Genomic DNA, 65,418 nt, shown 5'->3' on the forward strand with positions numbered 1-65,418 from the left:
ACTTCTCTGCCCATTTATAATTATAGTAGAACACCATCACCAATTCACAATTGTAGATTACTCTCACCATTCAAAATAGAGACACTTCTCTGCTCATTCAAAATTACCAGTGGAACACCATCACCAATTCAACATAAATTTATTTCTATAATAATTCTCATTTGTGGAAAACTAATTGAAACCAAAGTACAGACACTTCTCTGTCCATTCTTAATTACAGTAGAACACCATCAACCAATTCAACATAAATTCATTTCTATAATAATTCACGATTGTGGAATACTAATTGAAACCAAAGTAGAGCCATTTCTCTACCTATTCATAATTATAGTGGAACACCATCACCAATTCAACATAAATTCATTTCTATAATAATTCAAAATTGTGGAAAACTAATAGAAACCAAAATTGAGGCACTTCTCTGTCCATTCATAATTATTGTGGAACACCATCACCAAATCAACATAAATTCATTTCTATAATAAGTCACGATTGTGGAATACTAATTGAAACCAAAATAGAGCCACTTCTCTGCCTATTCATAATTATAGTGGGACACCATCACCAATTCAACACAAATTCATTTCCATAATAATTCAAAATTGTGAAATACTAATAGAGACCAAAGTACAGACATTTCTCTGCCCATTCATAATTATAAAGGAACACCATCACCAATTCAACATAAATTCATTTCCATAATAATTCTCATTTGTGGAAAACTAATAGAAACCAAAGTACAGACACTTCTCTGCTCATTCATAATTACAGTAGAACACCATCACTAATTCAACATAAATTCATTTTACTGATAATTCGACATTGTGGAATACTATAACAAGTCAAACACAGAGACACGTTTTGAGGATTCATAACTATCAATGGAACAGAGACACTTCTCTGCCCATTCATAATTATAGTGGAACATTAACACCAATTCAACATGAATTCATTTCTATAATAATTCAAAATTGTGGAAAACTAATAGAAACCAAAATAGAGGCACTTCTCTGCCTATTCATAATTATAGTAGAACACCATCACCAATTCAACATAATCTCATTTCTATAATAATTCACAATTGTGGAAAAATAATAGAAACCAAAGTAGAGACACTTCTCTGTCCATTCATAATTATTGTGGAACACCATCACCAATTCAACACAAATTCATTTCCATAATAATTCAAAATTGTGAAATACTAATAGAGACCAAAGTACAGACATTTCTCTGCCCATTCATAATTATAAAGGAACACCATCACCAATTCAACATAAATTCATTTCTATAATAATTCTCATTTGTGGAATACTAATTGAAACCAAAGTACAGACACTTCTCTGTCCATTCTTAATTATAGTAGAACACCATCACCAATTCAACATAAATTCATTTTACTGATAATTCGACATTGTGGAATACTATAACAAGTCAAACACAGAGACACGTTTTGAGGATTCATAACTACCAATGGAACAGAGACAATTCTCTGCCCATTCATAATTATAGTGGAACATTACCACCAATTCAACATGAATTCATTTCTATAATAATTCACAATTGTGGAATACTAATTGAAACCAAAGTAGAGCCACTTCTCTACCTATTCATAACTATAGTGGAACACCATCACTAATTCAACATAAATTCATTTCTATAATAATTCACGATTGTGGAATACTAATTGAAACCAAAGTAGAGCCACTTCTCTACCTATTCATAATTATAGTAAAACACCATCACCAATTCAACATCAATTCATTTCTCTGATAATTCGACATTGTGGAATACTATAAAACGTCCAACACGGAGACACGTTTTGTGAATTCATAACTATCAATGGAACACCATCGCCAATTCAACATAATCTCATTTCTATAATAATTCACAATTGTGGAATACTAATATAAACCAAACTACAGACACTTCTCTGACTATTTATAATTATAGTGGAACACCATCACCAATTCAACATAATCTCATTTCTATAATAATTCACAATTGTGGAATACTAATAGAAACCATAGTACAGACACTTCTCTGTCTATTCATACTTATAGTAGAACACCATCAACCAATTCAAGACGTTTCATAACTGAGAATCCGTGATACACCGTCACAAATGCAAAATAAATTTATTTCCACAATTGTAGATTACTCTCACCATTCAAAATAAAGACACTAATCTGCTCATTCAAAATTACCAGTGGAACACCATCACCAATTCAACATAAATTCACTTCTATAATAATTCACAATTGTGGTATACTAATAGTACAGAATAGAGACACTTCTCTGCCCTATCACATTTATAATGAAACACCTTCACCAATTCAATATAAATCTGCTCGTGTAGTAATTAATAATACCATCAGCAGTCCAATACAAAGACATATTTCGTATGAAAGCCAATGATGGTAATATAGCATGGTTACTCTATATTGCTACATTTGCAACATTCTATCAAAACAAACATATGTAAATTAATATAGTCATGTGACTTTTTTTCTCCTCAAATAGTATTTAAATAATGTTGTTTGTTTTGTGTTTTCGAACTTGTAAATTTTCTTACTCATGCAAGGGTATGGTATATCTACTTTTCCATTCTCTATCGTCATCGCGTTCGCTGGATCATGTAACCATGGTAATGGAATGGTGGAAAAGATGACGTATGGGAATGGAACGCTATTTGAAAAGCAAAAATAAAGACTCGTTGCTCTCTTGGTCTCAACCATATTTTGGCGGACAGTTGTGTTCAATGGTCTGGTATGACGTCATATTATGGCTTTGAACAATTTGCATATCTATGGGTTAGTTACATAATGTGGTATTTAAAAACACACTACCGTAAAAAATGTGGCAAGTGAAAAATTAAAGGCAGGTGACTTGTTTACGTTACAAAAAATATGTCTTCATATTCCTAAGGTGGTCATTATCACAGTAATGTCATAATATTGATCAACTTATTGGATTGGCATTTCGTGGATTTTACTGTTGGTAAAAACTTCTTTTTTCGTTCTTTTTGGCATATTTGCGTGTCCTTAACATGGCCCAACAATTGTTTTGGATATAGTTGTTCACATGTGCATACATAGCATCCTTGGTTGTCACATATCAGTTTATTCGTGTGCCTGTCATGCGAGTTTTAGTGTCACGTGGTAGATTTGGTCGTGTACGTTATCAACTCCACCATCTTGATATCTTACTTCGAACGTAGTCGTGTGATAAAACCAACATTTTACAGACTTTTATGTAACCTCCTATCACATCATTGGTCCGTCGTGCGTGTGCACCGAGACCAAGTGCGAACGAGGCTACAAACTGCTGGCGTAAACGGACAGAATATCACGTACATCAGAAACCCGCATATGTATTGTAGTTGTTTTCTGCACACCTTCAGACTGACCTGGCATTACGTATGTCCTTTTACGGTAGTGGATTTGCATATTAAATGAGATAAAAAAACATCGCATTCGAGTGCAACTATAATCGGTGTATTGGTTTTGATTACACTCATTAAAAATTGGCAGGCGGGGTCTTATTTGCAATTTTTTTCGTCAGAATGGGAGTCATATAATGGAAATTATATAATGAAGTCGATTTTTAAAATACAAAGTTCCATGTCAACGAGTATTAATAATGGCAGTTACTGCAATTCTTTGCCATGGACACGGGTCAACGTAACGAGTGTTGGCACTCTGCCAAAAATAATGATGGCTGTATGAATGAGTAATAATATCTTTGTCATGCCCAATGGGACACTGTACTTTTTTATTTCTTTCACTAAAGTCGCAGGTTATTCACACGTAACCTGAGCAGGTAACGCCCACTAGCCCCTAACAAATACGTTTCGTCGCGTTAGCCAACTACTTTGAAGTAAAACAAAATATAGAATATTTGTTAAATATAAACAGACTTCAATTATGAGTTTTCAAAAGAGGATCTCACAACCTCGTACATGTCACGTAGTTATGAAACTGTTCTTAAACAAACACCGGACATTGCTGCCTGTATTCCATTTGGAGTCGCTGCAATTTTCCAAATTTCAGAGTGTTATTGTGGTTGTAATGTTCACCAAAATCGCATCGACACCGCTCAATACGCCCGTAAAGCGGCCCATGGCAACCGCCATTACAGAGATGTGCGACGACGGCACAGGTCACTCACCCCTCTATTAGGTAGCCATTTTGTTTACCTTAGAATGTAAAGGTAAATTACCTGTGCAGTACATAGTACAAACGATAACAAAATATGAAGATAACGCATGGCAATCATTCCATGTTATATTATCACTATGAACACTTATGTGAATCACGATAACACTCTTGTAAATACTCAAATCCATTGTGTTGGTTCTAAAACTAAAAAATGCGAATAGTTCCAAGAAGTCAATTTCCAAACATTATGTAATATTGATTGCATTTATGCTTGTATATATTGCATTTGTTACACTACTCTTTCTTTACTACTATGTTTTCAGTAATGCATAAACGCAATACACTACTCTACATGAATTAACAGACAAGCATGACACACAACCAATTGATGAGAGGTAGTTCTATAACAAACACCCAGATGTGGAGTAGTTAATATAACAAACAACCAGTTGAGGGGTAGTTAATATAACGTACAACCAGATATGGAGTAGTTAATATAACAAACAACCAGTTGAGGAGTAGTTAAAATAACTTACAACCAGATATGGAGTAGTTAATGTAACTTACAACCAGTTGATGAGGGGTGGTTAATGTAACTTACAACCAGTTGATGAGGGGTGGTTAATGTAACTTACAACCAGTTGATGAGGGGTGGTTAATATAACTTACAACCAGATGTGGAGTAGTTAAAATAACTTACAACCAGATGTGGAGTAGTTAATATAACTTACAAGCAGTTGAGGAGTAGTTAATATAACTTACAAGCAGTTGAGTGGTAGTTAATATAACTTACAACCAGTTAAGGGGTAGTTAATGTAACTTACAACCAGTTGAGGAGTAGTTAATATAACTTACAACCAGTTGAGGGGTAGTTAGTATAACTTACAACCAGTTGAGGGGTAGTTAATATAACAAACAACCAGTTGAGGAGTAGATAATATAACTTACAACCAGTTGAGGTGTAGTTAATATAACATATAACCAGTTGAGGAGTAGTTAATATAACTTACAACCAGTTGATGAGTAGTTAATATAATTTACAACCGGTTGAGGGGTAGTTAATATAACGTACAACCAGTTGAGGGATAGATAATATAACTTACAACCAGTTGAGGTGTAGTTAATATAACTTATAACCAGTTGAGGAGTAGTTAATATAACTTACAACCAGTTGAGGGGTAGTTAATATAACTTACAACCATTTGAGGGATAGATAATATAACTTACAACCAGTTGAGGAGTAGTTAATAAACTTACAACCAGTTGAGGGGTAGTTAATATAACTTATAACCAGTTGAGGAGTAGTTAATATAACTTACAACCAGTTGAGGTGTAGTTAATATAATTTACAACCAGTTGAGGAGTAGTTAAAATAACTTACAACCAGATGTGGAGTAGTTAATATAACTTACAACCAATTGAGGGGTAGTTAATATAACAAACAACCAGTTGAGGAGTAGTTAAAATAACTTACAACCAGATGTGGAGTAGTTAATATAACTTACAACCAGATGTGGAGTAGTTAATATAACTTACAACCAGTTGAGAGGTAGTTAATATAACTTACAACCAGTTGAGGAGTAGTTAATATAACTTACAACCAATTGAGGGGTAGTTAATATAACAAACAACCAGTTGAGGAGTAGTTAAAATAACTTACAACCAGATGTGGAGTAGTTATTATAACTTACAACCAGATGTGGAGTAATTAATATAACTTACAACCAGTTGAGGAGTAGATAATATAACTTACAACCAGTTGAGGAGTAGTTAATATAACTTACAACCAGTTGAGAGGTGGTTAATATAACTTACAACCAGTTGAGGAGTAGTTAATATAACGTACAGCCAGTTGAGGTGTAGTTAATATAACTTACAACCAGTTGAGGAATAGATAATGTAACTTACAACCAGTTGATGAGGGGTGGTTAATATAACGTACAACCAGTTGAGGAGTAGATAATATAACTTACAACCAGTTGATGAGTAGTTATTATAACTTAAAACCAGTTCAGGTGTAGTTAATAAACTTACAACCAGTTGAGGGGTAGTTAATATAACTTATAACCAGTTGAGGAGTAGTTAATATAACTTACAACCAGTTGAGGTGTAGTTAATATAATTTACAACCAGTTGAGGAGTAGTTAAAATAACTTACAACCAGATGTGGAGTAGTTAATATAACTTACAACCAATTGAGGGGTAGTTAATATAACAAACAACCAGTTGAGGAGTAGTTAAAATAACTTACAACCAGATGTGGAGTAGTTAATATAACTTACAACCAGATGTGGAGTAGTTAATATAACTTACAACCAGTTGAGAGGTAGTTAATATAACTTACAACCAGTTGAGGAGTAGTTAATATAACTTACAACCAATTGAGGGGTAGTTAATATAACAAACAACCAGTTGAGGAGTAGTTAAAATAACTTACAACCAGATGTGGAGTAGTTATTATAACTTACAACCAGATGTGGAGTAGTTAATATAACTTACAACCAGTTGAGAGGTGGTTAATATAACTTACAACCAGTTGAGGAGTAGTTAATATAACGTACAGCCAGTTGAGGTGTAGTTAATATAACTTACAACCAGTTGAGGAATAGATAATGTAACTTACAACCAGTTGATGAGGGGTGGTTAATATAACGTACAACCAGTTGATGAGTAGTTATTATAACTTAAAACCAGTTCAGGTGTAGTTAATATAACTTACAACCAGTTGAGGGGTAGTTAATATAACGTACAACCAGTTGAGGGATAGATAATATAACTTACAACCAGTTGAGGAGTAGTTAATATAACTTACAACTAGTTGAGGATTAGATAATATAACTTACAACCAGTTGAGGGATAGTTAATATAACTTACAAGCAGTTGAGGAGTAGTTAATATAACTTACAACCGATTCAGGTGTAGTTAATGTAACTTACAACCAGTTGAGGGGTAGTTAATATAACGTACAACCAGTTGAGGTGTAGTTAATATAACGTACAACCAGTTGAGGGATAGTAAATATAACTTACAACCAGTTGAGGAGTAGTTAATATAACGTACAGCCAGTTGAGGTGTAGTTAATATAACTTACAACCAGTTGAGGAATAGATAATGTAACTTACAACCAGTTGATGAGGGGTGGTTAATATAACGTACAACCAGTTGAGGAGTAGATAATATAACTTACAACCAGTTGATGAGTAGTTATTATAACTTAAAACCAGTTCAGGTGTAGTTAATATAACTTACAACCAGTTGAGGGGTAGTTAATATAACGTACAACCAGTTGAGGGATAGATAATATAACTTACAACCAGTTGAGGAGTAGTTAATATAACTTACAACTAGTTGAGGATTAGATAATATAACTTACAACCAGTTGAGGGATAGTTAATATAACTTACAAGCAGTTGAGGAGTAGTTAATATAACTTACAACCGATTCAGGTGTAGTTAATGTAACTTACAACCAGCTGAGGGGTAGTTAATATAACGTACAACCAGTTGAGGTGTAGTTAATATAACGTACAACCAGTTGAGGGATAGTAAATATAACTTACAACCAGTTGATGAGTAGTTATTATAACTTAAAACCAGTTCAGGTGTAGTTAATATAACTTACAACCAGTTGAGGGGTAGTTAATATAACGTACAACCAGTTGAGGGATAGATAATATAACTTACAACCAGTTGAGGAGTAGTTAATATAACTTACAACTAGTTGAGGATTAGATAATATAACTTACAACCAGTTGAGGGATAGTTAATATAACTTACAAGCAGTTGAGGAGTAGTTAATATAACTTACAACCGATTCAGGTGTAGTTAATGTAACTTACAACCAGTTGAGGGGTAGTTAATATAACGTACAACCAGTTGAGGAGTAGTTAATATAACTTACAACTAGTTGAGGATTAGATAATATAACTTACAACCAGTTGAGGGGTAGTTAATATAACTTAGAACCAGTTGAGGATTAGATAATATAACTTACAACCAGTTGAGGGATAGTTAATATAACTTACAACCAGTTGAGGAGTAGATAATATAACTTACAACCAGTTGAGGGATAATTAATATAACGTACAACCAGTTGAGGAGTAGATAATATAACTTACAACCGGTTGAGGGGTAGCTAATATAACTTACAACCGGTTGAGGAGTAGTTAATATAACTTACAACCAGTTGAGGAGTAGTCAATATAACGTACAACCAGTTGAGGTGTAGTTAATATAACGTACAACCAGTTGAGGTGTAGTTAATATAACTTACAACCAGTTGAGGGGTAGTTAATATAACTTACAACCAGTTGAGGGGTAGTTAATATAACTTACAACCAGTTGAGGGGTAGTTAATATAACTTACAACCAGTTGAGGGGGAGTTAATATAACTTAGAACCAGTTGAGGATTAGATAATATAACTTACAACCAGTTGAGGGATAGTTAATATAACTTACAACCAGTTGAGGAGTAGATAATATAACTTACAACCAGTTGAGGGATAGTTAATATAACGTACAACCAGTTGAGGAGTAGATAATATAACTTACAACCAGTTGAGGGATAGTTAATATAACGTACAACCAGTTGAGGAGTAGATAATATAACTTACAACCAGTTGAGGAGTAGATAATATAACTTACAACCAGTTGAGGTGTAGTTAATATAACTTATAACCAGTTGAGGAGTAGTTAATATAACTTACAACCAGTTGATGAGTAGTTAATATAATTTACAACCAGTTGAGGAGTAGTTAATATAATTTACAACCAGTTCAGGTGTAGTTAATATAACTTACAACCAATTGAGGGGTAGTTAATATAACAAACAACCAGTTGAGGAGTAGTTAAAATAACTTACAACCAGATGTGGAGTAGTTAATATAACTTACAACCAGATGTGGAGTAGTTAATATAACTTACAACCAGTTGACAGGTAGTTAATATAACTTACAACCAGTTGAGGAGTAGTTAATATAACTTACAACCAATTGAGGGGTAGTTAATATAACAAACAACCAGTTGAGGAGTAGTTAAAATAACTTACAAGCAGATGTGGAGTAGTTATTATAACTTACAACCAGATGTGGAGTAGTTAATATAACTTACAACCAGTTGAGAGGTAGTTAATATAACTTACAACCAGTTGAGGAGTAGTTAATATAACGTACAGCCAGTTGAGGTGTAGTTAATATAACTTACAACCAGTTGAGGAATAGATAATGTAACTTACAACCAGTTGAGGTGTAGTTAATATAACTTATAACCAGTTGAGGAGTAGTTAATATAACTTACAACCAGTTGATGAGTAGTTAATATAATTTACAACCAGTTGAGGAGTAGTTAATATAATTTACAACCAGTTCAGGTGTAGTTAATATAACTTACAACCAATTGAGGCGTAGTTAATATAACAAACAACCAGTTGAGGAGTAGTTAAAATAACTTACAACCAGATGTGGAGTAGTTAATATAACTTACAACCAGATGTGGAGTAGTTAATATAACTTACAACCAGTTGAGAGGTAGTTAATATAACTTACAACCAGTTGAGGAGTAGTTAATATAACTTACAACCAATTGAGGGGTAGTTAATATAACAAACAACCAGTTGAGGAGTAGTTAAAATAACTTACAAGCAGATGTGGAGTAGTTATTATAACTTACAACCAGATGTGGAGTAGTTAATATAACTTACAACCAGTTAAGAGGTAGTTAATATAACTTACAACCAGTTGAGGAGTAGTTAATATAACGTACAGCCAGTTGAGGTGTAGTTAATATAACTTACAACCAGTTGAGGAATAGATAATGTAACTTACAACCAGTTGATGAGGGGTGGTTAATATAACGTACAACCAGTTGAGGAGTAGATAATATAACTTACAACCAGTTGATGAGTAGTTATTATAACTTAAAACCAGTTCAGGTGTAGTTAATATAACTTACAACCAGTTGAGGGGTAGTTAATATAACGTACAACCAGTTGAGGGATAGTTAATATAACTTACAACCAGTTGAGGAGTAGTTAATATAACTTACAACTAGTTGAGGATTAGATAATATAACTTACAACCAGTTGAGGGATAGTTAATATAACTTACAAGCAGTTGAGGAGTAGTTAATATAACTTACAACCGATTCAGGTGTAGTTAATGTAACTTACAACCAGTTGAGGGGTAGTTAATATAACGTACAACCAGTTGAGGTGTAGTTAATATAACGTACAACCAGTTGAGGGATAGTAAATATAACTTACAACCAGTTGAGGGGTAGTTAATATAACTTAGAACCAGTTGAGGATTAGATAATATAACTTACAACCAGTTGAGGGATAGTTAATATGACTTACAACCAGTTGAGGAGTAGATAATATAACTTACAACCAGTTGAGGGATAGTTAATATAACGTACAACCAGTTGAGGAGTAGATAATATAACTTACAACCGGTTGAGGGGTAGCTAATATAACTTACAACCGGTTGAGGAGTAGTTAATATAACGTACAACCAGTTGAGGAGTAGATAATATAACTTACAACCAGTTGAGGAGTAGATAATATAACTTACAACCAGTTGAGGTGTAGTTAATATAACTTACAACCAGTTGAGGGGTAGTTAATATAACTTACAACCAGTTGAGGGGAGTTAATATAACTTAGAACCAGTTGAGGATTAGATAATGTAACTTACAACCAGTTGAGGGGTAGTTAATGTGACTTACAACCAGTTGAGGTGTAGTTAATATAACTTACAACCAATTGAGGGGTAGATAATATAACTTACAACCAGTTGAGGTGTAGTTAATATAACTTACAACCAGTTGAGGGGTAGTTAATATAACTTACAACCAGTTGAGGGGAGTTAATATAACTTAGAACCAGTTGAGGATTAGATAATGTAACTTACAACCAGTTGAGGGGTAGTTAATGTGACTTACAACCAGTTGAGGTGTAGTTAATATAACTTACAACCAGTTGAGGGATAGTAAATATAACTTACACCCAGTTGAGGTGTAGTTAATTAACTAACAACCAGTTGAGGGGTAGTTAATATAACTTATAGCCAGTTGAGGAGTAGTTAATATAACTTATAACCAGTTGAGGAGTAGTTAATATAACTTACAACCAGTTGAGGGGTAGTTAATATAACTTACAAGCAGTTGAGTGGTAGTTAATATAACTTACAACCAGTTGATTAGGGGTGGTTAATGTAACTTACAACCAGTTGATGAGGGGTGGTTAATATAACTTACAACCAGTTGAGGAGTAGTTATTATAACTTACAACCAGTTGAGGTGTAGTTAATATAACTTACAACCAATTGAGGGGTAGTTAATATAACAAACAACCAGTTGAGGAGTAGTTAAAATAACTTACAAGCAGATGTGGAGTAGTTATTATAACTTACAACCAGATGTGGAGTAGTTAATATAACTTACAACCAGTTGAGAGGTAGTTAATATAACTTACAACCAGTTGAGGAGTAGTTAATATAACGTACAGCCAGTTGAGGTGTAGTTAATATAACTTACAACCAGTTGAGGAATAGATAATGTAACTTACAACCAGTTGATGAGGGGTGGTTAATATAACGTACAACCAGTTGAGGAGTAGATAATATAACTTACAACCAGTTGAGGAGTAGATAATATAACTTACAACCAGTTGAGGTGTAGTTAATATAACTTATAACCAGTTGAGGAGTAGTTAATATAACTTACAACCAGTTGATGAGTAGTTAATATAATTTACAACCAGTTGAGGAGTAGTTAATATAATTTACAACCAGTTCAGGTGTAGTTAATATAACTTACAACCAATTGAGGCGTAGTTAATATAACAAACAACCAGTTGAGGAGTAGTTAAAATAACTTACAACCAGATGTGGAGTAGTTAATATAACTTACAACCAGATGTGGAGTAGTTAATATAACTTACAACCAGTTGAGAGGTAGTTAATATAACTTACAACCAGTTGAGGAGTAGTTAATATAACTTACAACCAATTGAGGGGTAGTTAATATAACAAACAACCAGTTGAGGAGTAGTTAAAATAACTTACAAGCAGATGTGGAGTAGTTATTATAACTTACAACCAGATGTGGAGTAGTTAATATAACTTAAAACCAGTTAAGAGGTAGTTAATATAACTTACAACCAGTTGAGGAGTAGTTAATATAACGTACAGCCAGTTGAGGTGTAGTTAATATAACTTACAACCAGTTGAGGAATAGATAATGTAACTTACAACCAGTTGATGAGGGGTGGTTAATATAACGTACAACCAGTTGAGGAGTAGATAATATAACTTACAACCAGTTGATGAGTAGTTATTATAACTTAAAACCAGTTCAGGTGTAGTTAATATAACTTACAACCAGTTGAGGGGTAGTTAATATAACGTACAACCAGTTGAGGGATAGTTAATATAACTTACAACCAGTTGAGGAGTAGTTAATATAACTTACAACTAGTTGAGGATTAGATAATATAACTTACAACCAGTTGAGGGATAGTTAATATAACTTACAAGCAGTTGAGGAGTAGTTAATATAACTTACAACCGATTCAGGTGTAGTTAATGTAACTTACAACCAGTTGAGGGGTAGTTAATATAACGTACAACCAGTTGAGGTGTAGTTAATATAACGTACAACCAGTTGAGGGATAGTAAATATAACTTACAACCAGTTGAGGGGTAGTTAATATAACTTAGAACCAGTTGAGGATTAGATAATATAACTTACAACCAGTTGAGGGATAGTTAATATGACTTACAACCAGTTGAGGAGTAGATAATATAACTTACAACCAGTTGAGGGATAGTTAATATAACGTACAACCAGTTGAGGAGTAGATAATATAACTTACAACCGGTTGAGGGGTAGCTAATATAACTTACAACCGGTTGAGGAGTAGTTAATATAACGTACAACCAGTTGAGGAGTAGATAATATAACTTACAACCAGTTGAGGAGTAGATAATATAACTTACAACCAGTTGAGGTGTAGTTAATATAACTTACAACCAGTTGAGGGGTAGTTAATATAACTTACAACCAGTTGAGGGGAGTTAATATAACTTAGAACCAGTTGAGGATTAGATAATGTAACTTACAACCAGTTGAGGGATAGTTAATATAACTTACAACCAGTTGAGGAGTAGATAATATAACTTACAACCAGTTGAGGGATAGTTAATATAACGTACAACCAGTTGAGGAGTAGATAATATAACTTACAACCAGTTGAGGTGTAGTTAATATAACTTACAACCAGTTGATGAGTAGTTAATATAATTTACAACCGGTTGAGGGGTAGCTAATATAACTTACAACCGGTTGAGGAGTAGTTAATATAACTTACAACCAGTTGAGGAGTAGTCAATATAACGTACAACCAGTTGAGGTGTAGTTAATATAACGTACAACCAGTTGAGGTGCAGTTAATATAACTTACAACCAGTTGAGGGGTAGTTAATATAACTTACAACCAGTTGAGGGGTAGTTAATATAACTTACAACCAGTTGAGGGGGAGTTAAAATAACTTACAACCAATTGAGGAGTAGTTAATATAACTTACAACCAGTTGAGGAGTAGTCAATATAACGTACAACCAGTTGAGGTGTAGTTAATATAACGTACAACCAGTTGAGGTGTAGTTAATAAACTTACAACCAGTTGAGGGGTAGTTAATATAACTTACAAACAGTTGAGGGGTAGTTAATATAACTTACAACCAGTTGGGGGGTAGTTAATATAACTTACAACCAGTTGAGGGGGAGTTAAAATAACTTACAACCAATTCAGGAGTAGTTAATATAACTTACAACCACTTGAGGAGAGTTAAAATAACTTACAACCAATTGAGGAGTAGTTAATATAACTTCCAACCAGTTGAGGGGTAGTTAAAATAACTTACAACCAGTTGATTAGGGGTGGTTAATGTAACTTACAACCAGTTGATAAGGGGTGGTTAATATAACTTACAACCAGTTGAGGAGTAGTTATTATAACTTACAACCAGTTGAGGTGTTGTTAATATAACTTACAACCAGTTGAGGAGTAGTTAATATAACTTACAACCAGTTGAGGAGTAGTTAATATAACTTACAAGCAGTTGAGTGGTAGTTAATATAACTTACAACCAGATAAGGGGTAGTTAATATAACTCACAACCAGTTGAGGAGTAGTTAATATAACTTACAACCAGTTGAGGGGTAGTTAATGTGACTTACAACCAGTTGAGGTGTAGTTAATATAACTTACAACCAGTTGAGGGATAGTAAATATAACTTACACCCAGTTGAGGTGTAGTTAATTAACTAACAACCAGTTGAGGGGTAGTTAATATAACTTATAGCCAGTTGAGGAGTAGTTAATATAACTTATAACCAGTTGAGGAGTAGTTAATATAACTTACAACCAGTTGAGGGGTAGTTAATATAACTTACAAGCAGTTGAGTGGTAGTTAATATAACTTACAACCAGTTGATTAGGGGTGGTTAATGTAACTTACAACCAGTTGATGAGGGGTGGTTAATATAACTTACAACCAGTTGAGGAGTAGTTATTATAACTTACAACCAGTTGAGGTGTAGTTAATATAACTTACAACCAGTTGAGGGGTAGTTAATATAACTTACAACCAGTTGAGGAGTAGTTAATATAACTTACAAGCAGTTGAGTGGTAGTTAATATAACTTACAACCAGTTAAGGGGTAGTTAATATAACTCACAACCAGTTGAGGAGTAGTCAATATAACTTACAACCAGTTGAGGGGTAGTTAATATTACAAACAACCAGTTGAGGGGTAGTTAATATAACTTACAACCAGTTGAGGGGTAGTTAATATAACTTACAACCGGTTGAGGTGTAGTTAATATAACTTACAACCAGTTGAAGGGTAGTTAATATAACGTACAACCAGTTGAGGAGTAGTTAATATAACTTACAACCAGTTGAGGAGTAGTTAATATAACTTACAACCAGTTGAGAAGTAGATAATATAACTTACAACCAGTTGAGGAGTAGTTAATATAACTTACAACCAGTTGAGAAGTAGTTAATATAACTTACAATCAGTTGAGGAGTAGTTAATATAACTTACAACCAGTTGAGGGGTAGTTAATATAACTTACAACCAGTTGAGGAGTAGTTAATATAACTTACAACCAGTTGAGGTGTAGTCAATATAACGTACAACCAGTTGAGGTGTAGTTAATATAACTTACAACCAGTTGAGGTGTAGTTAATATAACTTACAACCAGTTGAGGGGTAGTTAATATAACTTATAGCCAGTTGAGGAGTAGTTAATATAACTTACAACCAGTTGAGGGGTAGTTAATATAACTTACAACCAATTGAGGGGTAGTTAATATAACTTACAACCAGTTGAGGGGTAGTTAATGTAACTTACAACCAGTTGAGGTGTAGTTAATATTACTTACAACCAGTTGAGGGGTAGTTAATATAACTTACAACCAATTGAGGGGTAGTTAATATAACTTACAACCAGTTGAGGGGTAGTTAATATAACTTACAACCAGTTGAGGGGTAGTTAATATAACTTACAACCAATTGAGGGGTAGTTAATATAACTTACAACCAGTTGAGGGGTAGTTATTATAACTTACAACCAGTTGAGGGGTAGTTAATATTACTTACAACCATTTGAGGAGTAGTTAATATAAATTACAACCATATTGCCAGAAACTGTCCACCTAAGCAGTGAAATATGACTCGCCGTTCAAATAGACATGCAAACAGCGTTTTGATTAATCGCAATTCATATGTGTTATTTCAATTGAATCATGCCTTTTATTCTTTTTGAAATACCACGAAAATTCCTACACGACTCTCTTTAGCTTTCGCGCTCAAATGTCTACGTCTGGTTAGGTCAACAGAAGTCGAATGAGTATGCAGGTCACGTGATTTTAATATACACCAGTTAAACTCGTGCTAAATATAGACTCTGTAGTTACTTTGTTGTTATACTATGCCTCGTTTGTAAGCCGAGATGAATGGGTCATTGACCTATTTTGTTTTCTATTTTACCGCAAAATTATTATTCCCCATATTTGTAAACGTTTTCTGGCAATTGCAAATGTCTGCCATATTAGGCTCCAAATATGCGGAAATGCATATTGTTTACATTTTCTATTCAAATCTCTAACTTTTATAATCAAGAATTGAATATGTATTGGATTGTATATTGTAAATCAGATATATGGAAATCATCGAATGTTTTCATCTTTAGTTTGTCACTTTTTTTTGTGGGTATACTCGTTGAAAACGTACCCACTCAAGGCGGCATTTATATATATATATATATAATATAATATATATATATATGTAGTATTGGAAAGTCACGTCACTAACATATTCTGCAAAAGGTCAGAAGAGCGGAAACGATGTGTCGATTCAGAACCGAAAGTAGACAACATACCATCGGAATAGTTTTAGGTAAACTGTCCTTGATCGCGTTGATAAAATAAATAAGTACACTGAACCCTTGCGTTACGTCAGTATGTTCTCATGAATATTCATAAGTTAGTTTGATCCGGGAAAAACAAATAGGTAAACAGAACCTCGAATAATGGCAAACAAACGTGTCGATAAAGGCTATTACATTAAAAGACTGTTGTATTTTGTTTAGACTCAATCGAAATTCTTGGTATTCACTATATCGCTAAAATGCGCGAAAAATGTACACTATTAAAGAAACCATTAGAATCTCTAGCGAGAGATTGCAGAAAAACTATTCAAAATGTGTCTTTAGTTTTGTGTTATTTTTTTAAAATGAATTCTCTGTAATTCATGTGTATGTGATATTTTTTCGCGCACGAAAATAGGCGTGCAGAATATTTTCTGTTATTAATTCCTGTAGGATATTTTCCATGTTTTTACTTCTTGTGCATTTTTTTTCAATTCTGTTTCCGTTTCGTCTGCACGCTTCGTCTATATTCGATCTGTGCATGCGCAGATCCATGGGAGTTAATGTGTTTGGCGTGTCTATCAGTGTAAACCAAATCTCAAAAACTTTTAAGCGGATTTCGATCGAAATTAACACTTAGATATCATGCAGACATGATTACTTTTTGGAGTTAAGTATGTGCATATTAAGTGGCTAATTTGTATATTAGTTTAGGCCTGTGTAAGCATAATCTAGATTTGATCAAACTTGTACCTTAAGATAATGCGCATACATGATTAGTTTTGGGCCATGTATATGCATATTAAGAAGCTAATTTGCATATAATTATGTAATTTCAGTACCTGCAAGCAAAATCTCCTAACCTCTAATGCCGTTGCTCCTTCTCTTTTCATTTCCTAGATATCTTTTATAAAACAACAATGAGTGCCCATACATGTACTCACAAATAGTTCTTATCTGGGTCACATGGGTCGTTGTCACTTTGCATAAACGTCGGGATGAAAGTGCTAATTTCTTGTAGTTTGTGAAAATGTGTAGCGATATTTGCTTGTCCGGAAATAAAAATTTCGATTCACATCAAGTGATGTCAATTAGTTACCACAGCTTGAAATTATTATTTCCTTTTTTAATAGTTTCGAACGTTTTTACTCAGAACGTGGTTCATGTGTTTCGTTTTATTCATTCGTTTCACATTGCGTGAACTTACTTACCGATACGATTATTTGACACAGTGTCGAAGCGCGCGCGAGGGTCGTTGGGATCGTAACAAATACTAATTTCATTATGCGGTGTACATTGTTTAACCACAGCGAGACTTGTGGTCATACGATATATTGTTCATATAGACAGCAGTAGCGGCGGCACAGGGGGCAGAGGGGTGGTGTTGGGTGGTGTCGCCTCCAAAATCAAGCTGAAACCCTTTGTGTTAGCAAAATTTGTAGCGTTTCAGAGGGGCTGAATGTTTCTATTCCCCTCACTATCAACTACAACCCATGTTTCGGATATAACTTCGAACAACTTAAAGAACAGTGACAAGTGATGTATTATTCAAATTTCGCGGGAAAGTATTTCTTTAAAGAAACACAACAGCAACATTGAAAGACTTTTTTTACCCCATTTATCAGCTTGAGTGCAACTTTGGTAGGGAGGGTAATGGTGGAACATCCTCCAAATTACGTCACAGAATGTCCGCTATTAGTGCATCATTTACATACTTTAATGACGTCATGACGCACTTTTTAAAACTATAAACATCGACTTAGATGTCGCCACTTGTTTGAATTCGTTGACTTTGTTCGCAATTCGGAAATCTGGTTGTCCTCTGAACGTTTCTCAGCAAATATCACACACACGGTCTGACGCTTCATCCTCGTATACAGCAAGCACCCGTCCATCCATCCACATTTTAAGCGCGGTGGTCGTCGCGCAGCGCGTGTTCGAATTTCATGTAAATAAACAATGTATTTTACACGCGTTGTATACGTCGCTATGAGTCCCATATCGAACAGAACGCGGTGCGACGACTGCCACCCTTTAACTGAATAGTTGTTATATGATTCACATGCATTTAAATGTGAAATTATTCAGAACGAATAATGTTCAAATCGGAAAAGCATCGACTTTGAAAACTTTTATTTTAATTCTTTCTAAATCAAATAAACGTAACGTTATATTGGGATCAATGTAAGTGTCGAAAATGGGATACACTGTTAGATGACATCCATATTCGTTACATAATACTATAACACAGACACAGCAGACCAAACGGGTAATTTTCAGTATTCTCTTTCGTTCATAGGTCTTTCGCGAATTCTAAAGCAGGCAAGCCATCAAGGAGTTGATAACCGGTAACTAATCTCCTGAATTATCGCGGATTATTGGGATAATTAGTCGGTATTTAAAAAGACTGCTACAACCATGGACTCCGCGTGATATCCTGTCAACACCGATCAATCTCCGGCTAATCCGCCATCTTTGATACGGTATCCTCGTTCGCAGGTATGTATTCTGAAAGCTTTTAGTGTGGTGATCTGAAACAAAAGCGAAAAAGCATGTCATCAATAACTTACGTTACAAATGATCATAAATCATTGAATTGACACGAATCCATCAAAATGGCGACAGCTAGTATCTAAGGTTACTCAACCGTGCAGCTTAGACCGAGCTTCTTTAAAAAGACGATGATTCGTTGTTCTCTGCAGACGCGAGCTTGTTAAAAAAATATAATGGCAAATGAGTTTTTAATTTTCGAGAAGGTTGCTCTGTGCATGCGAAGTCATCTGTCATTTTGAGGTTTTCAGATGTCTAACTCTCTGGCGACTATCGTCTGCGTCGCTGATCGACCAATGAAATCAACGCATAGCGTTGTCTGCCATTTTGCTTCAGTCTATTGTGTCCATGAACTGTATAACCATCGCTGTCACAATATCAAACTAAGAATATACAAAGAAACAATAGCATTTACCATTTTTTCTGTCGTATTTTTAAAACTTTTGTTCGCGCCAATTGCTTTGCCTAATAGATGGGAGGAAAATTACATGCGACGAAATTGGCGACACTTCTCTTCGTGTTCCTTTGCACTCAGGCACTGACTACCGAAGCTAGTTAAAACTTTGTTTGTGGAAATGATTAAACCAGTCTCTTGTAAGCAAAAAACACACCTCGTCTCCCAAAGAAGAAGGTATATGTAATATTGATGAATGGGTGTTGTTTTGTCTGAGTCACATATTACATTTTAATACACTTTATCAAATATTTAACTTTTTAATAATACGTGAGAAGATTACTTGCCCGGGATTGGTGCACTAACACCTCGGGTAGAAAGGAATGTTGTAACTTTGAGTTTTCAGTGACAAAGAGGCTTCAAAAACAACCAGTAATCATTGAGTTTGGGTCGAATTGTCCATTAGTAATGGTTCTTTCACTTAAACCAGGGATAACATCTGATACAGTCGCCCTCATCGATAGTTACCTCTTTGTATTACAAATTCACAAAATAGTCCCGTTTATAGCACTTTCCTACAGACGATTAAGACAAAAACTTAAAATTTAATCGGATTTAGTCTGTTGACTCAAAAGTTAGGGTTCATTTCCAGTCCAGTCAAGTTAAATTACCAGTCAGAACGATCTTCTGTGACAAACCGTCTATTTCATACGTACAATATGCAAGATGTTTTATGTAAATGTTATGCATATACTTGTTTTCACGTCAAAATATTGGTGCAAGATTTTGCCTGTTTTTATGTATATAACTCAGTCTAATTATTCCATTAACACATATTTAAGGGTTTGCTCTGTGATGGCGCTCAAAAGATCGAAAGATTGCATTCCTACATTATCAGAAGAAAACACCAGAATTGTTCAACACGAGGTCGTCTAACTCCAATATATTTATATACAATTGCAATATATATATATATATATATTGCAATTGTATATATATTAAAAAGTGTCTATTGTGCCGCGAACAATAGAAACACGGTTATTTCTAAAACAAATGTAAACACCACTTTTCCGGTTAGCAATAATTTATTTCATTCAAAAGCAGAAAAAAAGACATTTTTCAAAAGCGATGATCGCTAAGCACTCGATTCAATCTAATACAAAATTAACAAATAAAATACAACATATCAAGTCGAACGAAATCCGCTAACGTTCAATAAATTTTAAAAAATGCTTTCCGTGTAAATATAAAAATAAGGTTAAAGTAGTAGTCGGGTCACCTACAGTGTATAAGTTTGCATTTTTAATATAATTAATTCCACGTTGAAAATATGTCCATGCAAGTGTAGCCGGTCAATTGAAAATCTAAATTGTGAACAAATTAAATGCGACCCCGTGACGCCCAGTTTGACAGGATAATTATGTACAATATTCTCTGATAATTAGCCAATCCATTGTTCAATTTGCAAATACTTGTTTGCTTATTATGATTCATAATAATGAAATATTCTATATTATTGCTGAATACCCATGTCGTATTATTGAATAGCTATCTGAATACAGAAATAAATCGCTCTGTATTTAGAAAAAATGACTGAATACCAAATGTTTTCCTCTTTTGTAATGTTTATCTCTAATAGATGTGTATATTTGCGTAGGAGAACAAACCATAAAAGAATTACACTGGGAAAGAGATGATCGTTTCGTGGGCTATTGCGTTCGCTGCCAAACGAAGCGAGCAGTGGCTACATTACTCTGACAGAAACCCCTATAGAATTATTCAATATGTTTATATAATCAACAGTTCGTCGTTAACTTTGCGATTGTTTCACACTACTCGAGCGTAGGCAGTTCCAGGGTTCTAAGTCTAGTTGATGTTAAGCATCAACAAACGGTATATCCTTACTGTGAATGAGTGAGCCACATAGTCAATGGCTCCACCCTTACCATGAGTGAGTGTACCACAGACTCAATGGGTCTACCCTTACCATGAGTGAGTATGCCACAGAATCAATGGGTCTACCCCCTAACGTGAGTGAGTGCACCACAGAATCAGTGGGTCTAGCCCTACCATGAGTGAGTGTACCACAGACTCAATGGCTCCACCCGTACCATGAGTGAGTGTACCACATACTCAATGGCTCCACCCTTAGCATTAGTGAGTATGCCACAGACTCAATGGGTCTACCCCTGACGTGAGTGAGTGTACCACAGACTCAATGGCTCCACCCTTACCATGAGTGAGTATGCCACAGACTTAATGGGTCTACCCTTACCATGAGTGAGTATACCACAAACTCAATAGGTCTACCCACTAACGTTAGTTAGTGTACCACAGACTCAATGGCTCCACCCTTAGCAAAAGTGAGTATGCCAAAGACTCAATGGGTCTACCCCCTAACGTGAGTGAGTGTACCACAGACTCAATAGCCCCACCCTTAGCATGAGTGAGTATGCCACAGACTCAATAGGTCTACCCCCTAACGTGAGTTAGTGTACCACAGACTCAATGGCTCCACCCTTAGCATGAGTGAGTATGCCAAAGACTCAATGGGTCTACCCCCTAACGTGAGTGAGTGTACCACAGACTCAATGGCCTCACCCTTAGCATTAGTGAGGATGCCACAGACTCAATGGCTCCACTCCTAACGTGAGTGAGTGTACCAGACTCAATGGCTCCACCCTTAGCATGAGTGAGTATGCCACAGACTCGATAGGTCTACCCCCTAACGTGAGTTAGTGTACCACAGACTCAATGGCTCCACCCTTAGCATGAGTGAGTATGGCACAGACTCAATGGTTCCACCCCTATCATGGATGAGTATGCCACAGACTCAATGGGTCTACCCCTAACGTGAGTGAGTGTACCACATACTCAATGGCTCCACCCTTACCATGAGTGAGTGTACCACAGACCCAATGGGTCTACCCCCTAACGTGAGTGAGTGTACCACAGACTCAGTGGCTCCACCCCTATCATGGATGAGTATGCCACAGACTCAATGGCTCCACCCTTAGCATGAGTGAGTATGCCACAGACTCAATGGGTCTACCCCCTAACGTGAGTGAGTGTACCACATACTCAATGGCTCCACCCTTAGCATTAGTGAGTGTACCACAGACTCAATAGGTCTACCCACTAACGTGAGTGAGTGTACCACAGACTCAATGGGTCTACCCCTATTGTGAGTGAGTGTACCACATACTCAATGGCTCCACCATTAGCATGAGTGAGTATGCCACAGACTCAATGGGTCTACCCCCTAACGTGAGTGAGTGTACCACAGACTCAATAGGTCTACCCCTAACGTGAGTGAGTGTACCACATACTCAATGGCTCCACCCTTAGCATGAGTGAGTATGCCACAGACTCAATGGGTCTACCCCGAACGTGAGTGAGTGTACCACAGACTCAATAGGTCTACCCCCTAACGAGTGTGAGTGTACCACAGACTCAATGGTTCCACCTTTAGCATGAGTGAGTATGCCACAGACTCAATAGGTCTACCCCCTAACGTGAGTGAGTGTACCACATACCCAATGACTCCACCCTTAGCATTAGTGAGTATGCCACAGACTCAAATGGTCTACCCCCTAACGTGAGTGAGTGTACCACAGACTCAATGGCTCCACCTTTAGCATGAGTGAGTATGCCACAGACTCAATGGGTCTACCCCCTAACGTGAGTGAGTGCACCACATACTCAATGGCTCCACCCTTTGCATGAGTGAGTATGCCACAGACTCAATGAGTCTACCCCTAACGTGAGTGAGTGTACCACAGACTCAATGGATCCACCCTTAGCATTAGTGAGTATGCCACTGACTCAATGGGTCTACCCCCTAACGTGAGTGAGTGTACCACAGACTCAATGGCTCCACCCTTAGCATGAGTGAGTATGCCACAGACTTAATGGGTCCACCCTTAGCATGAGTGAGTATGCCACAAACTCAATGGGTCTACCCCCAAACGTGAGTGTGTGTACCACATACTCAATGGCTCCACCCTTAGCATGAGTGAGTGTACCACAGACTCAATGGGTCTACCCCCTAACGTGAGTGAGTGTACCACAGACTCAATCGGTGTACCCCCTAATGTGAGTTAGTGTACCACAGACTCAATGGCTCCACCCTTAGCATGAGTGAGTATGCCACAGACTCAGTGGGTCTACCCCCTAACGTGAGTGAGTGTACCACAGACTCAATGGCTCCACCCTTACCATGAGTGAGTATGCCACAGACTCAATGGGTCTACCCCTATCATTGATGAGTATGCCACAGACTCAATAGGTCTACCCCCTAACGTGAGTGAGTGTACCACAGACTCAATGGCTCCACCCTTACCATGAGTGAGTATGCCACAGACTCAATGGTTCCACCCCTATCATGGATGAGTATGCCACAGACTCAATAGGTCTACCCCCTAACGTGAGTAAGTGTACCACAGACTCAATGGCTCCACCCTTACCATGAGTGAGTATGCCACAGACTCAATGGGTCTACCCCTATCATTGATGAGTATGCCACAGACTCAATAAGGCTACCCCCTAACGTGAGTGAGTGTACCACATACTCAATGGGTCTACCCCAATCATGGATGAGTATGCAGCAGACTCAATGAGTCTACCCCTACCATGGGTGAGTGTACCACAAAATCAGTGGGTCTACTGCTACAATGAGTGAGTGTACCAAAGAATCAGTGGGTCTACCCATACCATGAGTGAGTATGCCACAGACTCAATGGGTCTACCACTACAATGAGTGAGTGTACCACAGACTCAATGGCTCTACCCCTACAATGAGTGAGTATGCCACAGAATCAATGGGTCTACCCCTACAATGAGTGAGTGTACCACAGACTCAATGGGTCTACCCCTACAATGAGTGAGTGTACCACTGACTCAATAGGTCTACCCCTACAATGAGTGTGTATGAGTACTGGTCCATAATGGAGACACTCCGTGTCAGTCTAGTGTAGTACTGGTCCATAATGGAGACACTCCTTGTCAGTCTAGTGTAGTACTGGTCCATAATGGAGACACTCCTCGTCAGTCCAGTGTAGTAATAGTCCATAATGAAGACACTCCTCGTCAGTCCAGTGTAGTACTGGTCCATAATGGAGACACTCCTTGTCAGTCTAGTGTAGTAATAGTCCACAATGAAGACACTCCTCGTCAGTCCAGTGTAGTAATAGTCCATAATGAAGACACTCCTCGTCAGTCCAGTGTAGTAATAGTCCATAATGAAGACACTCCTCGTCAGTCCAGTGTAGTACTGGTCTATAATGGAGACACTCCATGTCAGTCCAGTGTAGTACTGGTCTATAATGGAAACACTCCATGTCAGTCCAGTGTAGTAATAGTCCATAATGAAGACACTCCTCGTCAGTCCAGTGTAGTACTGGTCTATAATGGAGACACTCCTTGTCAGTCCAGTGTAGTAATAGTCCATAATGAAGACACTCATTGTCAGTCCAGTGTAGTAATAGTCCATAATGAAGACACTCCTCGTCAGTCCAGTGTAGTAATAGTCCATAATGAAAACACTCCTCGTCAGTCCAGTGAAGTAATAGTCCATAATGGAGACACTCCTTGTCAGTACAGTGTAGTACTGGTCTATAATGGAGACACTCCTTGTCAGTCCAGTGTAGTAATAGTCCATAATGAAGACACTCATTGTCAGTCCAGTGGAGTACTGGTCTATAATGGAAACACTCCATGTCAGTCCAGTGTAGTAATAGTCCATAATGAAGACACTCCTCGTCAGTCCAGTGTAGTAATAGTCCATAATGAAGACACTCCTCGTCAGTCCAGTGTAGTAATAGTCCATAATGAAGACACTCCTCGTCAGTCCAGTGTAGTACTGGTCTATAATGGAGACACTCATTGTCAGTCCAGTGTAGTACTGGTCTATAATGGAAACACTCCATGTCAGTCCAGTGTAGTAATAGTCCATAATGAAGACACTCGTCGTCAGTCCAGTGTAGTAATAGTCCATAATGAAGACACTCCTCGTCAGTCCAGTGAAGTAATAGTCCATAATGGAGACACTCCTCGTCAGTCCAGTGTAGTAATAGTCCATAATGAAGACACTCCTCGTCAGTCAAGTGTAGTACTGGTCTATAATGGAGACACTCATTGTCAGTCCAGTGTAGTACTGGTCCATAATGGACACACTCCATGTCAGTCTAGTGTAGTAATAGTCCATAATGAAGACACTCCTCGTCAGTCCAGTGTAGTATTGGTCCATAATGGAGACACTCCTCGTCAGTCCAGTGTAGTAATAGTCCATAATGGAGACACTCCATGTCAGTCTAGTGTAGTAATAGTTCATAATGGAGACACTCCTTGTCAGTCCAGTGTAGTACTGGTCCATAATGGAGACACTCCTTGTCAGTCCAGTGTAGTATTGGTCCATAATGGAGACACTCCCCGTCAGTCCAGTGTAGTACTGGTCCATAATGGAGACATTCCTTGTCAGCCCAGTGTATTGCTGGACCATATTGAAGACACTTCTCGTCATTCCAGTGTAGTACTGGTCCATAATGGAGACACTCCTTGTCAGTCCAGTGTAGTAATAGTCCATAATGAAGACACTCCTCGTCAGTCCAGTGTAGTACTGGTCCATAATGAAGACACTCCTTGTCAGTCCAGTGTAGTAATAGTCCATAATGAAGACACTCCTCGTCAGTCCAGTGTAGTACTGGTCCATAATGAAGACACTCCTTGTCAGTCCAGTGTAGTAATAGTCCATAATGAAGACACTCCTCGTCAGTCCAGTGTAGTACTGGTCTATAATGGAAACACTCCATGTCAGTCCAGTGTAGTAATAGTCCATAATGGAGACACTCCATGTCAGTCTAGTGTAGTAATAGTTCATAATGGAGACACCCCTTGTCAGTCCAGTGTAGTACTGGTCCATAATGGAGACACTCCTTGTCAGTCCAGTGTAGTATTGGTCCATAATGGAGACACTCCTCGTCAGTCCAGTGTAGTACTGGTCCATAATGGAGACATTCCTTGTCAGTCCAGTGTAGTACTGGTTCATAATAGAGACACTCCTCGTCAGTCCAGTGTAGTACTGGTCCATAATGGAGACACTCCTTGTCAGTCCAGTGTAGTAATAGTCCATAATGAAGACACTCCTCGTCAGTCCAGTGTAGTACTGGTCCATAATGAAGACACTCCTTGTCAGTCCAGTGTAGTAATAGTCCATAATGAAGACACTCCTCGTCAGTCCAGTGTAGTACTGGTCTATAATGGAAACACTCCATGTCAGTCCAGTGTAGTAATAGTCCATAATGAAGACACTCCTCGTCAGTCCAGTGTAGTAATAGTCCATAATGAAGACACTCCTCGTCAGTCCAGTGTAGTACTGGTCCATAATGGAGACACTCCTCTTCAGTCCAGTGTAGTACTGGTCCATAATGAAGACACTCCTTGTCAGTCCAGTGTAGTACTGGTTTATAATGGAGACACTCCGTGTCAGTCCAGTGTAGTACTGGTCTATAATGGAAACACTCCAGGTCAGTCCAGTGTAGTAATAGTCCATAATGAAGACACTCCTCGTCAGTCCAGTGTAGTAATAGTCCATAATGAAGACACTCCTCGTCAGTCCAGTGTAGTACTGGTCCATAATGAAGACACTCCTTGTCAGTCCAGTGTAGTAATAGTCCATAATGAAGACACTCCTCGTCAGTCCAGTGTAGTACTGGTCTATAATGGAAACACTCCATGTCAGTCCAGTGTAGTAATAGTCCATAATGAAGACACTCCTCGTCAGTCCAGTGTAGTAATAGTCCATAATGAAGACACTCCTCGTCAGTCCAGTGTAGTACTGGTCCATAATGAAGACACTCCTTGTCAGTCCAGTGTAGTAATAGTCCATAATGAAGACACTCCTCGTCAGTCCAGTGTAGTACTGGTCTATAATGGAAACACTCCATGTCAGTCCAGTGTAGTAATAGTCCATAATGGAGACACTCCATGTCAGTCTAGTGTAGTAATAGTTCATAATGGAGACACTCCTTGTCAGTCCAGTGTAGTACTGGTCCATAATGGAGACACTCCTTGTCAGTCCAGTGTAGTATTGGTCCATAATGGAGACACTCCTCGTCAGTCCAGTGTAGTACTGGTCCATAATGGAGACATTCCTTGTCAGTCCAGTGTAGTACTGGTTCATAATAGAGACACTCCTCGTCAGTCCAGTGTAGTACTGGTCCATAATGGAGACACTCCTTGTCAGTCCAGTGTAGTAATAGTCCATAATGAAGACACTCCTCGTCAGTCCAGTGTAGTACTGGTCCATAATGAAGACACTCCTTGTCAGTCCAGTGTAGTAATAGTCCATAATGAAGACACTCCTCGTCAGTCCAGTGTAGTACTGGTCTATAATGGAAACACTCCATGTCAGTCCAGTGTAGTAATAGTCCATAATGAAGACACTCCTCGTCAGTCCAGTGTAGTAATAGTCCATAATGAAGACACTCCTCGTCAGTCCAGTGTAGTACTGGTCCATAATGGAGACACTCCTCTTCAGTCCAGTGTAGTACTGGTCCATAATGAAGACACTCCTTGTCAGTCCAGTGTAGTACTGGTTTATAATGGAGACACTCCGTGTCAGTCCAGTGTAGTACTGGTCTATAATGGAAACACTCCAGGTCAGTCCAGTGTAGTAATAGTCCATAATGAAGACACTCCTCGTCAGTCCAGTGTAGTAATAGTCCATAATGAAGACACTCCTCGTCAGTCCAGTGTAGTACTGGTCCATAATGAAGACACTCCTTGTCAGTCCAGTGTAGTAATAGTCCATAATGAAGACACTCCTCGTCAGTCCAGTGTAGTACTGGTCTATAATGGAAACACTCCATGTCAGTCCAGTGTAGTAATAGTCCATAATGAAGACACTCCTCGTCAGTCCAGTGTAGTAATAGTCCATAATGAAGACACTCCTCGTCAGTCCAGTGTAGTACTGGTCCATAATGAAGACACTCCTTGTCAGTCCAGTGTAGTAATAGTCCATAATGAAGACACTCCTCGTCAGTCCAGTGTAGTACTGGTCTATAATGGAAACACTCCATGTCAGTCCAGTGTAGTAATAGTCCATAATGGAGACACTCCATGTCAGTCTAGTGTAGTAATAGTTCATAATGGAGACACTCCTTGTCAGTCCAGTGTAGTACTGGTCCATAATGGAGACACTCCTTGTCAGTCCAGTGTAGTATTGGTCCATAATGGAGACACTCCTCGTCAGTCCAGTGTAGTACTGGTCCATAATGGAGACATTCCTTGTCAGTCCAGTGTAGTACTGGTTCATAATAGAGACACTCCTCGTCAGTCCAGTGTAGTACTGGTCCATAATGGAGACACTCCTTGTCAGTCCAGTGTAGTAATAGTCCATAATGAAGACACTCCTCGTCAGTCCAGTGTAGTACTGGTCCATAATGAAGACACTCCTTGTCAGTCCAGTGTAGTAATAGTCCATAATGAAGACACTCCTCGTCAGTCCAGTGTAGTACTGGTCTATAATGGAAACACTCCATGTCAGTCCAGTGTAGTAATAGTCCATAATGAAGACACTCCTCGTCAGTCCAGTGTAGTAATAGTCCATAATGAAGACACTCCTCGTCAGTCCAGTGTAGTACTGGTCCATAATGGAGACACTCCTCTTCAGTCCAGTGTAGTACTGGTCCATAATGAAGACACTCCTTGTCAGTCCAGTGTAGTACTGGTTTATAATGGAGACACTCCGTGTCAGTCCAGTGTAGTACTGGTCTATAATGGAAACACTCCAGGTCAGTCCAGTGTAGTAATAGTCCATAATGAAGACACTCCTCGTCAGTCCAGTGTAGTAATAGTCCATAATGAAGACACTCCTCGTCAGTCCAGTGTAGTACTGGTCCATAATGAAGACACTCCTTGTCAGTCCAGTGTAGTAATAGTCCATAATGAAGACACTCCTCGTCAGTCCAGTGTAGTAATAGTCCATAATGAAGACACTCCTCGTCAGTCCAGTGTAGTACTGGTCCATAATGGAGACACTCCTCTTCAGTCCAGTGTAGTACTGGTCCATAATGAAGACACTCCTTGTCAGTCCAGTGTAGTACTGGTTTATAATGGAGACACTCCGTGTCAGTCCAGTGTAGTACTGGTCTATAATGGAAACACTCCAGGTCAGTCCAGTGTAGTAATAGTCCATAATGAAGACACTCCTCGTCAGTCCAGTGTAGTAATAGTCCATAATGAAGACACTCCTCGTCAGTCCAGTGTAGTACTGGTCCATAATGAAGACACTCCTTGTCAGTCCAGTGTAGTAATAGTCCATAATGAAGACACTCCTCGTCAGTCCAGTGTAGTACTGGTCTATAATGGAAACACTCCATGTCAGTCCAGTGTAGTAATAGTCCATAATGAAGACACTCCTCGTCAGTCCAGTGTAGTAATAGTCCATAATGAAGACACTCCTCGTCAGTCCAGTGTAGTACTGGTCCATAATGAAGACACTCCTTGTCAGTCCAGTGTAGTAATAGTCCATAATGAAGACACTCCTCGTCAGTCCAGTGTAGTACTGGTCTATAATGGAAACACTCCATGTCAGTCCAGTGTAGTAATAGTCCATAATGGAGACACTCCATGTCAGTCTAGTGTAGTAATAGTTCATAATGGAGACACTCCTTGTCAGTCCAGTGTAGTACTGGTCCATAATGGAGACACTCCTTGTCAGTCCAGTGTAGTATTGGTCCATAATGGAGACACTCCTCGTCAGTCCAGTGTAGTACTGGTCCATAATGGAGACATTCCTTGTCAGTCCAGTGTAGTACTGGTTCATAATAGAGACACTCCTCGTCAGTCCAGTGTAGTACTGGTCCATAATGGAGACACTCCTTGTCAGTCCAGTGTAGTAATAGTCCATAATGAAGACACTCCTCGTCAGTCCAGTGTAGTACTGGTCCATAATGAAGACACTCCTTGTCAGTCCAGTGTAGTAATAGTCCATAATGAAGACACTCCTCGTCAGTCCAGTGTAGTACTGGTCTATAATGGAAACACTCCATGTCAGTCCAGTGTAGTAATAGTCCATAATGAAGACACTCCTCGTCAGTCCAGTGTAGTAATAGTCCATAATGAAGACACTCCTCGTCAGTCCAGTGTAGTACTGGTCCATAATGGAGACACTCCTCTTCAGTCCAGTGTAGTACTGGTCCATAATGAAGACACTCCTTGTCAGTCCAGTGTAGTACTGGTTTATAATGGAGACACTCCGTGTCAGTCCAGTGTAGTACTGGTCTATAATGGAAACACTCCAGGTCAGTCCAGTGTAGTAATAGTCCATAATGAAGACACTCCTCGTCAGTCCAGTGTAGTAATAGTCCATAATGAAGACACTCCTCGTCAGTCCAGTGTAGTAATAGTCCATAATGAAGACACTCCTCGTCAGTCCAGTGTAGTACTGGTCCATAATGAAGACACTCCTTGTCAGTCCAGTGTAGTAATAGTCCATAATGAAGACACTCCTCGTCAGTCCAGTGTAGTACTGGTCTATAATGGAAACACTCCATGTCAGTCCAGTGTAGTAATAGTCCATAATGAAGACACTCCTCGTCAGTCCAGTGTAGTAATAGTCCATAATGAAGACACTCCTCGTCAGTGCAGTGTAGTACTGGTCCATAATGGAGACACTCCTCTTCAGTCCAGTGTAGTACTGGTCCATAATGAAGACACTCCTTGTCAGTCCAGTGTAGTACTGGTTTATAATGGAGACACTCCGTGTCAGTCCAGTGTAGTACTGGTCTATAATGGAAACACTCCAGGTCAGTCCAGTGTAGTAATAGTCCATAATGAAGACACTCCTCGTCAGTCCAGTGTAGTAATAGTCCATAATGAAGACACTCCTCGTCAGTCCAGTGTAGTACTGGTCCATAATGGAGACACTCCTTGTCAGTCCAGTGTAGTAATAGTCCATAATGAAGACACTCCTCGTCAGTCCAGTGTAGTACTGGTCTATAATGGAAACACTCCATGTCAGTCCAGTGTAGTACTGGACTATATTGGAGACACTCCTCGTCAGTCTAGTGTAGTCATGGTCCATAATGGAGACACCCTTATTTTTTTCTTCAAAAGTTAGGAAGATCAGAAACCACCCATATTTGGGAGGAAATGTATGCGCTCATTCTGAATAAAATCAGCCACCATTAAACGATTTACGACTTGGCATCATATTTACGATGTATATCAATTCATATCAATCTTATAATCATATTATTCGACGCAATCAAATTCAATCTTATATAGGAATACAGTTTAATTAAACGCAAATAACACTATAATCCTATATAGGAATGATATGTATATACAGTTTAATTAACCTCTGTATGGATACATTATTTTAAATTCAATAAAAGTATACCTTAACTTTAGTTGAATTTTTTTTAACGAGTTTTGGCATTAGCATTATAGAAAAGTGATAGGTAGACTCACTGTATATCAACGTACAACTCTGAACTTAATACCAAATCACGTATTTCTTTAAATTAATTTCAATATTAGTACCTTTACACACTGTTTCTAATCATTTTATTAGCTCCATGGTGAGATTTTGCTTTACTTGTATGTGGATAGCAAATCTTGACTCGCCAATCTCAAATTAGATATAGTAAATCGCGGTTTAGTGGTGGCCATTAAAATCTAATCGATCACCGATCATTTCTAGCAACGTCTGTCCAATCGGTATTATTTCAATCCTATCAGCAACCAATATGAACTAGTGTTACAGACATCTGTTTAGTAAAGATCACGCTAATTGGTTGAAACATCCCCAGAAAAGTGCTCTGTAGCGCGAGATAGCCATGCGGACAAGGTGCATTGTAATTAGATGAAATGTACACGTATACCGGTTGTAACCGGACAGATACGCACTGCATGTCAATCAAATTTCGTACAAGTTTATAACGTCACGTTGGAGAGTTCTTCAAAATTAAATGCACTACCGGTGAAAAAATCTCATTTCATTGTGTCCCTGTGTCAGTGTCCGGTTTTGCTATAATGACACACACTGAAATTAATATCCGATCGGAGCTGTACTCTAATAAACGCTATATTATTTTCTATTGCACCTGGAATCATGGGTCGAACACGTAAGTTCGAGTATTGACTTTTGGCCCGGACACGAAATTGTTTTTTTTGTTTTTTTCTGTGACAGATGCTTTTTGACTACATATCTTTGGCAGTGATTTTGTGAAGTGTACAAAAATGTATTGTCCCCTCTATGCATGCTGGGTAGCATTTCCGCGTGTTTTGATTGGTTAGAAGCAAAATTGTGCGTGTAGTGATTGGTGATGGACACGTCTATGTTTGTCGTCCTGATAGCATTGCAGCGGTAGTTTTACGTAAATAACATCGTTTTATCATCTCATCGGGAAGTTATCTTTCAACCAGTGAATCTTTACAAAGAAAGCAGATCTTTTGAATTTAAATTCGAGTTACTTTGGCTATATATCTATAAGTAGTACATTCTTACTGTTTCGGATAGAACAGTCACAACAACTATTTTCTAAACAATAGTACATCTAACCCAGATGATGTTTTTTGAACGCTATTATTTCCCGCCAAAAATGGCGGTTCGACATCATGCAAATTTCTCTTTATTTCTCTATAATGTCTTTGATAGATGGACTCCTACAACCGTGATATCCAATAATATTTCTTCATCGACATTTTTTAGAATGTATAAGTGGGAATGTCGCGTCAATTCGAATCCAAGTCTACAACATCTAATCTGTCAATTGATTGGTTCGAAAGACGACGATATTTACATATATTTGCATAGTTATTTTGCTTGTGTTCGAGTTGGACGAGGTTTACCGGGAACTCTGGGAAATACAAGACGCGGTTTTATATCGCTGAATCGTGGCACCAATAACTAAAACAAAACTGAAACGTTTTCACAAATTTTGGTATGCGGATTTTCGGGAAATCGTAGATTACGGGCAAAGTGTTGTTTTATTGTTTATACAATGTAACCTACATTAGATGCAACTTTCCAAGTTCTATTGTGAGTGAAACGATATTGCTAAAAATCTCGTCACAATTCGACTCGATAGAACAATCATTAATATCCATTATTACGTCACGTAATGTTTGGTGGCACGTAAAATACCTCTTTTTTTTCTTTTTTTTATAGAAGATTATATATTCATAAACCTGACGGAGTAGTAAAGTGATAACCGCAAGGCATTGTGGGTAAGGTCTCCACGTGGCTATTTTGAAAGAATAACACAAATGAGGAGCAGGCAATTTTGTCAAACAAAAAAAAAACGCGTATCGGCTGTCAGGCACCAGTAACCGTTTATATGTTAACTAATTACCGTGTATCTCGTAGGCAATGAATGATGGGACCTCTGTACGAATGTAGTCACGTGACATCACATACCTTGCCAGATCGGGATTACTTCCAGCGTCGCCAAGGATACTGCGTCTTTCATTTAATTTACTTTTTGTTCGGGAAACACGATGACGTCTATAACACACTCACGCACCTTCCACCTCTGCGCGCTAACGAAACATTCGCCATTTTAGCTGCAGAGATTGAAACACAGCAATGCTGCGTTGAGGTGAAGGTCCCCTGTGTCGAGACTACCTTGACAATGATGGGACGCCAAGATCACATGAAAAGAAAAAAAAACTGCCCATTCATCGTCCAGCGCCTCCTCACTTGAATGAGTTTGTCTGCCTGGGTCAAAGATTGGACCATTTTAATCTATCATGTTGTCAGCTACACGTCACGAAATGACAACTCCTTGTATTCTTGTATCTCATTAATATTCATGAAATGCCTGTTGACTTGTATTCTGATCAGCGTGCTGCCAATCAGTGCCAGAGTGTGACCGCGTTCTCGACAGTTCGTATTGAAATTGAGGACAACAGATCAGTCCAACTCATCCTTCATTTCTGACAACTCTTCTCCGCTTGATAATAACCTAATTGCGGGTAGAACTTTTCAACTGGCGTACTTTCACCCAAATTCAGGTTCATTTTAATGGGTGCAATTTCGTCGATCGACGAGTATCTCGGTAGTGAATACTGTAGAGAGTTTCATTACTGATTTTCTTAACATCCCACACGGGGCAAACTTTCATACATTCTTTAAATAAATCGCCTGGGGCAGATGGTCAAACCCGTGCGTGCACTGCAAAATAACAAACACGAATCTCTTGAATTATCAAAGCGAAAAGTTTTAGTTAATTTCGAGTAACTACTTGTTGTGTTTTATATAAAAACAGACAAACTATTATTATTTATTATTTTCACCGCCATCACGGCGTTCAACCATGGAAGGTTTGTCAAATCGTCTGCTGAACGTTGCCTTACATTTCGTTGACGCAATTGGACAGAACATATTTTGAGAACCTGAAAGCGAAACAGTGAACAATAAGTTATGTAATCCTTGTCGCATTCATCGATTGGGCGATAGCTGCACGGCCATCTTGGCGGCCATCTTGTTAAGAAACAGCCTCGTTCCCAGTCACTATTTTGAACTCTTAGAAAAGCTTCCGCATTGAATCCACGAACTAAGTTCCCGAATGAGCTTTTTAATGTCGTGTTCATCCTTTGACCGGTTCTAACACAATCTGTAAAAATCAATAATTGCTTTGTTACAAATTGTATAGAATACTTTAATCTAATGTATTATTTTAGAAACAATTTCCCTTCTGACCGCCATCTTGGATTGGAAAAAGACCGAATCATAATTCTCTGCGGTCGAATGTTGTTCGACATATAAGACGCATTAACGTGTGTGAACTCGACGAAGGTATCGGTGCTGTACGTTGTACGCCGCCCACACAGCCACCTACCTAACACATAACAATGTTCTATTTGAATATCTGAGCGTTCTGAGTCAGGGGACATTTCAACATTTCGTTTCTTGTTGTGTATGTTTCTAATGGCCTCTAATTCACGATAGCTTCATTCACATGGCGCGTAACGGGACTAATCGCGTGTACTCCAACTAAGCTAAATTAATGGATCGTCTGCCGTTTTACCCCCTCAGGCGACGCGTTCGTCTTGGTCGAAGGATCGTATCTACTGAACCCAGAGAGATGTGGGTAGACAGGATATAGATTCTAAGCAAAATCCACGATTTTCAACAGATAACACGACTGAATTTACCATTACAATTTCTAGTGAATTTTCAGTTTTTACGATGATAATTTAGTACATTTTGGGGCACCCTCTCAGCGCCCTGGTATATATAGCAACGATTTTGTTCCAACACTTGGCTGAATTTTATGAAATAATTATATGGTAATTTATGCACCCAAATGACGTAATTTCCTATTGATCGGCTATTAAAAAAATGATGTGAAAAATTATGCAGGTTTCAATTTCTGTAGTGTCACAAAAATTCTTGTGCCAATCTATCAAATTAATCGATGGAAACACTACATTTCTTTCAAATTTCATTCAACTTTTCGCTCGTCTGTCATGGTTGCATGCACGTATGTTTCATTCCTGGGGGGGGGGTAACAGCGTTGTTATATTGTTTGCACTTTCAAATCAAGAAATATCAGAGACAATACTAGTTTACTTTCCAGTACCGCGGTCAGATTTTGAACAACTAACGGCACTCACATTATAGACTGTTTTCCCGCCATTTTACCGATGCTAGACATAGAGGATTTACAGTATTTGCCTGAATAGGCAGCTCACTGGAGTGATGAGAGACAGGAGTAGTATAAACAAAGAACAAGCAAATACTTTTCTTTAAAAAGAGAAAGAAAGCAGAACAAAATGCATTATTTTAAAAGTACGTACGCTGATGTGTAGATGTTCATTTCAATGTGTTACGGGTGTCACCATGTCAATTACCCAGCATGCCTCGCAAATAACTGGTACTGTCAAGAAAAAAATTAGTGTGTGTTTGTTTTGTAGACGTGGTCGAGGCGTGCATCGCTGGGGTTTAATTTATCCACTTTGATAGATTTTAGAACTCTGTTCTACGAAAACGGAACAGTCGGGTGCTAATATAATCAAACACAATTACCAGATCCACATAATGTGAAGTGTATCAAGATGTATTATTGATTGAATACTTTTTTTTTCAAATTTGTATACAGTTATTAAATTCGATCCCTGCACACTGACACCTTTTAAAACACTGAATCTATAGAACGTATTTTCATAATTTTTTATCAATTTGTAGGGAAATTATTGCCAATTGTAATGATATTGTTTAAAAAGTATTGGCGTGAGAAATCCATATGACGACACTTCAGAACAATGTCCCGTCATGCGGACACGTAATAACTAATACGTTGTAATGACGTAAGAACATGTTTACGATATCATTACTTTGAATTTAAAAAATGCTTATAATCAGGTAATTTTTAAATTTAAACCATATGAAACTTATAATAGTAATGCATAACCAGCGTTTTCTCACAAAGAATGGTTTATTGAATACCAGCATTTGGAGTGCCAAAGCTTGCGTGGGAACATGAATACCATGCTTGGGCGTATTAAAAGCCCATGAAAGCAAACATTATATAATAATTGTCAATATAAACGTTTTTTGTAATTAAATTATCTCACTAAATACCATTTCATTCGTGTATTGTAACATAAATCAATGAAAACAACAGCACTACTACAACTCTATTTTGCTGTTACCGTAAACTTTATTTTTCAAAATTTTCGAGATTAAAAAACGAAAACATTTAAAACGGCGAATGACGTCATAATTTAGAACATTCGCGCGACTAAACGATGTAAATAGATTATATTTAACAATTTTTGATTTGGAGAAAAATAAAATAAAATAAAATGAAGGAACTAAGCCTAGAAGCAGGGGGAATTGGAGATGATTTGGCTTCTGATTTTGCAAACTATTCTTCATTGGCCCTAACCCTAACACGATGCTGTATTGGCACGTCAGCTAATAATAATGGTCACCTTGCAGTAATACAATTTTACAGTTAACACACCAGCAGCAAATTGTAAAATTTATACTCGTAACGGGTTCAGGCATAAACTAGTTTAATATTAGTTCGTTTTTAAAAAAAAATCTTGTGGAACAAAATCTATATAGTATAATAAATTCTATATTTCTCTTGAAGTCGAACACTACTCATAACTGTCCATGCAAAGTATGACAGTATGTTTTTGTCAAAATTGATTGTTTTGAGAGGGATTAATTAAGAGTATTCGTCGCCAAGGAGAGTTGCACCTAATACGTGTAGGCAGAGACAGGATCCCGTATGATCGAATGATTGTCAATTTCAGAAGACAAGACAAAACGGTAATATTTAAACATTGATGTGGTTACTATACTCAGGAATCTCACGAATAATTACATTATAGTTACATTTTAATAACCACCACATCAACAACATACTATTGGATAGTCACAATTGTTCATGATTTGAATGTCTATTCTGTCCGGCATGAAAAAATTTGCTTTAACGTCATGCTTGTCTCTATGAACACATTGCAAGACATTTTTTTTTATAAACTAGCCGTCTGGGGTAACAGTTAAAAACGAAAAAGTGATCAATCGCCATCGCTGATTCAAAAAAAATCGATTTTCATGAGAATATTTCTTTATATCAAAGGTAAAACGTAAGCCAATGTTAAAAACGTTGCGATTATAGATTTACGAGTTTGACATTTCTTAGTCGAGAACTATCCTATCTACGTCGCAGCGTGGTTCGCTGGGAACTAAACAAAATGAGTAGAATGAGTGATTAATTACGTTGCCATGACGAAAACAATGGCGGGATAAATTATGCGTTTTAAGTGATATTTGCTTTTAAGTGAAAGTCCTTCAATGCGGAAAACCAACTGCGCTAGTGGACGCCATTGCTTGACCCGAACTGCTGGTAATATGCATTACATCTTTGGCTGAGAACTGCGTGCGCCAGATTGTATTGCAAGCTTGTCCAAGCTTGCGTTAAAATCACAGTTTCAGTACTAGACTATTCTACTCTACTAATAGAGAAATTAGTATTGAATAAACAAATTGAGTCACTATTTTCTGATAAAATGTTGACACGATATTTTGCTTTCTTACAATCTTTTCATTTTAAAATGATTATTTACCAATTTCTGAGCCTTTCGACGATGACTACTTGGTTATGTAGAAGGATTCTTGAATTCGGCACTCAATTCAATAATGTCGTGAAAATTGAAATCAGAGTGTATAATCAAATAATACTACAAAAACCGTTGAAAACTTTAGTCCAGAACATGTCCCCAGAACACCGAGTATTATTAATCGATAAATTGTCGATTAATTAAAACAAATACATCGAAGCAGATTTAGATAGGATCTCGATGAATCTGTCATATGCTATCTCCGCCGTGATGTTATGAAACGCCACATACCGCCACACCAAACCGCTACGTACAGAGTACTCTGTGACATTTGTGAAAATGCTCCAGCGTATGTTTTTTTGGTTATCACAATAAAGCATTACTCTCTCCCAACTTGTATTATTTATTTATTTTTGACACGGTTGTCAGGGTTCTAGATACCAACGGGCTGATGCTTGATATGCCCCACCATGGTACACTAGTCTACCCACTAAGTAGGTCAGATTTCCATTCGACTGAGTTCAAGTTCGATCCACGTGTTCTCCATAAACTAATCGCACTTTAAACGCGCTAAAAAAATCGACAACAGAAAAATTTCGAAAATAATTCAATGCATTGATAAGGATAATGGTGTTGCTGATGAAATTCGTTTACTTTACGGGAATAAAATAGCCCTGTCGAATGTCGAGTCTGTTATCATCTAGAAAAAAACAACGGACAGTTATGATATGAAGTGCAGGTCGTTATAATCCTAATTTCAAACAAATTTATAATAATCGTTGATATGAGGCATATTTAAGAAGCAATTTGCACAAATTTGCACTAGATTACACGTTAAAAACAAGATGCTGATTAACTTCAAATAGATTTCACACGTCAGTCAGTTTTCTAAGCTAGTAAATAGAAGGGGGAAACATATCTGAAGCTACTCCTAAATTACTATTAAAATAGACCGTAGCTCCTCTTCGCTAGTATAAACATGTTGCTACCGGAAGAGAAGCATTGGATTATTCTTTTTTAATCTGAAATAAACCTCAATAATAATGATAATTGGCTGAAACGACTAGTTATTTTTACTAGTAACTCGGGACGACGATTAAAGTTTACCTACTATATACATGTATCTTCTAAAATACGTTCTTGTGATACCATTATTTCCCACGTGGAGGCGTACTGATTTTGATTGTGAAAATAATCCACCCGAAAATGATAATCTCTCATAAAAATACACTGAAAAGGTAATGTAAAAACATTTTCTGTAATTGTCGGTATTCGTGTATTTAACAACGGGAATGCTCACACGGTACACAGCACGAAATGCAAGGACACGGTATAGTCTCTATATTTTCCATATCGATACATATTGCTATGTGAACGTATACTGTAGCATACATATATGTATATATATTACTTTATTTTCACCAAATCAACAAAGAAAGGCTACATGTGTTATTTTCATTTGAGAAAAATGTTGGAAAAATTAAACCAAACCGATGGCAGACTACGCAGAATGATATAAACATGGTTTCCACATGCAACGCGCAATCGAGATTTGCTTGAAATGAACCACATATAGATGATGTCAAATTGCGTAATTGTAATCGATGTATATGCACACATAATTATTACATGTACTCATGTCATGAAACAATATTGTAATTATTACCATACGTGTCAGTATTAATATCTAAACATTTGTTTTTTTACAAATTACAAAATAGAGAACATATATATGCGGTGTTGTTTGTATTCTGCAAATTATGGAATTGGAATTATTTTGTCCATGTTTATTTCATTTATGCACAAAATGTGTGATAATGTAGTATTGTGATGATAATATAGCAGGAAAACGTATGCATATCCCACGACAATACGTGGGAACATTATCTGTTCCCCAACGATTAGACAAGTACAGGCTAGTTCTGGGAACTGGTTTATTTCAAGTAGACCCATTATTCATCCACAAGGTGATATGGTTTATAAATTATTTGGTCACTATGCCAACTTGCCTACTAAAATAATAATAATAACTAAATGTAATGTAATTGAGATTCTAAGAAACAAAGTCTTCTATTTCATAATAATTGTTTTGTTTTTTTTTACATTATGTACTGTCTGAGAATAAATTAATATTGTTTTAATAAGACAGGTTGCAGTAATAAATCAACATGGAACACAATTATTTGAATGGGTAGATGAAATGAGTTGGCAGATTTAGCTGAATAATTATGTTCGGAATTCACTTTTTAGGGATTTATTTTCTCGTGAATTCTGAAGAAATAAAAAAGGCAATACACAACAATGTTACGATCCTGTATAATGGAATAATAATCGAAAGAAATACATGACATTGCGAATTCGCAATGTTTACACTTTTTTTTGTATTTTGGTTCTTAAACCATGTGATGCTGAGTTAATTGTGGAACCAAATAAAAATCTCACAGGGGTTAAATGTTATGATAATGTGTGCGACATCTACAACAGTGCCTGGACAGCTGGTGAATATTTCCGCTATTTACGTGCACAATTACATGATACACCGCCATGTATGTACTCATTTTAGATACCGCAAATGGCGTTTAATTCAGTATTACATAGATTTGAAAAAAAAAACGAAAAATTAAGAAAACGTACTCTTGTTCGTTTCAGGTTGACTACTACTCGTGCATGTTTGACACTTGCGCATATTTTAGTGGATACAGTAGTGACAATATTTCGTCCCCATATCTGTCTATAAATCAACCATTTTGGTATTGGTTAACAGTATGAATAGTTTAACTGGTCCACCGACAATCTGTTTTTATTAGGGGAAGCAAACTGGCAACTAATTGATGCGTAAGATGATGAGCTGTTAGCAGTGTTTTCCGTAACCATAATAAAATCACATTTCGCCAATAAAAAACACACAAACTAAAAATATTTTCTATGAACTAGTACCTTGAAAAATATATTATAATATATTATAAATATGTTTTTCGATCAATGCCAACTATCCGAATTTTGAGATATGTCTTTGCCATTGCCAAGGCTCTAAAACATAAACAATTGAACATTTTCTTTCCGTACCGATTTTCTCCGAACATAGTACCAACATGAAATGTCACTCATGTAGAAATTAGGGACAATTCATTATTTCAACTTCTGAGTAGAGTTTAAGGTTAAGAAGTATGAAGCAACACCAACAAAATCAAACATCGGGGCAATTCGCCTCGCATCTCATATTTAACTTGATAACATGCGTAACAAGTATTGAGAGAAGCTACACTGCTAATATTGATAGTTTTAATTTGAAAAACGAACACATTGATGTACCAATTATACAAACAGCTTCCTGGGAGTACCTGCCCGTGCAACTGTACTTCTTCGTACTATTTTTTTTTGCTCCGTCTGACCTCGCCCGATATTATAGAGAAAAAGTGATGAAGCGATTTGATTTATTTGGTAACGTCGCTCATCGGTAAAGTATACCTCGTTATGGATATACTGAGAATGTGGTGTCTGAATTATGCAGTATTTGTAGTGTATGTAATAACCAGCTATGCCTTTCCCGCCCAAGTATAAATAAACACTCCACCTCACAGCTGTCACGTCACAAATCACTACACACAGAGTTAACAGTACTCCGACGATCATTACATTCGAGCACATGGCAAAAGCTGTGAATTCGTTAAACTTTGGGGTGTGGTTTACGGTCATGTTCCCTCATTGCATTCTGTTCGCGTGATTTTTTTTTTCTTAAATGAAGCTCGCGAGAAAAAGAAAGTGTTGCCCGGAAATGTGACGTCATACGCGCTTGGCGTAACGGTAAATTGACCTCAAGTAACTTTCACGGTACCTTGCACTGTATTCGTCAATAAATATCGAAACAACAACAATTTAAATCAGCTGCAGTAATGATGTCATTTTTTTTATCCTGAGAAACTTTTTTTATACTTCTTAACTGTCTAAACAAATAAATCGTGACGCGGACCGGTTTTTCCTTTTTTTGAAAGTTCATTTTCCCCCAAAATGGGTTCACATTCAGAATCATGAGAAAAGGAGAAAAACACAGACTATCAGTGATATTGGGAATGCAATCGATTATATCCTTTTCCCATCATGCATTGCGGTACACAGACAAAACATTCGTTTTGAAACTTCAAAATAACATGTTGTCTCTACCATCACGTGACTGACTCCTTGTCCTTCAACTATTAAACCTTTTCCCGGCATTCAACTTAAGTAGAACGCTACTTAGTGGTAAAGGTAATTTTCTTTATTTTTACAAATATATAATGTTACAGGGATGAAGAAAATGGTAAAAAAAAAATATAATAGCATGTGAAAATAGCACAATGTTTTAAGCATTTTACCATCTTTTCTTTTCTATTGTTTCTTCAAGAATCTATCTCAATATCGCACGATTTAGCTCTCTGATATAGACAAAAGAAAATTCGTTGTTTTATCATTAATTTCAAGAACTATTAAAACATTTACATTGTTTTAGTGTTTTTTAACGACGAAATACCTGATCTATCTTTAAAAAAAAAAAAAACACACGTTATATTGTTTGCGGAATTCTCTGCGTCACGTGCAAAGTCGTGAGACTTGGTGCCAGACTCTGAAAGTACCGTGCGCAAAATGATTAATGTTGCGGTAATAATCATATCACCAGAGATGGAAAGAAAGATGTGAATCTAATCAAAGACAGACGCCTCGTGCGTTCATCAATGCTTTATTTAAAACATAATGACTATTTTCCAATATCGAAAGTGGCTGTGAAATGAAGAGAGGATCAAACTTAATAGCACTGCGCCATATTCTGCATTGCACATCAATATTGCACAGTGCGTATACAAACTGGTGGCGCGCTTTTGTCCGACGGTAATGATGTAGATATCCCGTATGGAATTGTACGAGAATAAAATGTTTGTTTTTTTCCCCCGTTGAGGATTTATTTGTATTTCCGCTGATAACAATTGACAGCGCGTTGGTCAATAGAGTCAAATAAATATATAACTACCTTGAAGTTCAACTCAAAGAATTTATTAATGCATATTCACGTCGTCTTGCAAGAATGGAAGCGTTGGGATGCGTTGCGTTTCTTCTGCTTCTTGCGCTTTTCAGTTAATATGCATATCTTCAGAACTAGCCTCAAAATATCAATAAACCTAAAATTCCACGAAATCAATGTTTGTTATAACAGACGAAATAAATTATTCCCCATCTCTGCTACAATTTTTCCGATGATTTCCCTTACCATTGAGTTAATTCTACGCGCACCGTGACGTCCTATGCAAAATCTTCTTTGGCATCGACGACGCCGACGATGTGACCGGTACTCATCCGATGAACGTGTTTTGATACACACCGCTGTACATTACAGCAAGTGCGGTGGCTAGCGACACCATCATTATTCTCCGATGAAACAAGTTGACATGTCAGACCAAAAGATAAGTAATGGTTATTTTAAACATGAGTTGAGAAAGGTCATAGGTCAATAACTCTAAATCTAGTAGAATATGGATGAAAACTCTCAGATCGTCAAGTGCTATCATTTGTAGTGAAACAATAATGGCGTGAGCAACTGTTCCAATGTGGATTACTTTCATTACAAGTTGTACGATTGAATTCAGTGAGAATTACATCGAATTGGGGTTCTAGGGTATGTTTGTTTTAGTGACATCGCCCGAGGCTTTGTGTATTGATGAATGTTTGTATCCAAACAACTTTTCTTTTAAGAATAGGAACTTGTGAAATTCCGAGGCTCAACTGTCACATCGACACTGAGAATAATCAAAATAAACTGAGTGTATTTCATGGCGGTCAAGTGACGATCATAGGTTTGACGGTCTTCTTGAGATAGCATACGACCTTCAATTTTCAATAGATTTAATACCCAGCGACAAAACTGGCACATATAAGTAAATACGATCTCCAATCACAACTTTGTATTCAACCTAGTTCCATAGGCTATACGAATATAAAGTAATATCTCTCTTTCTATGGATTTATACAAAACAGTCAACTACTGATACGGTCAATTTAATTTTTCAAGCTGCTGATTTTCCCCTTTTCTATATATTTAATCTCTTTATATTTCTCTTTCTACTTAAGTTTGAAAGATCTTGTGAATACGCATCATATAGTAATTCATAGTCATGACAATATGCGATCCGGGTTACTTAACAAAAATGAGCGACAATTTTAGTACACTTTATTTCATAACAGAAGTCATACGATTTCAATTAAACGGCGGTTCTACAACAGCCATCACCGGGAAACGGGCTCCCCAGGCCATATTGTATATTACAATCCACGTTATTTACTCTACTTTTGTGTGGCGCGTACGGCCATGCCGATCTCTCGACATTCGCCACATTTCAGAATGGCAAAAAAACACGAAAAGTCATCCGAACACCAAAAGTTATTCTCATTATCGCTGATTAATTTCATTAACTTTAATTACGGTCCATTAGGAGCACGCCTGGTCACAGCCGTGGCGATCACTTCACCAGCTATTTCATTGATCCTCAATTTACGCTTTCCTTTTCACTCCAATCTAAAAGCATATTGCCAACGCTCTGGCACACAAAGACGTTTGCGATAACAGTATTGAGATCAGAATACGGTCATCTAGAACACCCATTTGGTCAAAATATTCCCTTTTTATTGTGGATGATGTGAACTCACAATAAGCATTACCGTACTATATGTCACAAGAGTACCGTTAAACACAAATGAAATAGCTACATGCCATTTTAGCGAATTTGACTCAATGCGTGAATTAACAAAATCTGAATTTAGCTAAAATGCCAACAATCTCATTGTGAGAATATACTTTATTTTAAATTAGCGACATCTTGAAATTACAGGTTTGCTAAACTAACTAAAATGAGATGCTAGCTAAAATGACGTGTTTTACTGTACATTCACTATAATGGTCAAAACTAGAATAAATTGAATGTCCTTTTTATCTCAACAGAAATAAGAATTTTATGTCGATGTTACTGTACGCATGTTCAAATGAAATAGTAATAACGGGAACATAACAGCTAAATGATGTTTGTTTCATTGAAAAAAAAATGTTATATAATGAAGATTCCAATTATGAAAATTTAATCAGGTCGTGGTAATTCATTCCGGATAACAACAAATAAGTTATTACAATTCGAGCATGGGTGACTGCGCCATACCAGTATCGATCATGTGGTTATATTGATGATAACGTATACTGTTATAATATGACAACAAATAGTTGGATTTTGTCGCGGTGATTTTTTTTCAGCCAAAAAAAAAAAAAAAACTGTGACAAACTAATTACTAAGACAATACAAAAAATTTCATAATATCGATTCGATTCAAGAAAAATGATCGAATTTAGGAAATGTGTGAAGATCAACTTGAAAGAAAAATAGAACAATGACCTCATTTTTTATGTTGACTAATTATACAAATATACAGAATACACAAGTACTCGGGTAGCTTATCAGAGTAAGAACCAACCAGACTTACTCTGTTGTACACCCCGTAACTTGTAATGGAATATTACAATATGATTGGTCGATATTAGAATGCGAATATAGACTCCGACATTGAGTTATTGATTCGTTATATCATGTTATATCTTACTGTTTTATTTTTTATTTATTTTTATTATTTGTTTTACTATGGTATCTTCTTTTTTTTATTCTGAATGTTTCTAACATGGAATGACAACCATGCTTTATTGTACTTAGATCTATGTCCATTTTTTGGATACGACTTCAGTAGAGTATTATTATTATTCATTTAATTGCGGACATCGACAGAAGACAGAAAATCTCCTTGTCTCAGTCATAGAAATTTGATTTTGTTGACGGTTTAAAATCATAATGAGATTTCCTTATATGGGCATTAGTGAACGTTAATACTATTTACATGTGTAAGAAGTTTAAATATGATATAAATTACAGAGCCACTTGAGGTTAAAATTTATATATTTGTTGAGGCCTGTAGGTATAACACTTGCAGGGATAACACTCTATGTACACGTTGTTTAGATCTCGGCGTTAACACTCAGATTCGAAGTTTACATTGATCACAGTTAACCGCCATTTTCTTTTAAAATGTCCCTATTAAATGACCGGACATGCCATTATTATTATGCGATTCCGTAGACTTTCAGCATGGGTGGAATTACTGCTCACACATAATCGGAGAGTGTTATGATACGTAACAGCCGACGTGGGCAGAATTAGCGAAGACTTACAGTGTGTTTAACGGTCATGGAGAAGCAAATTCGTTAACCGTGTCCCCGATAGCTATGCCCGTACACGGTCAAGCTAATATTATGTACTCACTTTCTCGAGCTCATTGCTTATCCGCGTTGCATGTACTCTTGTGTATCTGACTCTTATTTATATATATATATATATAAATGATAAAACATCACATCAAGTATACCTCCTATGATGTCATATATGCAAAAAGCAGCTTAATCAACCAAGTACTTCGGTGTAAATGCATTAAAACAGATTGTGTTTGACTGGTGCACGGAATTGGATGTGGTGTCTGAGCGTTAACAAAACTGACAAATATACTGGTTACTTGACGAAATCGAGAATTGTATTGATGCGTTACTGATCGGTGAACTCGTTGTGATTCTATAATCAAAAGACTTGAAGTCATTCCGCCGACTTGGAAAGTATTGTGCATGAGAAACTCTCAACAAAATGAACCTGTTTTGAATGCACCAGTTTGCTACTTTCTAAGATAATTAAAACAAAATCTTCCCGCCGATTACGACTATACAGTACACGCATTTAAACCGTGCTCGCATACTCAAGGAGTGACGCCATATTAGTCTTTTTGCTAAAAATTTAAAAGATACACGGCGTGGTCAAAACATTTTTTCACTGTTCTAAGTAGACAGTGGAGAGTACGTTTTTTGAAAATTCGTTTTTTTTCTCACTTCAAAACATCTGGTATGATTCATAAACTTAACGAGCTTGGAGAAAATTAAAAAATAAAATTTGATTCCAGTCGAAAAGTCGAACATACAATAGAGATTCAGAAGTAAATGTATGTCCGTTTGTTTGGGTGATTAGTGGGGACAAATGTACATCGTTATGCTCAGTGTAGATTATCGAAACGAACATCCATATGTCCAACAATCAGGATATCGACATGTGTTATACTCATATAACAGATCGTCATGCAATTATAGAAGCCATGAATGAAACGTAAATACTATATTTTCTAATTGCAAAAAAAAAGCTAAAGAATTTTGAGAGAGTATATTCACTTTTTGTATTTCATAATACAATAAAATAAAAATAGACAACGCTTGCGCAATCTATGATTCAGTGTTTTTGTGTATTTCCCCGCTAAAAGTTGTTTCTTCGCCGTTAAAGTTTTCATAATCCTGAAAAACTACTCCGCCGCGTAGAGGTTGCGTTGTGTGCGTATCGCACCCGTGTTCTGCCGATCGTTCTAGTATGTTATCGGCGACTCGTACGACGACAGTGTACCGCATATATCAGTGTACTTACACGGCACAGTCCTTTGGGACGTATTGAGAGTAACTAGCTCTCGGTGCATCTTGTGGGTTTTCATATCTGACAGATTTGGTGTTGGGCTGGGTGAGATCTACGCACATAACTCTGCCTGCGTGTACAATTGAAAAGATATCGTTGTTAAACAGTTGTAGACGTACCTATGAAATGAATGATGGACGACTCCCTAAAGACCCAATTTGCAGTCATTTTTCTTTCTCGAAAAAAGACTGATCAATTTTGTAACAAAAATACCTTTCATATCGGAATTAAAGTAAATCTATAATGGAAATGTCATAATCCTAGGTTGTATTCCATTTGTAGTACGCGGTGTTGTGAAATGCGCCTCTGCACCCTTTGCGATAAGTGCATTTTTGTTTTCAATTTACACTTGAGGTTGTTCCATTTCAGGGTGTGTAACTACAAACGAAATGGACTTGGGTACTGTATTCTGCTAGTTGTCCCGGTGTACAAGTGATCGGCACATAGATGCAGCAGATGGTGGGGCCGATTTACCGTCAAGATTGAATCTTTTACACACGCTCGGTGCAGGGCGGTTTTTTTAAAAGGTACGGCGATTTGTGACAACCACCACGTTTGATATTAATTTGAAAGTGTGATTTTTTTTTATCAATGATTGCTGCTTTGTTATGAATTGAAAATGACGTTTGTATTGTGAAAACAAAATACGGCGTTAATGTTAAGTTTCGGTGCAAAGCAATGTGAATGGGTAGAAAACGGGTTAAGTATCCTGGCGTGGCGAGAGATAGCCATAGTACGCATTCTTCAAAATGCCTTCATGCGTCCAGTTTAGTACATTTTGAGGGTCGATTAAGAAAGTGTTTGGTATTACTAGCCGGGGTTCTGTACTGAATGCCCTGGTCACTTTCAGAGACCTGCACATTTTAAATTGGGTGGCGGATGATGAACCAAGCCAGTACAACAAATACCGGGGCGCCGAGTAACGGTCAAGTAGTAGGAATGCCTTGACAATAACATACCCAGAATGTGTCGGCGACGCAGTGGGAGCTCCCGAGCTTTCACCAGTGGGGCGTCCATGTTCCTTCCAATAATCAGGGTCATAAACAGACCAGGATGTTTTTTTAAAGTCTTTCCTATTAAATGCTAAGACAAAAGACACATATAATAAACCAGCGTGTCCAAGATTAGATAAATATTTGAAAATATTGGACCCACCTTATTAACATTGAGGAAACCCAGTCCCGGGATGAGACTTTGCGGTTAGAGATTTGCAATGTTGACAGTGCATTCGTGACTAAATAATGCCATCACTACGTGTCTATGGTGAAGCTTAAACACGACTGTCAGATTCTAATGGTTAAGTGTGAAAATATTGGTCGGTTAGGGTCATTAAACGCTAAGACGTCACGAAAATAACTTGACAATATGATTTGTGAGGCGTTTATAAACGCCCAGTGCCATCCCGCATAAATCGCCGGCTCACGTTTTGAAAATAGTCGTTTTAAAAATATATGTACCAGAAACCAGTTTCGAAAAGTCAGTTTTTTGGATTTTGTGGATTCGCCAAATTGATATTTATTCGAAATTATTTTTTACTGTTGACGTCATTCATTCACACCATATGGACCGGGATGGTAAGCGTTTGAAATATTCAAATATGCCAGCGTCGAGCCTATCATAGTACGCGTTATCTGATTGGCGGTTGCGTTACCACGTGAGCATTAAGTGGTCACCGACAGGGAGTATGTTTTGCTAACTTTCTAATTCCGAGTCACCATAGTCAAAGTTAACTCGCCAATTGCAAAAATCGCTCCTGTTGTTTACGGATTCCAGAGTTCTTGACACAAATTTCACCCTGTGCGTAGAATGGACGGGGGACTTGAACTTGGCTTTATCAATACTCAGCCGTGTATGGCGGAGTTTCTGACAAGTGTGGGTCGTAATATCAATGAGTCGACGTACTGCTCGCAATCAATCACGCACAATTCGACATCTGCAACCGACAAGAACTCTGTGAACATCTCGTCATGTGCCCAGACGACTTGCTCAGCTCCGGAACTCCAGCACACGCTCCAAACCAAAAGCAACCATGTTCCATCCGTCAAGTTGCCGGAATACCCTTGGGTAGAGGAACCTTGCTCAAAGACAGACGAGGAAGGCGACGACAAAAGCGGTGAGTGTGCTATAAAGAAGTATTTTTTTATTCGTATAAAATAGAGCAGATTTGGGTCACCTGGACTCTTCTTGCCTTCAGTTTATTTGTTTCTAAATCGTTGTTTTTGACGTCATTTTATGACCTTTGACTCTGTAAACTGTGGTACATCACAGTCTCGATGACAGGCCATGGTAGTTAAAAGCTCTCGCCAACAACTTTCAATTCTGTTTACCCCGAGAGAATGAATGCGATTAATGTCGTTCGATTTTAGCGTTAATTTTAACTCTAGAAATCGACAGAATGTGGGTACTTTTGAGCAATGGTTCCTGTTGCGTGAAATATGCAAGGAAAGTTGGAAAATACGAAATACCGTGAAAATAAGACACTGAACAATAGATGCTTATCAGACGTAAAAAAATTGCCAAAGCAGGTCGGTCGCCATTTTGGTTTAGGTGTCTTGAATTTCTCAACCCCCCTAACTAATTTTGTTTCTGTTTTTTGGCACAGTTAACGGCAAAGAAGCGGGGCATCATCGGCGAGTACGGACGGCCTTCACAAACACTCAACTCTTGGAGCTCGAGAAAGAGTTCCACTACAACAAGTATCTGTGCCGGCCTCGTCGAATTGAGATCGCTTCCATGCTCGACTTGTCGGAGAGACAAGTGAAAGTTTGGTTTCAAAACCGTAGAATGAAACACAAGAGACAGATCATGAAAGCTGCGGTCTCAGGGAGCCCGATTCCGAATAACGAGACTCAGAATTCGATGGTTAGTGCGACTAGCAGTCCTTCTGGGTCAGATCAGGGTAAACAGGGAGTTAATGGCAATGTGAATGGACTGTCCCCTTCACCTGACAGCCGATCGACCCCGTGTGTCACCAGTAACGACGATGGTAAGCAAAGGGAGCCCTATCTATTCACTTCTAATGTGTGTTGTGCTAATACCGTCTCTCCGACTAGCCCATCACTCAACTTCGCGTCGTCAGCTGCACCCATTCACAGAAACCCTGAGACGTACACCAGTTTTAACTACCAGCCTGCCAACAACAACTGTGTCATCGTTAGCGCTCCACACACAGACGGTTACCTCGGGCGAGACTCGCACGGAAACGTGGGCAATATGGCCGCAGCAGAATACGACACTAGCTCGCCGACTTTTAGAAACGTTCCAGGCTATGGGCATCAGCGATCTGCTACCGACAACAGGACTACATTCTCTGGGAACGGTCGTTTAGTAATATCAAGTAACCATGGTGACGACGACCACTCCCCTTCTAGTCTTTTTACTTACAACAGTTACAGAGCTGCTAGTAATCACCATCCGTACTATGTCGGAAATGCTGTTCAATTTTAATTTGGAACCTTTTTTTTTTAGATATTCGAGTTCTTCAATTGTTTTGGTTTCTGCTGTTTCTTTGACCAAAACATTCATACGGCTATCAGGGTACGTTTAGAAACCGTATACATGTCGTTTGTTTATACCGAAGTTCTGTACAATGAGTCAGTGTCGTGCATGGCGACAACTACCCTCCGTTAAAACGCGGTTTTTAAGGAAAAATGGCCGACATGCAGACACTGTTTTCGAAGTTTTCATGGCAACAAGAACAAAAGTTCGTATACTGGGTTAGTCCACCGATTTGCACAGGGTATTTTAAGAGCTATATAGTTATAATTTCAATTTATTTTTATTCATCAAATTTCAATTAATTTATTGACGTCAGTAGAAAATGTAAAACTTTTTTTTTGAAAACTTAATGCAATAAATTGTCAAAAATTGAATCTATGCCCAGTACTATTGATATTTTTGGTTACTTGAAATGTTGCTATCGTCTTTAATTTTGTATATAGATATAGTTGGCCTAATTATGTCATTGTCGTCTTAATGTGTTTGATGACCTAGAAACTTAGGTACTCAACAACTGAATACCAGCACAAAGAGAATGAACGATTTTGTGCTTTATTAAAAAAAAGTGAACGACGTTTGTAGCCTGATTTAAACTTTAAACTGTCTATATGCTGCTGTTTTTGTATGGCAATGTAACAATCGTAGAATCACGTTATTGAGAGCGTTAATATATGATTGAGTATGTTTTTATTTTTTCATAATTCAGGCCCTGATATTGTTCAGTGTTAATATGTCATTAATTCATACGATTTGGTTTTATAAACAAGGAAATTCGTTGCCCGTGATGTTGGATGGTTTTAGCCCACGTTGCATCAATATGGAGGCTGTAATGGCGGTTAGTATCCGCCGAGAACAAGAACCGATAGAGTGTGTTTGTGTGTCGCTTTCTAGATTTTACAACGTGAATGAGGTGATTAATCACCTATAACCATGGCAACGTAGTGTTTTTAGTCAAATGTTCGTCGAATTGTGTGTATCTTCAGTTTCAGTGTCAACGGTGAGGTCCCGCGTTGGGGGTTTCACAGTTCTGTTTGTAACTGACAAATATAGTCTTGGAAGGCAACGAATTCAAATTACGGCGCGTACTTTTAATATACATGCTATAACTCGTTTATAACTGAGCAACCCGGTTATTTATTCAACTGGTTTCCGGGTGTGGACATTTATTGCGTTATCAACTCGACTGTCTAGCGAGCTGAAAAAAAAAAAAAAAAAAACGCCAATAATTGCGAGCAAAATCGAAGGCTTTGGCGGCGAAATCCCACGGCAGTGTTGCCTATTAAATATCCCGGTTACCATGATTGAAGAACCGTATTAAAATGTACTGGAAAATTAGATCTGGAAATGAGAGAGATCATTGGAACGGCGTGTACCGAATACAAATACACGGCTTGTCGCACTCCATCGTTTCTCCCTGAGTTGATACACGACACAAATACGTATAGTACATTTATCAATTCTGTACGGCAATTTGATCATATATTTTTTCTGACAAAACCATCAATCATTTTTATTTTATTTATAATATATATATGTATATACTTGAAAATCTACATTAACATCGTGCTTCTATTTTGTAATTTTATGTCAACATCGCTATAATAAAATCAGCGATCGCATGCCCCAGGTCGCATTGCATAAAACAAAATGGCGATCGTACACGGTGCACGCTGCGTGCTGTGCGAGGAATCGATCGATATTCGCTTCTCTAAGCCCAAGAACATGATGTAAATCATTCCTAAACATCACAAGCACCCAGTATTATTTCATCTGTTGTTCAAAACAATTCAACACTAACGACGAAGTTAAGAATCGTTCAGGCTAGGCAATGCAATTATGTGATGTACTTCATGATGACCCATGTTATTGACTGTGTGTAGCTTTCGCATGGAGGCTATCCCTACTACCCGTGGATGTCTGTATTGTAGATAAAACACTCACGAATCGAAATCACCGCGGTTCTATTAACAGAACACTCATAAAATGATTGTAATAATAACCGAATACAGTTTCCATCCTTACAGCGAGTGTTTACGTCTGAAAGACTTAGCCAGGCTAGCATGCAACCATTTGAATTGCAATGTCAAAATTAAAAATATTGTACAATGATTTTTCTTCTATATTTCGCCACAAATGCTGTACGAGATTCTGAAAATGTGATCCTAAATTCAAATATATATAGAGATTAAACAAAATACATAAACATGTGAAAGATGCAAGTGGCAATGGCGTTCAGAGCAGCCAGAGCCACGGTTGGTGTAGGTGCAGACGGACAAACGAACGCATATATACATGTGTAGTCAGAGAAATCACAAAACTCCGGGAAAGCTCGCTGAAATTATTATTATTATGGGACTATTTAATACTCTTTCGTTTTGTGCTGGTATACACACTTCTGTATTGTATACTGGTACTGCGAATGGAATCTTGTGTTCTCTTTTATCTGCATTTTCTGGGACGACGGGCTAACAGCGTGTGCTTTGTCAAGGCCAAAGCCATAAATCGAACACCGCTGCTTAACTGTAATGTCACAATGTTTCAAATTTATTCGGCTATTCGCGAATACTCGCGTACAGATCATCGGCTATCGTGATTAGAGCTGCGATTGAACTTTGTGTTCTGTGTAATTCGAGTCCCCCCTTTTTTTTCACATCACGTATACGTGCGAAGTCTGTTACTTGTCTGTCAACTGCGAAGATGTCGATAACACCACGCGGTTTTCATTTCACTGCGGGGGTCAAACCGTGGGGGCTAGAGCAGAAACAAGCTGTCTGAAATCACCAGTACGCGTCGTCAGAAGAACACTGGCGACTTATTGTGTTCGCTGAATGCCCCCTTAAAAGATGGAGTCGACGGAAGATCCCTTAATGCTGGACCAGCTTTAGAAGTTAGCGATACATCAAGAAGATACTCCTGAAAATGACGTCGTAAGTCAGAGATAAGGAGGCTCCTCCTTTTTAACAAATTCGCATCCATCTTTTTTTTTTGCGTCCCATGCATCCTTATCTCGAACGCAGCAGGCAAGTTTGATCCATCGATTTCTTTAATTGAATCATAACATGTCTGCCTATGCCGTGATGGTTTCCAAGCAGTCGCTAGATAGTCTGTGGTTCACGTGACAAAGAACAATGCGCGGGATAGTACTAGTATATGGTTTAATATGGAAACAGTAGATACACATACTGGGGGGGGGGGGGGAGATATGCCGGCATTTATAGAAATCACATAGTATTATTATTGTCTTGTGGTATATGGCTGTGGTAGTATTAACCCTCTGTACACCCACTTGACAGATAGCAACTTTCTTTGTAGCAGTAGCATCTTCTGTCTGCGCCGATTGTATTAAGATTGTCAGAACGCGCGATAAAGAGTTCGAAAACTTGATAACTGCGCGTTTTATTGCAACCAAACGATCACTGCGGTGTGAATTCAGGCTACTTTATTAAATAATTAACTGAACTTGGACTTATAAATTTGATTGAGGTCTAATTCAATTCATTGAAAACTTAGATATTACAGAATCTCTGTTTTGATGCTTATTTTGAAAGGGAAATGAAAGCAACAAGCATATAAGCGTTGTCCAGTTTCTGCAATACAGTGTGTACGGCTCAAGATGGCGTATTTCTATATCGTACCCCCTACTCAGCTCATTGACAAGACTCTATTCATCAAGCCCTCTCTCTAATTTAACGTGGCATTAGTCAGAAACTAATCAGGCATAAGTCAAGAACTATTAAGTCTTTATTTCAAATACTCGCCTCATGTTTTGCCGATTTTGACTTTTCGGAAAGTTAAATGGACCAGAAGCGGCTTCCATTGTTGAACTTGCATGGCACGGATCGGCCACGTTCGCCCTGTCTTATTTGTGGATGTGTCGACCCCGCCATTTATCTGTCGTGGTGATAGCACCGATGCAATTTGCGGAGTTTTTTTTGAGGGGTGGGGGTGGGGGGTTAAAGAGAGGGAGAAATGCGGAGGTGCTGATAAAAAGATTAAATGCACATGGAGTGGGGCATGGGATAGAGGCGTACAGAGGAGGGAACTAGCGAAATTTCAATAACTATGCCACGCCTATCATCACAAACGTGGTTTTGTCACGAACTCTCATTTGCAGTTGAACGCGGCGTGGCGCAACTTGCGAAAGTTGTAAAATTAATGTAGGCACGTTGTGAACTGTATCGCGTAAACCCGATTAGAGCATATTTTTCTATCAACAATACTAGCACTATTGTGCGTGCGTGGGTACGCGTGTGTGTCAATAGCCTTGCCACGGCAGCTGCGCTTTTGGCCGTGTAACCTCAATGACCCTCCCCTCTTTCTGTGTATCCTACCGTCGTATTATCGTCCACTGACACAGCATACTCTGACATCTACCCGTCAGATAAGAAGGCACACATCCTGCCCGTGGGAGTGACGGCGTATGATCGCCACTGATCACCAGCGATTACGACGTAGTGTCTACCTGTGGATTCGATACCCGAGCCACCGACACGATGTGAAAACACGCTGTGTTACAGTTGAGCGTCGTTCGACAGAGACGATTAAACGATGCCAGCTATCATTGTAGGGTATACGCCCGCCCTCACACTGCCCGCAGACATCACGCTGCCTCAAGATAACTGGAATTTGTATAAGTTTCGGTAACTCTCTTTGTTGATCATAAACTTCTTCCGTAATTCATCAATCTATGTATAGGGTGAAGGGTTCCATTTTTTGTTTTCTCACTAACTTCGCACGTAGTTGTAAAAATGTCCACTGTTGTGCGAGATGTGGGTTAAGGAAGCTAACCGCTAAGGGTAATACCAACAACGCAACTGATTTATAACGAATATGCCATAAATGTCAATTTATCTGCGTTGGGAAAGCCTCCTAACATCGGCTGCAATTAAAAGCTCGTCCAAAGTGAATTATTTGCCAATAAAACGACACCTTTGTAGCTTACATGTGTGTGGATGACCTGTTCGATTTATGAGTCGTGTAGTGACAACACAGTTATTTTACCGTATCGCTGAGTTGTCGTACTTCGCTACATCGAGCTGACTGCTGATAGGTGGATATGGCGTGCGCGCAACCTACAATTCACGGCGTTGATTCCGTTTCTTGATCGGGTTTTCTTGTTTTTTATCAACATTTTTCGGACTCGGGAGGTCGTTTTAGAGAGCTACCCTGGCGCGTGCGAACACGACCAGTGACTGAATTAGGAGGGACTAATTTAAACTAATTTATTCAATATTGTTAACGAGCCATTCTACGAAACATAATGCGTGATCAAGCAACCGATTGCAACAACCGTCTCACATCCCGGTCCCCTGGTATCAATGTGCACATTAATGCGTGGTGGGCCGCGTACGCGTATAATCAAATTCGCGCGCACGTTGATTCACGAGAATCACACACAAAGCACAGCGACACACGTGCCTTGGGCGTGCGTATTGCAGAGGTACACCTAAAGTAAAAGGTACTGTCACCGAATAGACTTTTCTGGCCCAAAATTGTGAGAGAAAAAAAAAAAACATTTTCAGCAGACGACAGAAATGGGGGGAAAAATACACAGGATTGGTTACCGTGCTCTGAATAATAAAGACTGGGTCTACTCATCATTCCTCATCTGCAGTCTGCCTTTTTTCAATATTAATGAATTAAGACTATCGATTACAATTAAAAGTAAGGCTAAATCAAAATAAATTGGGCAACATATGGGGAAGACGCTATCTCCCCCTGGCCAACTACACCAGACAACAGATAATGGGTAGAAATGCTACAACAGATGTACCTCGTTTTTTTGGCAACACGGAGCGAGGGATATCGGCACAAATTTATTCATTTTATACCATTTCGAGTCGGTATACCCTGCAGCAAAGCGTGTCATGCCATAATGATCGCATTTCGTGTTATTTTGTTGGATAAGATGATAAAAAAAAATGATAGTTCTCGGCGACCTTCCGTGTCGACGGCTCTGGAAACCCCGGGCGTACAACAACAAACGGACGACGCGTGAATGTTTAATGAGATGAGAGCTCGACACGATGCAACACGATGTATATACACCGCGTGTATATGAAGTTTGTTCGTGTTTGTTGCTTTAACAGTGCGCAGTGGCTGACAATTGTAAGGCACCTCCACACATTTAACGTTTAACGACTGAACATACCCGTAAAGCTCTTGTTTTTAACTAAAAGCTGTAGAAAGTTCTTTTGTTCACCCTTTTCTTTTGTTTTTTTCTGATTATGAAACGCATTAATTACGTTCAATTTAAAAGCCGCTTCACTAAAGTTGTGTATACATGTATATTCTGTTAAGCGTGTCGCGTAGGGTCATATAATTCAGAACTTGAAGACTTCCAGGTCCGAGTGATTAACATCACCCTACACTGCACTGTTTTGGTTGATGATTGTTGAGACTGGTATCAATTTCAAATTTGAATGTTAATTATGTTAAGTCGTTTTACCATCTAACAATCAAACAGTTGGTGCATTTTTTCCATAAATTTGTGGCATTTTAATTACATATTTATAGAATTTGACCGACTCAGTTTCAGCCATTCATTACTTAATGACTTTCCCCCCACGTCCTATTTCCTTCCTTCCTTCCTTCCTTCCTTCCTTCCTTCCTTCCTTCCTTCCTTCCTTCCTTCCCTCCCCTCCCTCCCTCCCTCCCTCCCTCCCTCCCTCCTTCCTTCCTTCCTTCATTCATTCATTCATTGAATTAGTCATTTATTTGCTCGATTTTTCATTCGTTCGTTCGTTTTCATTCTTCTTGTCCAAAACCATAATATATGCACATAAAGTTGAACAAGCATATAGAAACTGGCCCAAACTGTGTCGCAGTGAAAAAAAAAATAATGTCAAGGACATGGACCTACTTTTCGCATATACAGTTCCAAAATACCCGCATGATGCCAAATCTTGCCCCTTCGGCCATACCCAGATAAAGGACACCGCGGGCAATACCATGAAATGTTACCCGATTCTAAACAAATCTTTTCTTCAATCAAATAACACTCTCATTTCATAAACATTTCAAATTCACTATGTAGTATAGTTATATTGTAAACTTGGTTTACTGTTAACTAAAAAACACTACTATTCTGAAAAAAAACACTTTAAACTATTCAGCAATTTGGAGATACAATAAAAGAAAAAAAATCACGAAGCTGTGTGGAGACATTCGCCAAACTTTTACTAACCGATGAAAAATTAGTACAAAGCGCATAGAATTATGGGTAGTATTGGCAAAGTATTACGGCAGCACCCTATGTATTTATTTACTAATACTAGCTGCTCACATAGAACATGAAGCATGTAAATAATACTAAATACACGACAGGGTAGATACTACGTTAAATCAAAGCAAACAAGCACAGTTTATGAGACTCGAACAGACATTCGCATTAATTTCTATCAAGTCTGAATTTGAAATTCATGGCACGAATTGATAACGTTATCTAAATAAAAACAATAACAAAATATGAACGAAACGAACAAATATTACTGCGAGATAACAACAAATAAAAAAGGTAATAAATAAATAAATAAATAAATAAATAAATAAATAAATAAATAAATAAATAAATAAATAAATAAATAAATAAATAAATAAATAAATAAATAAATAAATAAATAAATAAATAAATAAATAAATAAATAAATAAATAAATCGAATCGAAACTGCCTGGCCCAAATTAATAACAAGTCAGGTCTAAAAATATACTGCAAGGAATACAAAGATCACAAAATGTGAACGGAATGAAAAATACAGCTAGGATTTTCAATTTTATAAATAAATATTGCAAACTATTTAGTTAAGAAGTATACATGAATAAATCAACAGTTAGGTTCAGTTATTGCACATAACTATTTACGAATCGAAAATGTGTTATGCGTCAATTCCTTACTTTGGAGCACGTGTTCAATTCTGTGAGCGTGACCATAACCTTGATATCAACGCCGTTGTCCCATCATAAGATTGACCTACCACGTTCTAATCGTTCTTTATTTTGAATTGCATGCCGGGAAGTAACTGGGAAATGTTGTCATATCCCCATAATTTCAGAATTGCTGGCCGAAAAATAACCCCGTTTCGGGCACATTGACGAAACAAGCTTTCCGTTTCTTCGTGAAAATTAGTCGATATCTCAAGCATAACAATTCGGTTGAGTACTGATGATATGGAAAGTTACGTGACAAACCTTTGAGTAAGTTTCGGAAAACTGTAGAATTGGTTATTTTATCATTAACGTTTTTAGACCAATTTACTTTGCATTTCTTAACAATATTTCCAACTATATGTATTGCTTGTACGTATGACAATCCTAGTACACGAAGCCACTCCTGCTGAACGCTGAATATCCCTACGAAGACATCGTTTATTTTATTGCAACAGTTACATTTTCATTAAAAGTTTGCGTAAACCCAATTAATCAAAATTTTAACTTTTAGCGATCTCAATTTTTTTCATTGATACTGTATGTTTGGTGTATTTTAAACAGAAACAACTCGATTACTTGAAAGAATCTTAGAATGTGCCGCTTTGGTGATAACAAAACAAGTGAAAATTAATTAAATATAACACGCATGAGGAATGAATAAAAGAGAATGTTACAAGGGATACCATTACTGTGCCACTGTAATGCAATCGTGTTGAATGTTGAGAAAGAGACAGAGAAAGGTAATTTCTCATTCGGGCAACAACGCGTAAAATGTTTTTGTCAGTCAGAGCAGGATTTCATTGTGTGAGCTGTCAGATTGTTGCCTGGGGTAGGGGAGCACTACATGGAAAAATAAGATTAATGAGAGGCGAATTACTACAAAAAAGCACTCTTTTCACATGTAAATTGGAGACGAATACCTGGCAAAAAGCAACGTGCATTTCAGAGAGACAGTTTTTGTCGTCTGCGCGAATTCTGACCTTGTCGTTATTTTGTTTTCGCGTGGGGGCAATCGAGTTTTTTCTTACTTTGACGTCCATTTTTTTAGAGCGTGGCGTGCAACTCAATACGTTTTCGCGCATCAACCGGACATTTTTTTTTGTTTATTTCCTCCAGTCGTGTTTACCTAAAAATAACTCACGAGGGGCAAACATGACTTGTGTAAACTAATACTTCAAATTAAACGAATTAATAAGATAATCGCATTTTTTTCTGCACACCGGCGCTGTCGTGTACATTTGCATAAACGTATTCAATTCGTTAGACAATATAATTTGCATAGAACAAAATCCTGACCACGTACCTTTTATTGGCCGTTTACACGCTAGAGTTTAGTCACATTTCACAAAATAAATACACATAATTTTACCATTTTTTTTTGAATGACCAACTTTGCAGGCAATAGAAAATTATATCTATTTTTTAACAAAATTACAGAAAAATACACAGAATTGTATTTTATTTTGTAAACTAATGACACAGCCATCCGCCCTTTCGACTCGGTTCAGAGTTGACAGTGAGCGATGCGATCCGATTTGTGTCCCGAGGCATGGGAAACGAGTATAGTCTCATTTTGCTTAAGACATTGCAAACAAATGAGGTGAAGCGTATTCCTAATTTATTCATTTTAGAAAAACCTTTCTGGTTCGATAATTTGGTGTCAAGCGTTCGCCCATCTCTTCAGCTTCTACAACGAGTGGAGAAGGAACGGAACCATTCGGCGTCGCGCATGCGCAGGCGGGTTTTCGAAGACAGAGGTGTTAATATTCGGTTATGTCCTCGATTTGAACCGAAGCTGGTGAAACATACACGGATGTGTTGTCAAGAAACATGAACAAAATATGGGGGTGTCATACCACTATCGGTCTGTAGTCATCCGTTTATTGGACTTCTGACCCCAGGCGTCACTTTGTATCACGCACACTCGCTGATAACTACTCACGCTAACCTGTCACGCATACTGCGATGCAGAACACTATGACGTCACTATCACGTGATAAACCAGCTCGACAAAAAAAGTAATTGTGATATTCAGGTGTTTGGGATTAAAATGGACACATTCCCGCAATTGAGAAAAAAAAAACGAACATGCGACTGAAGTTGTCAAATTCAATAGTCATTTGCCGACAAATTGGTCGAGATATGCAGGAATTAAAACAATTTGATACAAAACGTGATGTCTGATACATTTCTAAAAATGTTATTTAATAAATACTATGTCTATCGGTTTGTTGATCGTAAGACACGACTTCGATATTTTTAGCATCGACGTACCTCCATCCGCATCTCTCTACTCTACAATTTCTGTGATATTTAAAGGGTGGCGGCAGTCGTCGTGCCGCGTCCTGTTCGATGTGGGACTCATAGCGACGTATACAACGCGTGTAAAATACATTGTTTATTTACATGAAATTCGAACACGACTACCACTCTTTAACAGAGGCCAAATTCTAGCTTTTTTGTCTAAAGTATTTTTAGTACTTTTCATATCATAGAGTCAAAATGGACATATGTGGTACCAAACGAATACATATGTGGAGACCCAACTCATCTGTATGTGTCGTTGACATTCACTCATCCTGTATGTACATTGACATTGATCTTCATGGAGTACGGCTTGTGACGTACGGCGGAAGGGAGAGAGTTTTATCATATACCGTACTTTGTAGGGAATATTAAAAAATAAATACAATTGTTTCTTTTATCTCGATTATTAATCTTATTTTTACCTCTTATTCAAACGTGGCAGTATGGATTGATATCTCTGTGCTTGAGCTCACAGCAACTGGACGCAACGTATTCGAACTTATTCCACCCACCCACCTCAAATTCCGACCAGAACATCTTTATTGTGTTTAGGTTTCAGTCCTGAATATTTTCCTGAATAAGCACAGTGGCATGCTCAAAAGAAGAAAACTTGAATTCAATACAAAAACCGTTGAAAGTTGCATTCTGGAATACATGTCATGGGTTAATTGACGTGTTTGGACTATTATTGATCCTATTTTAACGGAAAAATATAGACAATTCGTTGGAAATGAGTTCCAAACATTCTCATTTTCAACACGTTCTAATGTTGACGATCGTTTCTACTCCCATTGTCTTTTGTTCTAATTTGTTACACATCCGGCGTTTCTGCTTTCACAATCTTCCGTAAGTGAAACAAAATGTCAGTGATCAGGTTGTCGTCTGCGTTTCTCGATTATAGAAATCAGCTGGAAGTCTGTGCTTCCCATTATCATACCGTCAGTATCACGAGATTTAGAGATTCAGACTCGAGTTCCGACGCTCGTCAGTTCACAAAGATTCGCAATTTCCGAACTACTGCGAGTCACGCTGTTACTCGTATCAATGGCATATCCAGAAAAAAAATTAAATGTTTCCCGTATGCTTTCACGAATATTTGCACGTATGACATCTGATCTGTCAAATGACGCGCTTGGACATCAATTGTCTCAATATAAACCTGCTGTTTAAAAAAATACATATACAAATGTAGGTGAGAAGTGAAAATTTTATTATTCTTTGGTTTCAAGGCAAACATAAAAGACCATGAACATATAGAACATCAACTTGCTTTAAATAGAGACAAAATATTATATCATTATCAGAAATGGGAGTCAGTTACGATTTGGATTAACTGCTCAATTTTATTAATATCAAGGAAGCGAACTGGTTAATAATGTTATTTTGAAATTGTATTTTTTTTTTATTATTGAAATAGTACAAACAAAACATGACAGTTGGCAATGAAGGGTACAAAATAGAAAACGCCACATTAGTCCGCATCTCATTCTTGTTTTCTTTTCAGTTTTTCTGGGTATGTATGCTTTTGTTTCTGTAAAATATTATGATAATATTGTATGGAAAATATAAAAAAAAATATTATAAAAAAAGAAAAAATTAACCTGCCAAGACCCTGTCGAACAGAAATCTACGAAATCTTGTGCAGTGTTTCAAAAAACCTCGCCAGTTGATTTGACCTCGAATAATGTCTTGTATGTCTTAATATTTCAAGTTGTTAAAGCGCGGTGGTCGTTGCGCAGCGCGTGTTGGAATTTCACGTAAATAAACAATGTATTTTACACGCGTTGTATACGTCGCTATGAGTCCCATATCGAACAGGGCGCGGCAAGACGACTGCCGCCCTTTAAATATGAATAGAAGTACTGTAGAATACTTTATTTTCGCTTGGAATTTATTTGCGCTATTTTCGCTGAAGGAAAGATTCCGTGAAAATAAAATCCAGCGAATATACTTTTTTTCTTATATTTCACATTAAACTCATCAAAAATCAGTGAAAATAAATTCCATACAAAATGCCCGAAAATCATTTTCAGCAAAAATTAATTCCAGCGAAAATAAAGTAATCCACAGTACATTGGTAGCTGTTATAGGTTGCGCACGGATACACTATTATCATCAACCCAATCTCTTTTTATAAATAATTTTTAAATTTCAAATCAAAGCTTTCTAATGACCAGTGAAATAACATTCGATTATTTTCATTTTTTTCAAACAAAACCCACGTGACCTAATACATCTTCCGTCATACGTTCGACTAACTATAAATTATCCAATGGAAAGAAATGCCTGGCGCCTTTGATTTACTTCATATTTTTTTACAAATGTGGTCTCTACGAGGTTTAACACTCATTGGTGAGATACACATTGTTAATTCTAAAATTCGTATATTTATTTTGTTTGATTGTTATGAAATTCAAAGATATCGAGATTATTAGTTTCCTTCTATACAAATTTAGTTGGAGATATGATGACACGAAATATCATGATTCGCAACATCATAAAATGGGCGACTGTTTATGCTGAATAAAATTGTACTTATATTTATTACTCATTCAGAATGAAATCAACTCAAAGACTTCTTCGTTAAACATGTAACCATCCATGGAAATGTACTTTATGCAGCAATTTCATTTAATTAAAAATCTACCTATATTTGTCCATAGCATTGCATGACATTGGATGAAAATTGTCAAAAAACAAAAACAATTAACATACAATTAACAGTATGTTAATGATTACCCACATTGCTATCCCACAAGTTCAGTGTCTAGCGGTAACTTGTCAATTCCTGTTGCTCAACTTACAGTTTCACAACATAATTTTAAATTTGCTGCAGTAACACACTGGAATTCACTTCCAGACTCCCTCAAAAACATCAACAACAGAAACAAATTTAAATATGAAATGAAACATTATTTGCTTTGTTAAATTCCTCGATTATCTCCCATTTCCCTAATTTTTTTTTCTTTTCTTCTGCATAAAAGTTCGTTGTACCAGCAGTTCGATTATATTATTATTACACATAATTTTTTAGTCATACTTATATCTAAATCATATAGATTACCTTTTAATTTTCGTTTTGTAAATAGTAATTTTCCTTTCCTTTACCAGTAAATTGTAAATATCTACTTGACAGTCTGGGCCATGGACTGGACTAGTCCATAAGGACTATTTCCATGGTCCACGCCGGAATTACTACTATTGTATTTTGTTTATGAGTTCTGTTATAATGGTCATTCTGGTGAAATAAAATAAATAAAAAAAAAAAAAATAAAAAAATTATCTGGAATAACAAAAAAACATTCTTGTAAATGATAACACAGTTACATTGATTTCGTCGCAAAATCAATTATTTATATATCCGATCATTGTACATGTAATTGACAGTTTAAATAATCGAATGATCTCAAAAAACTAGAAATTCTGACTAAATATTCATAACATTTGATTATTATGTATAAGACCAAATTGACTCCAGTTGTTGTTGTTATCTGTGACAATAA

The 65,418-nt window shown here is 37.4% G+C and overlaps 1 protein-coding gene and 1 long non-coding RNA gene across 2 annotated transcripts; one reads left to right on the forward strand and one right to left on the reverse strand.

The window, feature by feature from the left end:
* Positions 1-18,714: 18,714 nt before the first annotated feature.
* On the reverse strand, positions 18,715-49,482 carry LOC146730153 (uncharacterized). Its single transcript, XR_014927958.1, has 2 exons — positions 49,339-49,482; positions 18,715-19,127 (listed from the first exon to the last, which is right to left on the reverse strand). It is a non-coding gene; the product is annotated as an uncharacterized LOC146730153 (long non-coding RNA).
* Positions 49,357-52,886, forward strand: hox2 (homeobox 2). Its single transcript, NM_001164937.1, is given in 2 exon segments — positions 49,357-50,296; positions 50,786-52,886. Coding segments are annotated over 2 exon segments (1,152 nt in total). The 5' UTR covers positions 49,357-49,989; the 3' UTR covers positions 51,631-52,886.
* The last annotated feature ends 12,532 nt before the right edge of the window (positions 52,887-65,418 follow it).

This window comes from Saccoglossus kowalevskii, chromosome 20 (genome assembly GCF_978046115.1).
Source record: "Saccoglossus kowalevskii chromosome 20, keSacKowa6.1, whole genome shotgun sequence".
NCBI lineage: Eukaryota > Metazoa > Hemichordata > Enteropneusta > Harrimaniidae > Saccoglossus > Saccoglossus kowalevskii.